Source organism: Tripterygium wilfordii, chromosome 7 (genome assembly GCF_013401445.1).
Source record: "Tripterygium wilfordii isolate XIE 37 chromosome 7, ASM1340144v1, whole genome shotgun sequence".
NCBI classification, from domain to species: domain Eukaryota; kingdom Viridiplantae; phylum Streptophyta; class Magnoliopsida; order Celastrales; family Celastraceae; genus Tripterygium; species Tripterygium wilfordii.
Window position 1 is genome coordinate 12,798,055 of NC_052238.1, and position 61,998 is coordinate 12,860,052.

Here is a 61,998-nt window from a genome sequence, read left to right on the forward strand (position 1 = left end):
AGTTCTTAGAAGTCTAATTTGCTAGTTTAGCTTTCGTACAACATTTCCTTTGATAAAGATGCCAGTAGACCAAGTTATGTTTGAAATTGCACAAAACATGAAAAGGTCATCTATGGACAGAATGGATCATTCTCGAAGCATCAAAGTGGACCATTGTACTCTATTTAGTGTTCTTTTAAGTTTAACATGCTAGTAAAGCTTTCGTACATTGTTTCGTTAGGTAAAGATGCCTGTAGACCAAGTTATGTTTGAAATTGCACAAAACCTTAAAGGCTCTTCTCTAGAGAGAGTTGAGCAATTCCAAAGCATCAAACTTGACCGTTGAACTCTATTTAGAGTTTTTATAATTCTAGCTATCTAGTTTAGTTTTCACACAATGTTTCGTAACCAAAAGGTGCTAATAGACCAAGTTATGTTTGAAATTGCATAAAACATGAAAAAGCTCATCTATGGACAAAATGGAGCATTCCCAAAGCATCAAAACAAACCTTTGTACTCTATTTAGTGTTCTTAGAAGTCTAAATTGCTAGTTTATCTTTCGTATAACTTTTCGTTAGGTAAAGACGCCAATAGACCAAGTCATGTTTGAAATTGCACAAAAACGTGAAAAGCTCGTCTATGGACAAAATGGAGCATTCCTAAAGCATCAAAACGAACCTTTGTACTCTATTTAGTGTTCTTAGAAGTCTAACTTGCTAGTTTAGATTTCGTCTAACGTTTCGTTAGGTAAAGATGCCAATAGACCAAGTCATGTTTGAAATTGCACAAAAACTTGAAAAGCTCGTCTATGGAGAGAGTTGAGCAATTCCAAAGCCTCAAAGTGGATCGTTATACTCTATTTCGTGTCCTTACAATTCTAACTTGCTAGTTTAGCTTTCATACAACATTTCGTTCGTTAAAGATGTCAATAGACCAAGTTATGTTCGAAATTGAACAAAACGTGAAAAACTTGTCTATGGCAGAATTGAGCATTGCTAAAGCATCAAAGAGGACCATTGTAATCTATTTAGTGTTCTTAGATGTCTAACTTACTAGTTTAGCTTTCGTACAACATTTCGTTAGGTAAAAATGCCAACAGACCAAGTGATGCTTGAAATTACACAAGACGTGAAAACCTTGTCTATGGACAGAATTGAGCTTTCCTAAACCATCAAAGTGGACCGTTGCAATCTTTTTAGAGTTCTTAGAAGTCCAACTTGCTATTTTTGCTTTTGTACAATGTTTTGTTAGGTAAGGTTGTCAATAGACCAAGTTATATTTAAAATTGCACAAAAACATCAAAAGCTCATCTATGCAGAGAGTTGAGCAATTCCAAAGCATCAAATTGAACCGTTATACTCTAGTTAGTGTTCTTAGAAGTCTAACTTGCTAGTTTAGTTTCATACAATGTTTCGTTATGTAAAGAAGTCAATAGACCAAGTTACGTTTGAAATTGAACAAAAACGTCAAAAGCTCGTCTATGGCGAGAGTTGAACAATTCTAAAGCATCAAAGTTGACCGCTCTACTATATTTAGTGTTTTTAGAATTCTAACTTGCTAGTTTTGCTTTCGTACAATGTTTCGTAACCAAAACATGCCAATAGACCAAGTTATGTTTGAAATTGTATAAAACGTGAAAAGCTCGTCTATGGATAGAATGGAGCGTTCCCAAAGTATCAAAATGGACCATTGTGCTTTATTTAGAGTTCCTAGCAGTCTAACTTGCTAGTTTAGCTTCCATACAACGTTTCTTTAGGTAAAGAAGCCTATAAACCAATTATGCTTGAAATTACACAAAAACTTGAAAAGCTCCTTTATGGAGAGAGTTGAGCAATTTCAAAGCATCAAAGTGGACCGTTATACTCTTATTTAGTGTTCTTAGAAGTCTATACTTCTATGAACACTAACAAGAGTACAACGATCCACGTTGATGCTTTGGGAATGCCCAATTCTGTCCATAGACAAAATTTCACGTTTTGTACAATTTCAAACATAACATGGTCTATTGACATCTTTACCTAACGAAACGTTGTACGAAAGCTAAACAAGCAAGTTAGACTTCTAAGAACACTAACTAGAGTACAACGGTTCACTTTGATGCGTTGGGAATACTCAATTCTGTCCATAGACGAGCTTTTTACGTTTCATGCAATTTCAAATATAACTTGGTCTATTGGCATGTTTTGGTTACAAAATATTGTACGAAAGCTAAACTAGCAAGTTAGAATTCTAAAAACACTAAATATAGTAGAATGGTCAACTTTGATGCTTTGGAATTGCTCAACTCTCTCTATAGACAAGCTTTTGACCTTTTTATGCAATTTCAAATATAACTTGGTCTATTGGCATCTTTACCTAATGAAACGTTCTACGAAAGTTAACTAGCAAGTTAGACCTCTAAGTACACTAAATAGAGTATAAGGAGCCATTTTGATGCTTTGGGAATGCTCAATTCTTTCCATAGACGAGCATTTCACGTTTTGTGCAATTTCAAACAAAACATGGTCTATTGGCATCTTTACATAACGAAACGTTGTACGAAAGCTAAACAAACAAGTTAGACTTCTAAGAACACTAAATCGAGTACAATGGTTCACTTTGATACTTTGGGAATACTCAATTTTGAGCATAGACGAGCTTTTTACGTTTCGTCCAATTTCAAATATAACTTAGTCTATTGGCATTTTTATCTAATGAAACGTTGTACGAAAGCTAAACTAGCAAGTTAGACTTCTAAGAACACTAAATAGAGTACAACGATCTACTTTGATGCTTCAAGAAAGCTCAATTCTCTCCATAGACGAGCATTTCACGTCTAGTGCAGTTTCAAACATAACATGGTTTATTAGCATCTTTACCTAACGAAACATTGTACAAAAGCTAAACAAGCAAGTTAGACTTACAAGCAAGTTAGACTTCTAAGAATACTAAATAGTGTACAAAGGTTCACTTTGATGCTTTGGGAATACTCAAATATGTCCATAGACGACCTTTTACGTTTCGTGCAATTTCAACCATAACATGGTTTATTAGCATCTTTACCTAACGAAACATTGTACGAAAGCTAAACAAGCAAGTTAGACTTCTAAGAACAATAACTAGAGTACAACATTCACTTTGATGCTTTGGGAATACTCAATTCTGTCAATAGATGAGCTTTTTACGTTTTGTGCAATTTCAAATATAACTTGGTCTATTGACATGTTTTGGTTACGAAACATTGTACGAAAGCTAAACTAGCAAGTTAGAATTCTAAAAACACTAAATATAGTAGAATGGTCAACTTTGATGCTTTGGAATTGCTCAAGTCTCTCTATAGATGAGCTTTCGAACTTTTTGTGCAATTTCAAACATAACTTGGTCTATTGACGTCTTTACCTAACGAAACATTCTACGAAAGTTAACTAGCTAGTTAGACCTCTAAGTACACTAAATAGAGTATAAGGAGCCACTTTGATATTTTGGGAATGTTCAATTCTTTCCATAGGCGAGCATTTCAAGATTTGTGCAATTTCAGACAAAACTTGGTCTATCGGCATCTTTACGTAACGAAACGTTGTACAAAAGCCAAACAAGCAAGTTAGACTTCTAAGAACACTAAATGGAGTACAACGGTTCACTTTGATGCTTTGGGAATACTCAAATATGTCCATAGACGACCTTTTACGTTTCGTGCAATTTCAACCATAACATGGTTTATTGGCATCTTTACCTAACGAAACATTGTACGAAAGCTAAACAAGAAAGTTAGACTTCTAAGAACAATAACTAGAGTACAACATTCACTTTGATGCTTTGGGAATACTCAATTCTGTCAATAGATGAGCTTTTTACGTTTCGTGCAATTTCAAATATAACTTGATCTATTGACATGTTTTGGTTACGAAACATCGTACGAAAGCTAAACTAGCAAGTTAGAATTCTAAAAACACTAAATATAGTAGAATGGTCAACTTTGATGCTTTGGAATTGCTCAAATCTCTCTGTAGACGAGCTTTCGAACTTTTTGTGCAATTTCAAACATAACTTGGTCTATTGACGTCTTTACCTAACGAAACGTTCTACGAAAGTTAACTAGCTAGTTAGACATCTAAGTACACTAAATAGAGTATAAGGAGCCACTTTGATATTTTGGGAATGTTCAGTTCTTTCCATAGGCGAGCATTTCAAGATTTGTGCAATTTCAGACAAAACTTGGTCTATCGGCATCTTTACGTAACGAAACGTTGTACGAAAGCCAAACAAGCAAGTTAGACTTCTAAGAACACTAAATGGAGTACAACGGTTCACTTTGATGCTTTTGGAATACTCAATTCTGTCCATAGACTACTTTTTACATTTTGTGCAATTTCAAACATAAATGGTTTATTGGCATCTTTACCAGACGAAACATTGTAAGAAAGCTAAACAAGCATATTAAACTTCTAAGAACAGTAACTAGATTACAACGTTCACTTTGATTGTTTGGGAATACTCAATTCTTTCCATAGATGAGCTCTTTATGTTACGTGCAATTTCGAATATAACTTTTTCTATTCGCATGTTTTTGTTACGAAACATTGTACGAAAGCTAAACTAGCAAGTTAGAATTCTAAAAACACTAAATATAGTAGAACGGTCAACTTTGATGCTTTTGAATTGCTCAACTCTCTCTATAGACGAGCATTTAACCTTTTTGTGCAATTTCAAACATAACTTGGTCTATTGGCGTCTTTACCTAACGAAACATTCTACGAAATTTAACTAGCAAGTTAGACTTCTAAGTACACTAAATAGAGTATAATGAGCCACTTTGATGCTTTGGGAATGCTCAATTCTTTCCGTAGACGAGCATTTCACGATTTGTGCAATTTTAAACAAAACATGGTCTATTGGCATCTTGACGTAACGAAACGTTCTACGAAAGCTAAACAAGCAAGTTAGACTTCTAAGAATACTAAATAGTGTACAACGGTTTACTTTGATGCTTTGGGAATACTTAAATATGTCCATAGACGACCTTTTACGTTTCGTGCAATTTCAACCATAACATGGTTTATTGGCATCTTTACCTAACGAAATATTGTACGAAAGCTAAACAAGCAAGTTATACTTCTAAGAACACTAACTACAATACAACGGTTCACTTTGATACTTTGGGAATACTCAATTCTGTCCATAGACGACTTTTTACGTTTCCTGCAATTTCAAACATAACATGGTTTATTGGTATCTTTACCTAACAAAACATTGTACAAAAGCTAAACTAGCAAGTTAGACTTCTAAGAACACTAACTAGAGTACAACGCTTCATTTTGATGCTTTGGGAATACTCAATTCCATCCATAGACGAGCTTTTTACGTTAGATGCAATTTCAAATATAACTTGGTCTATTGGCATGTTTTGGTAACGAAACATTTTACGAAAGATAAACTAGCAAGTTAGAATTCTAAAAACACTAAATATAGTAGAACGGTCAACTTTGACGCTTTGGAATTGTTCAACTCTCTCTATGGACGAGCTTTTGACCTTTTTGTGCAATTTCAAACATAACTTGGTCTATTGGTGTCTTTACCTAACGAAACGTTTTACGAAAGTTAACTAGCTAGTTAGACCTCTAAGTACCATGCTTGTATTGCTACTGTTCAGACTACTCTAAATGTTGGCACTATCTTATGTTGGTACTCTCCATTATCAGATGGTCTGCAGAGTACAGAATCATGCCTTTGACCTGCAAACTCCTACAGCTACTGAGGATGCTCTTCTTATCACTGTTGATTCTTCTAGAGCTCCTAATAACACTATTATCCCAAAGCAGTTAACTCGAGAGAAATTTAAAGAGCTTTTGCCTACCTCATGGACTACCAACTATGAAACTTCATTTCATACAGATACTTCTTTGCAGTCCACTGATCCCAAATTCACACGAAAGAAGGATGGTACAGTTGAGATTGCTTTTCCATCCCCTTCGGCTGTCACTGCCCCGATCTTTCCCACAATAGCAGTTATTGAACCTTCTCTTCCTATAGCTGCCTTTGATGGAAAGGGTCGTCAAGTTTATGCCTATAAAGATCCCGTTACCCAACACTGTTATTGGGATCTAGATTGCAAGTGTAATGCTTGTCTTTTTGATGACTCAGACTTTGATCAGCTTACTCGTTCTGCTCGATGGTCTAAAATGAAGAAAAAGATTTCTCAAGCTCGTTTACAACAATTATTTCTTGCTGGAGACCCTGAAGTGGATCTTCTTGGTGAACCTTCAGTAGGTTTTGACTACTTCGTCATATATCCTCGCAGATCTCCCCCTTAGGAGTGTATTCCACCAACCCAGTGTTATATGTTTGATCCAGGCACTGCTCAGTGTGATGCCACTTTTCCTGCTATAGAGACATATACCACACCTTCAAATCGGGCTAAGCATTCTTGGAAAATTCCTAAAGAAACTACTCTCAAGCCTGATGGTTCTCTTAAACAACCTTTGTCAGCTACTGAAGCCACTCTTAATTGGCAATCTGATAATGTTGTTGCTCAGAATAAATTGCTTCTGAAGATCATTGATTCTCAGCAAACTCTTCATACTAAAGTTCAACATCATGCTTCAGCTATACAGCACCTTAAACGACAGATTGAGTCTCTCCATCATGAACTCCTAGCGATGGTTTCTCAGGGCTTTCTTGGATCTTCCATGGTCCATTCTGAAAAGCAAAAGGCTAAACACTTTCTTGAAGCTCAGTTAAAAGATTTGGAAAAACAAGCGCATTCAAGGCTCCTCCATGATTCTTATCATTCCATGCCCATAAATGCTTTCAATCCACCCAACTATCATCCTCAACCATTTGAAATTCCTGCCTCCAGTTCACTTCCTTTTAATAGCTCTTCCTACCTTTATCCTCCTAAACCTCAGCGTTCTACCAAGCCATTATCCAGACATATTCCTAACCCAACACCCACTCAACCAGCTCCACCCACTCAACCAGCTCCAGCTGCACCCTGAATTCCTACGCCACCAACCACTTCCAATCCTATTCTCACCTTTCTTGACAATTTGATTCAAACTCCTTCCTCAGATCTTTCTATGGTCAAACCCGCAGATCCCGTAGATCCCTCTTCCTTTAACCAACCTCCCATTCCTCCTAACGATCCAGATCCTGATCCACCATATATCTCTGACTCTGAGAGCTCTATTTCTCAACCACAAACTCCTTCTACTTTTAATCCCCCTCCAATTCATCCTTTTTCTATTGATGATATCCCTCCAAGCAAATGGAAGGAGCGTCTTGATGAACTTTTTGCTTGGTGTGTTACACAACTTCAACTGCCTAATGAAAAAACTAGTATGGTTATTAATCGTGTTACTACTCGTTTTACGGGTCGACTTCGAGAATGGTGGAATTCTCTTGGTCCATACAGGCAACTTCAAGCACGAGGGCTTTCTCTAGATAATTTCATGACTGCCATCTACAATGAGTTTACTGGAAACTTTGAACATCATGTTGAACAAGCTCGTGAAGAATTTTTCAAACTGAAGTGTTGTTCTTTTCAACGCCGTGATCTTGAAAAGCATTATGACCGTGTATCTTGCCGATATTATATTCTTAACGGTGTGGATGACACTAATCTGAAGCAAGCTTTTCTTAACTCCTTGCCCGAGCGCCTTGGTAATGAAGTTACTAAACTTATTGACACCAAGAGGACTTTTTTGGCTAGTCTCTCCTTTGGTGAGCTTTGGCGTCACACTCTCATGGCCCTTGATCGGCTTTGTAATCAGCAGTATTTCTTGAAGAAGTTGAAACAAACTAAACTGCTGCTTGGTTCTTCCTGTGATCGTTCTGATCTCAAAATTAAGTGCAGCAAGTCCAACTACCAATGTTCTCTTCCTAAAAAAGCCTGGCACAAAAGACTTTCTACTTTCCGTTCTTCCAAAAAGTTTGCTCGTCCTTTCAATCGACGCTGGAAGTTTCTATGTCGTCGCTAGAAGACTGCTGCCTATACTAAGAGTACTAAATGCTTTGTATGCAAACGACCTGGACATTTTGCACGAAATTGTCCTCAAAAGACTCGACGTTCTCAGCTTATTCAGCAAATCACTTATCATTGTGCTGACTATAATCCAGACAATGGTGATATTGAGTCTTTGTACTCTTTGGTTGATGATCCTACTGATGCTCAACTTGCTCTTCAATATGAAGATGATGCAGATGATTTCTCTGCTGATGGCTTTGATGTTGATTCCTTCTCAGACTCTCCTGAATCTGATATTTTCAGGCCCAAAATCTCCTCCTCCCCTTTCAATACTCCTCTTCCATATGCTCAACTCCATCTCCTACCTAAGAACTATGGTACACCCATTTCTCTCATAGCTTTCTTTGATACTGGTGCGGTTGTGTCTATTTTAAATCCTTCTCTTCTGCCAAACTCATTTTGGATTCCTTGTTCTAGGACTTTCACTACAGCAAATGGTGAACAATTTACTATTGATCTTCTTAGTAAACCTATTCTCCTTCGTATCTTTCCCACTCTCACTCTTCGACATCAGTTTCTTGGTTCAACTCTTCCTGGTAAAGATTGTCTCCTTGGCATTGACCTTTTGCATCAATTGCTTCAAAAGGTTCGATGGCATGATAATGGCTTGTCATATAAATCTTTCTTTCTTCCTTGGTCTACTATTCCTAATCTTTATCTGGCCCAACAGTTTCACCCTCTTCGAGATCAATTGATTCAAAAACTTTGTGCTATCAGTCATTCTGAGTTTGCTCAGAAACATCCTTTTCCCCTTTGGAAAAATCCTGATTTCTTTATTTCCTTACCTTTCAAGAGGAATGAAGATGTTAATCCTACTAAAGCTAGTCATCGTGGGATGTCTCCCGAGCACTATGCTTTAGCACTCACTGAACTTGATCATTTACTCTCTGAAGGTCTCATTGAACCTACTGTTTCTCCTTGGGCGTGTAAAGCTTTCTATGTTAATAATCATTCTGAACAAGTCCGGGGAAAAATGCGTCTTGTCATCAATTACCAGCCCTTAAATCACTTTCTAGCTGATGATAAGTTTCCTCTTCCCAATAAACAGCTATGGTTCTCTCGGATTGCTCAAGCCACTCTGTTTTCAAAGTTTGATCTTAAAGATGGTTTTTTGGCAATTAGGTCTCGTTCCTTCAGAACGTCCTAAAACTACTTTCTGTATTCCTGACAAACATTTCCAATGGACAGTTCTTCCTTTTGGTCTCAAAAATGCTCCCTCGGTCTTTCAAAAAACCCTTACTCGGATCTTTGCCCCCTTGCAAACTTTGCACCTGTTTATATTGATGATATTTTGATGTTTTCTATAGGACAGGACGAACATGCTGCTCTCTTACAACAATTTTTCAACATTGTCAATAGTAATGGAATAATGCTCTCTGAAAAGAAGATGGTCTTAGCTCAAGAATCATGTGATTTTCTTGGTCTGACATTTACAAAAGGTTCTTATGTGCTTCAACCACATCTGGCTACTCAACTCCTTAACTTTTCTGATGGTCCTTTTACCAAGACTGAACTTCAATAATTTCTTGCCTGGTCAACTACATGTCTGATTTCCTTCCTCGCATTGCTCAGCATCTACGACTACTCCATCCCCTTTTGAAAAAGAATGCTCCTCCATGGCACTCTCAACATTCAGCTGCAGTTAAAGCTATCAAGCTTCAGGCTCAGACTCTCCCAGCTCTCAAAATTCCTGCTAGTGGCAAACGAGTTCTTCAGACTGATGCTAGCTAGTGATGAATATTAGGCTGCAATTCTCTTTGAAGAAGACTCTCAGTCAGTTCGTCATATCTGTGGCTACAAGTCTGGTCCTTTCAAAGAATCTGAACTCCATTATCACTCCACTTTCAAAGAAGTTTTGGCTGTTAAACGATGCATTGAAAAGTTTCAATTTCATTTATTGGGACATCATTTTCTAGTCGAGATGGACATGTCTGCCTTCCCTAAAATTCTCCACTTCAAGGGGAAACAACTTCCTCATTCTCAGTTACTTCGCTGTAATTCTTGGTTTGCTCAGTTTACTTTTGACGTTGTTCATATCAAAGGCAAAACCAATGTTCTCGCTGATATCTTTTCTTGAAATCCTTCTCTTCATTCTATAGTTTCTTTAATCCCATCTGTGGGAATGTTCTCTCCATCATCCTCTCACTCTACCACCTCTGTTTTTGACATTTCTCCTCAGGCTATTCTCTCTGACTTGTCTTTTGAATTAGCTCTTCATATCTTCTCCCTTGTTACTAAACCACATGTTTTTCTTTCTTATTAGGGCTTTCTCAAAATTTCTACTCGTCATCATGGTTATACCCTCTCTGGTTGTCTCCATGATCTTTCTTTTCCCTTTCTCAATCTCTGACAGTTTAAAGATTACTACTATGTTCCCACCCCTATGATACTCTCTCTTCACTACCTACTTCAACTATATCATATTGGTTTTCAATTCTCTGTTGGCAAACTCGTTGTTATATTACTCTTTGTCAAACCCATTACCCTTACTTCCCTACCATTCCTGCCCGCCTCAACTTGTCTCTCTTTCTTTCTTGGTTCCAGCCTTTGTCTCAATGGATGAGTCTTCTTGACCCATATAAAGAACTGTCTGTTTATACATAAAGAAAAGTAGAAAACTGCTAGTGTGATTGGACTTGGGCTTTGGGCTTCTCCACTAGTGGCTCAGTTTTGATGACAATCTTTAGCCCAACTTGTATTAATCATTATCCAATTCAAGATTGGAATACAAACTAAATCACTGTTGCATTGGAGCATTGAGAATAAAAGGCAAAGCTGCATGTAATCCTGCCAGTGGAAAGCATGCTGATATAGTGATATGAGAAACACAAGCTATAGAAACATTATCCCTTGTATTCAAATACCACAAGGACTCGCTCGGAATACAAAATTCAGAAAGCATGAACCATAATTATAGAGAGAGATTAAAGAGAACGAAAATACAAGTCTTTCTCCTTCTGTGAAGTGCCAGGACATAGATATAGGGTTGGTTTCAGGGCATAGGAAGTGAAAGATTCAAAGAAATGAAGATATACTATATAACAATCTAACTGTCTCGAAACATAAAACCCATTAGCATTGTATATAATACAGTGCACATTCTGTCGCTAACAAAGCTACCATCCATGGTTGCCTACAAAACTAAGTGCACAAGCACTCAAAATTGACCCTTACGTCAATAGCATTGGCAGCACATGCAATTCTAGGCCAAAGAACATCACACTCCTTTCCAATGGGACCAATAAGTAATAGCAGAACCTACAGTTAGGAAAGCGTCAAACAGTTTGAAACCATAACCAGGCATCAGAGTCACTTCTCAAGTAAGTAATCCGAAAGAACATACTTCATTATATTGTGTAAAATGTTTACAAACTCTGAATAATTAACCTGGAGAGAGCTCACACTTCGGTCACAAGGTATATAAGAGTGTATGCCAGAGCCAAAGAAAGAATTAACATAACACAATGCAATAAGCAAGATCAAATCATTTTTTGATACGGGAATTTGGCTATCAGCTATTACCTAAACCTGCCATGTATAGCTACTTATAGAAACTACATTCTCCACGCATTCTCATAGTGAATCATTAGGAAAGAAAATAATCCAATAAATTCTAGCTTTCACTAATAAAGGTGAAGAAATAATAAAATTTCTTGATGAAGTTTGTGTTATCCATACGCAGAAAAACAAGTGTTTGACCATGCATCATTCTTAGGTGCTCAAGTTAAGGACCCATTTCTTCATACGCTCATAACAACACAACTCAGACCAAATGACAGTAATAATTCCATTGCAGCAATACAATTCACTGAAAATAATACAAAAGAATTCACAAGTACATGGTGCCAAACAATTAGAATATAGCTTCAGTAAAAAGGTTGGGAACACCTTTCATTTCTCCTTTAGAATTCACAATGACACCATCATTATCTACAAAAACAACAAACAAAAACTTTGAGAAACTGAATGAGCACAATAAGGGAATGATATTCAAGCAAATTATCCTAAGTGCCACCACCAAACAGCCAAAAATAGAACTCAACATTCCACTTTGACAGACATGATGATTTCCACATCACAATGATTTCAGCCAGTTTATTACTAAGACAAAAATACCAAAACTCTGACCGTAAACTTAGTTAATTTACACTACAAACAGCAAACCCATGCAAAATGTCTTAGTAACCAAATGATGACACTGATAATAACAATACTATCAATAATAGCAATAAAGCAACATAGAAACATCATCATCAACTAAGCCTTTATCTTAAAAGTTTAGGGTCTGCTACATGAGTCTACGCAAACAAATCAAAATAATCTCCAAAGCATGCTGAAAGAGTTTTTTTGAAAAATCTTAAAGTGCGAGTTTTAAAACATTTATCACGCCTATATAATTCTTAGGGAGAAACAAAGAAAAGTTGTCTCAGAAAACTGAAATCAGCTTACTGCTTGAACGCTTTATGTTCCTACAGAACGTGCTGCCACATTGGCATTGGAATGACTTTCCAGGAAGGCCATGGTCATCGAAGCCAACACCATAATCCTGCGGATACATAAAACACACATTAAGTGAGAAAAAATTAATCTATATAAATACAGCTGAAATGCATTAATATCAGGTTGGTTAAAAATGACTTTAATTGACCACAAGCGTTACAATATGATCAAGATAAAGTTTCGCATTCAAATAACCCTTATACATCTAATGAGAATGATAGTGCATTTGCATACGTCACTCAAAACTCAAGACAAGTATTCGATCAAATGTCATGCAAAAAAGTTACTCAAATGCATTTCCATGTGTTAAACTAGACAGTTACTTTAGGCATCTCAAGGTTATCCTATCTAATATGGCAGTATATAGTACATTAAATTTCAGAGGATTGTGACAAGACATTATAAGGTCGAACCATTAGGCTTATGAAAAAATTTCAAGCTTACTCACATACAAATACTGGTTTGTAGGTACAATTGTAATACTGGAATGAACGAAAAGGTGCGGCAGAGAATTAACACCTATATTCCTATGCCATGACAATGCATAAGCATTTTCTTAACACTCTCATGGATGATATTGCAAAAAGTACAAAAAACTGAAGATATATCATAGGCACTAGATATTCTCCCATATCGCATTTATGTACAAGAATATTTTTATCACTTCAATAAACATGAAACTATGAAAGTACTCATCTGAGTTTTTCATTAAAACTGAACCATCATATGATTCATGAAATAAGCAGAAGCTTATAATAATGCAAGGCTATATACAATATTACAATCAAAACTTTGCGTTTTCATTAAAAAATGCATGAATTACTATATACTACAGCACAAATGAACATCTGATGGAAACAGAACTACTGACGCAAAATGCATCTACTTCTCTTGTCATAAAATAAAAGCATGAATAACTATATACTACAGAACAAATGAACATCTTATGGAAACAGAACTACTGACCCAAGTTAGCTCTTCCAAGGCATCTACTTCTCTAGTTGTGAATAAAGCAAGCTACAAAAGATAAAGTGCATGTAAGACTTGATTGTAAATAGAAATCACCGTCATAAATCACAAAAGAGCATGGGAATACAAACGCATCTTAGGATGTGTTGGAAAAAGTCCCACATCGGTTAAATGATGCAAGGATAACTTTCATTAATGAGATTTACAGATTCTTCTTCTTCCTCCATGTTCTCTAAACTTTCTTCGTCTTCTTGACCTTCTACTTCTCTAATCTTTGAAGATACTTTGCATAACCAAAGTATAACATGGTATCGGAGCAGGCCGGTGTGCACTCGTCCTCGGTAAGAAGTCCACTCGTTGGGCCTTGGACAGAGATACCCAATCCATAAGTTCGAGGGGGTGTTGGACAAAGTCTCACATTGGTTAAATGATGCAAGGATAACTTGTATATAAGTTGGGTTCTCTCCTCCCTTCAATAAGGCCTTTTGGGGGAAGAACATGGGAGGCCCAAATTATAACAGGATGCATACATGATAATAGTGATGCTCTGGCGTCTCCATCTCCACCGGGATTTCAATCAAGTTTGCATCCAACATCTAGCAATGTAGGACATAAATTCATCAAATACTGTGCAAAAGTTATCAATAAAATGTAAAGAGCATGAAGTTTCACTTTCACCCATCCACTGTTTGGTTAGTTAATTATGCAACCGAAATTTGTGGATCCAACAATTTTGTGCAAATTTAGTCATTTACCATGCTTTTTTGCATTTGTTTTTCAATCCATCCAACATGCAAATACTTAAGTGAAATGCATCTCAAGAAATAAATTTGAAGATCAAGAAATTTAAAGAAACACATGTGGTTGATAAACCTGGCAACATTCCCATAAAAGGATGCATCCAAACTTTCAAATGCCAATATGCATCCCGTGGAACAGGATGCGTAAGCCCTTCATCATGTCGACCTTGGATGTTCCGCTCGTAGAACTCTCTGTTGGTGAGTATTTCTCCTACATACTTGCAGATAAAGGCACCCTTTGGCAGCTTCTATAGAGTTTGAAGGTGTAATATCTTGACCCGATTATACACTGTTTATGATATTTTGACACGCTCATTGAGGTGGAGTGAACCTTGGTGATCTGAACCGGGAATGGGAGAGAATAAAAATTAAATTAAGGAAAAGTATGAAAATATTTTTCATAAATAGAGGATTTTAAAAGAAACTTTTTGGCGTGAAAATCACTCAAATCGGATTTAAATTGGGTTTATTGTGAATTTTGGAAATTAATTAAACATTTTATTAAGGGGTGTTTTTGAAAAGGAAATATTGTATAAAATTAAAAATTAAAAAAAATTAAAATTTGCAAATATACCCTCACTCTCACATGACTTTTTCTCTCCTATTTCTCTCTCTATATCACGGTTTACCGGCGATTCCGACGACGTTGACAATCAAGATTGGTACCAAAAGGAGTGTATGGATGAGACGAGACGAGCATAACCCAACTTGAAGCGGGTTGAAAGGAGCTCCGGTTTGGGAGAAATCGTTGATTGAAGTTCCGGCCACCATGAGCTTTTCGTGGTCGATCCGATCGATTCCGGCGACGGTGTGACCCCGATTTTGGTATGTATGAGTTCATCTCTTCGAGCTCTTCAATTTGGTGTAAGATTTGGCAGGTTTGGGTGGCTGGATCACTGGCGGTAGTGTTGGCCAAGTTTCAGTCGAGTTGACTCGGTTGACTGGTGTATTGACCAGTCTGACCCGGTTTGGCATTGTTTGACCAGTCTGACCCATTTGACTCGGTTTCACCCATTTGACCCGGTTTGATTGTCGACTTTGATCGTTGACCTTAGTTGACCCAACGTATTTTCACTATATTTTCGTATATCGTGTTTTTTGGTGTAGGCGGTGATCCCGGTTGAGATTCGGAGCAGGTTGACTTTCGGAGTCAGGGGTTAATCAGGGACGCGTGCTTGGTATTTGCATCCTGATTTCCAGGTAGGGGTTTTCGTGTCTCTCGCGTGTGATTCTAGAGTTTCGGATTCACAGATTCTTATTATATTGTGGTTATGTCGGTTTCCGGTGGTGGAAATACAATCTGTTTGTATGTTTATACGTATTCTCTGTTGATTATCATTGTTGGTATGTTTTTAGAAGTGGGGTGATTGATATAGATTGTGGGGCCCATTTAGGAGCCCAATATATTGGATTATGATGGATAATACATTAGACCGGGTACGTACCTATAGACCGTCTGAGGTGAGGTGCATCACAGGGGACGCTCTCTGGTGTAGGCTATGCTATCGGGATTTCTAATCCTCAGCCAGTTTTGGTGTGGACCTGGACTGGGAGACACCCTACGGGGATTAGGGTGGGTCCAGGGGTGGATTATAGATTATGGATTATGGATTTATCGGAGATCACTGTTTGTGGTTACGGTGCTGAATAGCCTTATCGGTTGTCATGTTACTTGACTGGATTACTGATGGTTATATATTTACTGTATTTCATATTCTGCATCATATTCCTTAATTACTTATTTCTGGATATCGGTGTTCTCTTTCTATGTCTATTAAGCTTCTTGGCTCACCCCTCTTCTTATTTCCCGTTTAGGTGAGTTGGATTTAGGTGACGACGGTCAACGACGGGATGCATGAGCTAGTGTGTAGTCTCGAGTTGTTTCTTTAGCGAGTGTGAGGATTTTGGATGTTGTATTTGTATATGTTACTTATTTACTCAGTCTGATCTCGGGTAGACAAGTCTTCTTATTTCCGCTGTTGTATAAATACTTCGATGGTTTCGGTGGGTGTATATATGGTATTTTGGAGGGACTGTTTTCACATTATGTTTCAGGGGTTGTTACCATTTTATGTATTTTACATATTGGTTTATATATTGGATTAAGGGTTGGTTCGGGGGATGGGATCCCTTGTCGGTCACGTTCTTGTGGGTATATATATACTTTGGTATACCTCGGTATACCTTAGAAGAGAGGGGCGTGACAGAAGGCCCCACCCTTTCCCTTCAAGTGTAAAGAATACCTGACATACAGGGTAAGTAAGAGAGAAAAGAACACAATTTAGCAGATGATAGTGCATTGCAAAAGCATGAACTAAAAAAACTTCATATGAGAGTCAAGTTTTAAAGATAACCCAGTGTTACGAATTAATAAAACGTTTCGAACCATAACAATCGAGTGGTGCACCACTCGATTGCCACAAAGCTTATGACAACCACATTTGCTCCAACATTCTTTAATATATCGCCTTTTCAAATGAGCCTTGGACGGTTTCAATGTCACGCCCCGTTTTGGGTGGGGTTGTGAGATAGAAAACACATCTACAAAATTCGACGAACGTGACATAACATGTAGTACAATGAGCACCAACCTACACACAAATTAACAATTATCCTAAAGAGGACTCAAACAACACTAAGCCTCCATAAAACTACGGTTTCATACTATCAAATAATTAAAGATCTCAACGGTCAATCTCAAAAGAAAGTAACAAAACATCCAACAAAATCAGAATACTAGACCTCGGTGGTCAATCTCACGGAGGAACCAAAATTGCTCAAGTCAATGATGACTGAGAAATATGCCAAATTTCAATAGTTTAACTAGCTCTAAATCCTAATAAAGATAAGAAATATAAATCTAATATACGCGGATTACACTGCACAGTCTGCACTGTTATGCCTCCGATAGCCGATCCTGAACATCCTCCTGACCTGAGGGGGAAAGAAGGAAAAGAAAAGAAAGGGATGAGCAGAAGGCCCAGTAGGGAAATAAATTTAAAACAATAAACAACGAAATAGAACTACAATACCAGAAGGTACCGTACTAGATTCAAGCCTCTATAAAGATTCATAGCGCTCAAAGTGCCATAGAAAATAAACATGACACATAAAAATAAGAATATGGATAAACAATTGTAAGGTACAATAACCAATATGCATCATGATATGAATGCAATTTACAATATATATACATTTAAATATTGTATATATTTAAAACAACAAGTGGAACAATTGAGGCACACCGAATGTCGAAGGTCCGAAGCACTCGTTGACCAAGTGTCACAATCACACACAAAGGAGAATCCATTTAAGGAAAGTGTACTCCCAAACAACAAGGATATCCGGACACCTAAACAGGTAACGGGTTGTACACCCTACACCGAACAATGTGACACAACAACACAACCAACAATTGTCCACAAAACTTGGCTCAATATATGCCATGTTTACAATACAATTCAAAACATTTACAGTTCAACAAATGATATAGTTTCAATATCATTACAATAACTTACTTTGACAACAAATTGTATCTCAAACAATTTACCATAAATTAGTGACTTTGAATGAATCACAAATTCCTCTTTAATGCTTCAAAGGAATTTAATACAATTAAATTCCTTTATGCAATATTTTTGTTACAAAAACTCATTGTAAAATATGATAAGTGCAAGATGGTCTAGATCCACAATAACGGACTAGGCCATAAGAACACATCCATGGAATACAAGAATAATAGAGGCCAACAATTATCCATGAACAACAATCAAACAATTGTAGGAACAAGGAAGTTTTAGAATTTAGGAGGGTCCTACAATGATTCAAATAATGCATAAAAAGAAATTATCAAAGAGGATAAAAGTTTTCCCAATAATGATTAAATACAAGTCATACAAAGATCAAAGAGGGTGGTAGTTTCCCTACCTCTTGTAGACACAAACTTCACAAGATTAAGCAATAATCTCCAAATACTATCCAATGAACTAACTTAATAAAAAATAACATATCATAACTTAATTTATCAAACCTAACCTCAGTTTTGACAAAAGCCCCAAATTGGTTCCAATACCCTAAAATTGTAATCTAACAAATTTTCAATTAAACTTGTATATAATGGGATCATTGTTCTTACCAACTTATAGAGACCTTCAAAGATAGTTCCTAATACACAAAAAGAAAGAGATTCCAGTGTTAGCCACGAAAGGTGCACAAAACCATCCATCATGAAAATGTTTTAGCCAACGACTTTGACACAAGTTTAAATCCAATTCCCAATATTCATGCATTTATGAATACTACAGCAAAGTCTAGGTTGATTCCATCAGAATCTTAACATGGATTAAGAAAACATGAAACTTAATTATAATAATAGCAAATTAAAAGACAAATCATGTTATACAGAGGTTCAAGGAATAACCTAGATGAATCACTGCAATTGGAACTTCATGCTGTGGCATAACATCTGTAAATGACTCATCTTTGGGCTTAAGTAGAGCACGGGTCCTCAGCACCTTCTGTTTGGGCAAAAGAAGAATTCCAGGTTCAACTATACGCTCTTTCATCTTTTTAGATAAATAAACTAATACGTTAGATGCTCTCTCGTCCATATGAGCAACTTGAGATGAGAGAGTTGAGGTTGACGCATATCAGATTCAGGTCACTTAGATGGAGCGAATGATATGGATTTAATTGCAAGCGCACAAATCGCACAAGTAATAAAGAGATGAGTAAATTATCGTTTCCACTAGGGATGTGTTGGCAATAGAAATCAATGTCAAACTAGTAACAACTATGCAAATTGGGGAAACGGATTCGAGATTGATTTTGTTTTTAAACTAAACGAAAGCAAAAGAACAAAGACAAATCAAACACAAGTATGAAATCAAGGATGGAAAGCACTAAGGTACTTAACGTCACCTCACCTATCCAATTCAATTCCCTTGGTCCCTTAATCCCTAATTCCTCTCTCTATAATGACAATCGATTTCCCAACCTATTCAGTGTTCTATTCCTAGATACATCAAACATATTTTCAACATAAATCCCTGTTATTCCTAACAATCGGATTAATATATCAAAAACCCATTAAGAACTATGGAAATCATTTGGCAATTGCATAAGTCACAAACCTATATTCCTATGGTTCATGCACCCTATGTCATCTATGGCTTGAGGCAAACCCTAGATATCTCCTTCCGGTCTCAATCTAGGCAACAAATCAATTGAATGATGGCCAAACATTCAAAAGCATTAATCACACCCATAGACAATCAAGAGAGAGAGAGAAATCAAGAAATAAGGAAATCAAGTTTATTGAATCTTCAAGGTTTGGTTACATTAAGTCCCTAGTAAGAAATCTAGTCACTCATGGAAGCAAAATACATCATTAAACAAAGGAAATCAACCATAGAAACTAGGATAGAAAAGGAGAGAGAAAACCCCCTTGTAGACCCTCTTCTTCTCCAAGCTCCAATGGTGGCTCCAAGCTCTCCAATGGTGGTAGAATGAAAAACCCTCCAAGAACCCCCCAAAACCCTATTTTTTTTGCCCTTTTATACTTCCCCAAACTCTTATGTCGTTTTCAAAATAAGTTGGGGTCGTTTTGGCTTAAAAACAAGTGAATTCGGAACTTTTTCGCGAAACTGCGCGTTCTGTGAATAGTACCTCCGATCGATCGGAAATACAATCTGTCTCGATGAATTCAATGCTGTTTTGGCAGGTCCGATCGATCAGGAATGGCTCCGATCGATCGGAAATCGATTCTGGAGTAAAAATCTTCATTTTGCACTCTTTTCCTTCCTTTCTTGCCTTGATACCTACAATATGCAAATATAACTTTCTTAGGCAATATCAACTCTTAATCAACTCAAAATGGGATGAACTTATGTGTAAAGGATGTGCAAATGTATGTATATATTTGGCACATCAAACACCCCCACACTTAATCGTTGCTCGTCCTCGAGCAAATTGAGAATGAATAAAAGAAGGAAAGAGTATTTTCCGTTAAGCTCAAATGAAAAATAAAATAACTAAGACCTACTCTAAATAAGTAACTAATGTATGCCACTTTCGTAGGGCTCACGATGACACTTAGCATGTGCCACAAGCCTTTAAACCCCTAGGTGCCCCTAGTAGGAGGAGTTGTGTCTCCTGAGAGTTTACCAGAATGATACCCACAAACATTAAACAACTTCAATGCCAAAACTCATGTCATCAACAAGAGTATAAAATGGATTCTCAATTGCAACCCTATCCACACTAACAAATCAAGCATTAGGGCATTCAAACCAATAAAAGCATTCCTTCAAGAATCTTATCTCATCCACTTTGCTTATAAATTCAAGAAATGATGCACATAATGGATTTCACTTGATATTCGGCTTCAAAGTGACATAAACAATGGCCATGAAGTCTTCCAATAACAATAAGAATCAAAAAAACAAATACAATGAGCATTTATTCAAACTTCATTCTATTCACATTTTTTTTTTCTTTCTTTTTCTTCTCAAAGGTGATTTGTGCAATGTTCAACCTCCTTGAGCTTTCTAAATGACTCATGTAACGAGCTTTCGACCAATGACTCCCAATCCAGTTGGCTTAGGGCACTAGGTGTTAAGACACCCCAACGGATCTAATTACCCGAGTCAAAAAGGCTACGAGGTTAAACTAGTCACCAAGGTACTCTAACATTCATTTCCTACCTTTTTACGCGAAACTCATTGCTTGCTAGGCAAGAGGCCCGGTTACTCAGCAGAAAATTTATGAAAGAAACCATTTATTCATAAACACAATTTTTTTTCTCTTTTCTATTTTTTTTTTCTATATATATTTTTTTTCTCTTTTTCATTGCTCAAGTAGTGCTACTTAGAATCAAATTGATCTCAAACAACCACAAATGTCAAAGTCAAGTCAAATTTCATACCCCACAATCAAGTGTTCCATATTCACAAAGACACAATGGACAAAACAATTTTCAAGATAGGAACAACTCAATTGGAAAGAATGTCCATAGCAAGATCCATCAATGCTTCAAAGATCACAAAATTCATCCAAATACACTCAAGAGTGACATGGCATAAGGCATTTGAAGTCAAAAATTTTATTTTTTTTACAAAAACTAGAAACCTAAATTCCCACCCCCACACTTAAAATATGCAATGTCCTCAATGCATGGAATAGGTGAAAATAGAAATAAAAAGATAGAGATAGAACAATAAAACCTGGGTTGCCTCCCGAAAGCGCTTGGTTTAAAGTCTTCAGCCCGACTCCCCTTTGTGAATTCAACCGGGATCCTTGAGGGTTATGGTGTATACTCCCCTTGATGGCTTCTTGAGATTGACATTTGATTGCTTAGGTTCCATGCAATGAGCATAAGCTTTCATCACCACCGTTTCTTTAGGAAAGGCATGTTTCTTCATTTTCTTGGTCTTCCTCTTCTTCTTTTTCTTGCTCTTCTTTTTCTTCTCCTTGGGATCTTCAACTTGAGACTTTGATACATCATTTTCAGCTTGGGTGGATGCCTTGGGAATTTCATGCTTCACTTTGGAGTCTTGGCCTAGGAAAACTTCCACCGGAATATATGGAGTTTCCTTTTTAAGAGTGTCGGGGATAACCATGTCAATATGCTCCACTTGGAGGCATTGTTGAGAAACCTCATCTTGCCTTCTATTGCCAAACACTTTGAAAGTGATTTGATCACCTCCCGCACCTTTCAAAGTAAGCTTCCCTTTTTCAACATCTATCAAAGCTTTCCCGGTGCTCAAGAATGGCCTTCCCAAGATTATGGGAGTGGTGGGATTGGCTTCCATATCCAAGATAAGAAAATCCACCGGGAACATAAGATCACCCACCTTCACTAAAACATCCTCCACCATGCCAATAGGATACTTGATAGATCTATCCGCCATTTGCAAAGACACCGTGGTTGGACTAATCTCCTTCATCCCAATTTGCTTAGCTACCGATAATGGCATCAAATTGATGCTAGCTCCAAGATCACATAAAGATCTTTCAATCAAGGTGTTTCCAATGGTGCACGGGATTGTGAAACTTCCCGGATCATCTTGCTTAATTGGGAGCTTCCGTTGCACAATGGCACTACACTCTTCGGTCAATTGTATCTTTTCATGCTCCTGCAACCTCCGCTTCTTGGATAAGATCTCTTTCATGAATTTGGCATAGCAAGGAATTTGCTCTAAAGCTTCGGCAAAGGGGATGTTCACTTGAAGCTTCTTGAATACCTCCAAAAATTTAGAAAATTGATCATCATTCTTCTTAGTGCTCTTCAACCTTTGAGGAAATGGAATTGGAGGCACATAAGGTTTGATTGGAGGTGCAGGGAGAGAACTATCGGGCCAATCGGGCTCAATTGCATATCGTGGCTGCACATCTTTCGTTTTCACAGGAGCTGGAACAGGTCGATCGATCGGGTGGGGCTCCGATCGATCGGAAATAGCCTCGGGTAAAGTTTTACCAAGGAGGCCCGATCGATCGGGAACCCCCTCCGATCGATCGAAAATTGTCTCTGGACATTTTTCAGCTTCGTTCTCCCTTGTTTTCCTGCACTTCTCCTCCTCCTGCAAAATTTTTGCCTTTTCGGCGTCTAGATCAGAAGCATTTTTAACCACCTTACCAATCCGGAGAGTGATTGCCATGCATTGTTCTTTCTCCTTCCCTTTTGGATTCACCTCCGATTGGCTTGGCAACGTACCTCTTTCTCTATATGACAAAGTGTTAGCTATTTGCCCCATTTGTACCTCAAGATTCCGGATGGAAGTTCCATAGCTTTGCATCAAAGTTGCTTGAGCTTGTAGAGTGGCATCGGTTTTACTCATGTATTGCTCCGTCCTCGTCATAAATTGGGAGGTATGAGTTGTAAGTGTATCTAGGCCTCGGCTAGCTTTGAAAACATCTCATCAATATCCCTCTTCTTCTCTTGGGGCTGCACTAGATGTTGAGGATTTTGCACATTTTGAGTATTGCTCCAAGAGAAGTTGGGGTGATTCCTAAATCCCGGATTGTAGAAGTTGGAATAAAGATCATTGCGAGGTTGATTGAAATTACCTCCACCAATGGCATTCACTTGCTCACTAGGATTAGATGAAGAAGCAATAAGACACTCTTCGGTAGGATGGCGTCCACAACAATAAGCACAAGACATATGAGAATGTGTGTTTTGCATAGCATGTACCCCTTGAGCTTGATTTAGCGTCAATGCCTCAATCTTCTTTGCCATAATAGCCAAGGTAGACATAACTTCATCATCTCTACAACTTCCTCCTTACTTTGGATTCCCCTTCACCGAGGACCAAGAGTTAGTGGTCTTGGCCACTTTATCAAGTAATTCCCGAGCCTCCTCTTGATTTTTGGTCATAAAAGAACCTCCCGCAGCCGCATCAATAGTCTCTTTAGTATGCATGCACAACCCATTATAGAAAGCTTGGTACACCACCCATTCTGGAAGACCATGATTTGGGCAACTTCGAATAATGCCTTTAAAGCGCTCCCAAGCCTCATAAAATGATTCAAAATCCTTTTGGGCAAAGGACATGATATCCACCCTAATTTGCACCGCTTTGCCCGGAGGAAAGAATTTCGTCAAGAATTGTTCCGCCATCTCATCCCAAGTGGTGATAGAATTGGGAGGCAAGGACATCAACCATCCCTTAGCATTGTCCCTCAAAGAAAATGGGAATAGCCTCAACAAGATAGCATCCTTAGAAGCTCCGTTAATCCCAAAAGTGGTGCACACATGCAAGAAAGAGCGAAGATGTACATTGGGCTCTTCATTAGGAAGACCATAGAAAACCACCGAATTAGAGGTAATGTTGATGATAGCCGGCTTGATCTCAAAATTAGTAGCATTGATAGGAGGATAGCGGATGCTTGAAGGATTTGTATCCCAAGTAGGCCTAGCACAATCCTCAAGAGAGCGAGGATCAAATTGCCTAGGAGGGTTTTCAACCGCTTCACCACCATTTCTTCCATTAGCACCTCCACCATTACCATTACCATCATTCACATTTAAAGCTCCACCAAGATCACCATCATTCCCCCTTCCTTGATTGTCTCCCATGCCTTCCATTTGATTATTAATAAGCTCCCGTCTAAGATTGTGAAAAGTCCTTTCAATCTCCAAATCAATAGCAATTAATTCCGGATTAATAGAACGTCTTCCCAAGCTCATACAAGAGAAAGAATTTCTGCAGAAAAATAAAAACCAATTAACACAATTGAAAACCTAATTTGACACAAAAAACAATTGCCTCAATCCCCGGCAACGGCGCCAAAAACTTGATATGGATTTAATTGCAAGCGCACAAATCGCACAAGTAATAAAGAGATGAGTAAATTATCGTTTCCACTAGGGATGTGTTGGCAATAGAAATCAATGTCAAACTAGTAACAACTATGCAAATTGGGGAAACGGATTCGAGATTGATTTTGTTTTTAAACTAAACGAAAGCAAAAGAACAAAGACAAATCAAACACAAGTATGAAATCAAGGATGGAAAGCACTAAGGTACTTAACGTCACCTCACCTATCCAATTCAATTCCCTTGGTCCCTTAATCCCTAATTCCTCTCTCTATAATGACAATCGATTTCCCAACCTATTCAGTGTTCTATTCCTAGATACATCAAACATATTTTCAACATAAATCCCTGTTATTCCTAACAATCGGATTAATATATCAAAAACCCATTAAGAACTATGGAAATCATTTGGCAATTGCATAAGTCACAAACCTATATTCCTATGGTTCATGCACCCTATGTCATCTATGGCTTGAGGCAAACCCTAGATATCTCCTTCCGGTCTCAATCTAGGCAACAAATCAATTGAATGATGGCCAAACATTCAAAAGCATTAATCACACCCATAGACAATCAAGAGAGAGAGAGAAATCAAGAAATAAGGAAATCAAGTTTATTGAATCTTCAAGGTTTGGTTACATTAAGTCCCTAGTAAGAAATCTAGTCACTCATGGAAGCAAAATACATCATTAAACAAAGGAAATCAACCATAGAAACTAGGATAGAAAAGGAGAGAGAAAACCCCCTTGTAGACCCTCTTCTTCTCCAAGCTCCAATGGTGGCTCCAAGCTCTCCAATGGTGGTAGAATGAAAAACCCTCCAAGAACCCCCCAAAACCCTATTTTTTTGCCCTTTTATACTTCCCCAAACTCTTATGTCGTTTTCAAAATAAGTTGGGGTCGTTTTGGCTTAAAAACAAGTGAATTCGGAACTTTTTCGCGAAACTGCGCGTTCTGTGAATAGTACCTCCGATCGATCGGAAATACAATCTGTCTCGATGAATTCAATGCTGTTTTGGCAGGTCCGATCGATCAGGAATGGCTCCGATCGATCGGAAATCGATTCTGGAGTAAAAATCTTCATTTTGCACTCTTTTCCTTCCTTTCTTGCCTTGATACCTACAATATGCAAATATAACTTTCTTAGGCAATATCAACTCTTAATCAACTCAAAATGGGATGAACTTATGTGTAAAGGATGTGCAAATGTATGTATATATTTGGCACATCAAACACCCCCACACTTAATCGTTGCTCGTCCTCGAGCAAATTGAGAATGAATAAAAGAAGGAAAGAGTATTTTCCGTTAAGCTCAAATGAAAAATAAAATAACTAAGACCTACTCTAAATAAGTAACTAATGTATGCCACTTTCGTAGGGCTCACGATGACACTTAGCATGTGCCACAAGCCTTTAAACCCCTAGGTGCCCCTAGTAGGAGGAGTTGTGTCTCCTGAGAGTTTACCAGAATGATACCCACAAACATTAAACAACTTCAATGCCAAAACTCATGTCATCAACAAGAGTATAAAATGGATTCTCAATTGCAACCCTATCCACACTAACAAATCAAGCATTAGGGCATTCAAACCAATAAAAGCATTCCTTCAAGAATCTTATCTCATCCACTTTGCTTATAAATTCAAGAAATGATGCACATAATGGATTTCACTTGATATTCGGCTTCAAAGTGACATAAACAATGGCCATGAAGTCTTCCAATAACAATAAGAATCAAAAAAACAAATACAATGAGCATTTATTCAAACTTCATTCTATTCACATTTTTTTTTTCTTTCTTTTTCTTCTCAAAGGTGATTTGTGCAATGTTCAACCTCCTTGAGCTTTCTAAATGACTCATGTAACGAGCTTTCGACCAATGACTCCCAATCCAGTTGGCTTAGGGCACTAGGTGTTAAGACACCCCAACGGATCTAATTACCCGAGTCAAAAAGGCTACGAGGTTAAACTAGTCACCAAGGTACTCTAACATTCATTTCCTACCTTTTTACGCGAAACTCATTGCTTGCTAGGCAAGAGGCCCGGTTACTCAGCAGAAAATTTATGAAAGAAACCATTTATTCATAAACACAATTTTTTTTCTCTTTTCTATTTTTTTTTTCTATATATATTTTTTTTCTCTTTTTCATTGCTCAAGTAGTGCTACTTAGAATCAAATTGATCTCAAACAACCACAAATGTCAAAGTCAAGTCAAATTTCATACCCCACAATCAAGTGTTCCATATTCACAAAGACACAATGGACAAAACAATTTTCAAGATAGGAACAACTCAATTGGAAAGAATGTCCATAGCAAGATCCATCAATGCTTCAAAGATCACAAAATTCATCCAAATACACTCAAGAGTGACATGGCATAAGGCATTTGAAGTCAAAAATTTTATTTTTTTTACAAAAACTAGAAACCTAAATTCCCACCCCCACACTTAAAATATGCAATGTCCTCAATGCATGGAATAGGTGAAAATAGAAATAAAAAGATAGAGATAGAACAATAAAACCTGGGTTGCCTCCCGAAAGCGCTTGGTTTAAAGTCTTCAGCCCGACTCCCCTTTGTGAATTCAACCGGGATCCTTGAGGGTTATGGTGTATACTCCCCTTGATGGCTTCTTGAGATTGACATTTGATTGCTTAGGTTCCATGCAATGAGCATAAGCTTTCATCACCACCGTTTCTTTAGGAAAGGCATGTTTCTTCATTTTCTTGGTCTTCCTCTTCTTCTTTTTCTTGCTCTTCTTTTTCTTCTCCTTGGGATCTTCAACTTGAGACTTTGATACATCATTTTCAGCTTGGGTGGATGCCTTGGGAATTTCATGCTTCACTTTGGAGTCTTGGCCTAGGAAAACTTCCACCGGAATATATGGAGTTTCCTTTTTAAGAGTGTCGGGGATAACCATGTCAATATGCTCCACTTGGAGGCATTGTTGAGAAACCTCATCTTGCCTTCTATTGCCAAACACTTTGAAAGTGATTTGATCACCTCCCGCACCTTTCAAAGTAAGCTTCCCTTTTTCAACATCTATCAAAGCTTTCCCGGTGCTCAAGAATGGCCTTCCCAAGATTATGGGAGTGGTGGGATTGGCTTCCATATCCAAGATAAGAAAATCCACCGGGAACATAAGATCACCCACCTTCACTAAAACATCCTCCACCATGCCAATAGGATACTTGATAGATCTATCCGCCATTTGCAAAGACACCGTGGTTGGACTAATCTCCTTCATCCCAATTTGCTTAGCTACCGATAATGGCATCAAATTGATGCTAGCTCCAAGATCACATAAAGATCTTTCAATCAAGGTGTTTCCAATGGTGCACGGGATTGTGAAACTTCCCGGATCATCTTGCTTAATTGGGAGCTTCCGTTGCACAATGGCACTACACTCTTCGGTCAATTGTATCTTTTCATGCTCCTGCAACCTCCGCTTCTTGGATAAGATCTCTTTCATGAATTTGGCATAGCAAGGAATTTGCTCTAAAGCTTCGGCAAAGGGGATGTTCACTTGAAGCTTCTTGAATACCTCCAAAAATTTAGAAAATTGATCATCATTCTTCTTAGTGCTCTTCAACCTTTGAGGAAATGGAATTGGAGGCACATAAGGTTTGATTGGAGGTGCAGGGAGAGAACTATCGGGCCAATCGGGCTCAATTGCATATCGTGGCTGCACATCTTTCGTTTTCACAGGAGCTGGAACAGGTCGATCGATCGGGTGGGGCTCCGATCGATCGGAAATAGCCTCGGGTAAAGTTTTACCAAGGAGGCCCGATCGATCGGGAACCCCCTCCGATCGATCGAAAATTGTCTCTGGACATTTTTCAGCTTCGTTCTCCCTTGTTTTCCTGCACTTCTCCTCCTCCTGCAAAATTTTTGCCTTTTCGGCGTCTAGATCAGAAGCATTTTTAACCACCTTACCAATCCGGAGAGTGATTGCCATGCATTGTTCTTTCTCCTTCCCTTTTGGATTCACCTCCGATTGGCTTGGCAACGTACCTCTTTCTCTATATGACAAAGTGTTAGCTATTTGCCCCATTTGTACCTCAAGATTCCGGATGGAAGTTCCATAGCTTTGCATCAAAGTTGCTTGAGCTTGTAGAGTGGCATCGGTTTTACTCATGTATTGCTCCGTCCTCGTCATAAATTGGGAGGTATGAGTTGTAAGTGTATCTAGGCCTCGGCTAGCTTTGAAAACATCTCATCAATATCCCTCTTCTTCTCTTGGGGCTGCACTAGATGTTGAGGATTTTGCACATTTTGAGTATTGCTCCAAGAGAAGTTGGGGTGATTCCTAAATCCCGGATTGTAGAAGTTGGAATAAAGATCATTGCGAGGTTGATTGAAATTACCTCCACCAATGGCATTCACTTGCTCACTAGGATTAGATGAAGAAGCAATAAGACACTCTTCGGTAGGATGGCGTCCACAACAATAAGCACAAGACATATGAGAATGTGTGTTTTGCATAGCATGTACCCCTTGAGCTTGATTTAGCGTCAATGCCTCAATCTTCTTTGCCATAATAGCCAAGGTAGACATAACTTCATCATCTCTACAACTTCCTCCTTACTTTGGATTCCCCTTCACCGAGGACCAAGAGTTAGTGGTCTTGGCCACTTTATCAAGTAATTCCCGAGCCTCCTCTTGATTTTTGGTCATAAAAGAACCTCCCGCAGCCGCATCAATAGTCTCTTTAGTATGCATGCACAACCCATTATAGAAAGCTTGGTACACCACCCATTCTGGAAGACCATGATTTGGGCAACTTCGAATAATGCCTTTAAAGCGCTCCCAAGCCTCATAAAATGATTCAAAATCCTTTTGGGCAAAGGACATGATATCCACCCTAATTTGCACCGCTTTGCCCGGAGGAAAGAATTTCGTCAAGAATTGTTCCGCCATCTCATCCCAAGTGGTGATAGAATTGGGAGGCAAGGACATCAACCATCCCTTAGCATTGTCCCTCAAAGAAAATGGGAATAGCCTCAACAAGATAGCATCCTTAGAAGCTCCGTTAATCCCAAAAGTGGTGCACACATGCAAGAAAGAGCGAAGATGTACATTGGGCTCTTCATTAGGAAGACCATAGAAAACCACCGAATTAGAGGTAATGTTGATGATAGCCGGCTTGATCTCAAAATTAGTAGCATTGATAGGAGGATAGCGGATGCTTGAAGGATTTGTATCCCAAGTAGGCCTAGCACAATCCTCAAGAGAGCGAGGATCAAATTGCCTAGGAGGGTTTTCAACCGCTTCACCACCATTTCTTCCATTAGCACCTCCACCATTACCATTACCATCATTCACATTTAAAGCTCCACCAAGATCACCATCATTCCCCCTTCCTTGATTGTCTCCCATGCCTTCCATTTGATTATTAATAAGCTCCCGTCTAAGATTGTGAAAAGTCCTTTCAATCTCCAAATCAATAGCAATTAATTCCGGATTAATAGAACGTCTTCCCAAGCTCATACAAGAGAAAGAATTTCTGCAGAAAAATAAAAACCAATTAACACAATTGAAAACCTAATTTGACACAAAAAACAATTGCCTCAATCCCCGGCAACGGCGCCAAAAACTTGATATGGATTTAATTGCAAGCGCACAAATCGCACAAGTAATAAAGAGATGAGTAAATTATCGTTTCCACTAGGGATGTGTTGGCAATAGAAATCAATGTCAAACTAGTAACAACTATGCAAATTGGGGAAACGGATTCGAGATTGATTTTGTTTTTAAACTAAACGAAAGCAAAAGAACAAAGACAAATCAAACACAAGTATGAAATCAAGGATGGAAAGCACTAAGGTACTTAACGTCACCTCACCTATCCAATTCAATTCCCTTGGTCCCTTAATCCCTAATTCCTCTCTCTATAATGACAATCGATTTCCCAACCTATTCAGTGTTCTATTCCTAGATACATCAAACATATTTTCAACATAAATCCCTGTTATTCCTAACAATCGGATTAATATATCAAAAACCCATTAAGAACTATGGAAATCATTTGGCAATTGCATAAGTCACAAACCTATATTCCTATGGTTCATGCACCCTATGTCATCTATGGCTTGAGGCAAACCCTAGATATCTCCTTCCGGTCTCAATCTAGGCAACAAATCAATTGAATGATGGCCAAACATTCAAAAGCATTAATCACACCCATAGACAATCAAGAGAGAGAGAGAAATCAAGAAATAAGGAAATCAAGTTTATTGAATCTTCAAGGTTTGGTTACATTAAGTCCCTAGTAAGAAATCTAGTCACTCATGGAAGCAAAATACATCATTAAACAAAGGAAATCAACCATAGAAACTAGGATAGAAAAGGAGAGAGAAAACCCCCTTGTAGACCCTCTTCTTCTCCAAGCTCCAATGGTGGCTCCAAGCTCTCCAATGGTGGTAGAATGAAAAACCCTCCAAGAACCCCCCAAAACCCTATTTTTTTGCCCTTTTATACTTCCCCAAACTCTTATGTCGTTTTCAAAATAAGTTGGGGTCGTTTTGGCTTAAAAACAAGTGAATTCGGAACTTTTTCGCGAAACTGCGCGTTCTGTGAATAGTACCTCCGATCGATCGGAAATACAATCTGTCTCGATGAATTCCATGCTGTTTTGGCAGGTCCGATCGATCGGGAATGGCTCCGATCGATCGGAAATCGGTTCTGGAGTAAAAATCTTCATTTTGCACTCTTTTCCTTCCTTTCTTGCCTTGATACCTACAATATGCAAATATAACTTTCTTAGGCAATATCAACTCTTAATCAACTCAAAATGGGATGAACTTATGTGTAAAGGATGTGCAAATGTATGTATATATTTGGCACATCAGCGAACAATCTAGGGGTGATGTAGTTTTTGAACTATTGATGAAGATTTTAGGTAGCATTGAGCAACCAAAACCCTAACCCAAAATTAAACCCAAAAATTTAAGAACCCTATGACAGAAACTCACAATTCCCAGGTCTGATTCGTCTGAATCTGGAACCAAAATTCTTGTACTTTTTGAATCAAACAAAAACGACCCTAAATCTCTCAGGTAGGGTTGGATAAACTTACCTTCCCTTCTCAGCCTCTCACCGAGTGTGTCTAAGGAATCTCGCCTATAACAAATTTGTACTAAATTCGAAATTCCAACATATCTTGAAATTTCCACAATACCCTTAGTATGAAAACTATTAAAATACACCCAATAATAAACCAGCTTGTGAAAACATAAAATTATTGGTCTTCCTGCATCATTTCCTCTCTCCCTCAAGAACTCGAATCTGACAAGTAAATGGAGAAATAAATGATGTGGCGCTAGCTCGTTTCAGTAATCCATCTTCACAAATCCAGCCATAGGAATGAACTCGACCTCGAATTTTGAAGTATCGAAGTAACAAGAGTAATGTCTTCTGAAATAACATAATTGCCAACTTGCATTGATTCCACTTGGAACCCTATATTGGAGTAAGGAACAAGAAAAATAAAACTCTTGCACTGGGCATGTCATTGAACTTTTCTGGAATAATGATGGTGACTATTTGCACCCCCGAGTTAACTAAGTACACCCCAGAAACTCAAAAAAACCTCAATCTATCAACACCCCCTTGACCCTACCAATCTACCCCCAATTCTTATCTCTTTCTTCTTCCTCTCTCAAACCCTAAAACCCATCGAAGAATTCGCCCTATACTTTGAGATGCTTTTCCCCGTCGATCAAGCAGCAATGTTGTTTGTTTATGGCGTTGATAGATCTGATGTTGAGGGATCATTTTAGAAAAGACAAGCATATGGGTTCCTTTCCTTTTCTTCAACCTCAGCACGTGATGCTGCAATGGAATTAGATGGAACAAATTTTCTCCTGTCTATATATGTGTCCTTGTGTATGCGCATATGGCTGTTGGGGTGGGGGAGGAAGCTATGGGTAGAGGGCATCGACTTCGCATTTGACTTGGCTTAGTCTCTCGGCTGAACCAAGGCTGCAAGGTTGCTTGGTTAAGATTGCAGGTATGCAAGGGTAGGGTTTAGATGAAGAACAAGGAGGAGAGCAACAAATGTTTTATTTTATTTTTAATTTTCTTTAATCTCAGCCGTTGGTGAGATCCAACGGTTGAAATTATGGGGTGCAAACTGCAAAATTGAAAATAAATTGAAATTGGGGTGTACTCAGAAATGTTATATTTTTTATTGGGGTTTATTTAGAATGGGGTGTTCTTAGTTAAGTAGGGGGTGCAAATATTCTTCATTATAACAAATTCAATGATTTGAACTTGTGTAGGGAAGACAATCTTAGCTTGATTTGCATATGAAAAGATTGGACTCGAATTCTCTGTTTCTTTTATGTTTGCAGCCTCAAGTTCACATCCTTCACCTTCAACTTGTTCAAAATCAGATTGTGCTACCTCGATCACCTCTTGCATACAGATATCTTCGGGTGGCTCATTGAGAATGATATTCGATTCTTGTTGAAGTACATTAGAGAAAGCATGAAGCTGATCAGAAGTGTCTTTTTCCAAAAATTCTTTTGTAACAAAATCTGGATCTTCTACCACCTTGTTGTCTTGATGAAATTCGTTTGTAGCATATAAATTTTGAGCTTCATCGACACCCATATCATGCCGACCTGCTACTTCTTCACTTTTAGCTTCCACAATCTCACATTCTTCCACCTTAACTTCCTGAAATTTAACTTCAACTGCAACTAAATTCAAATTTACCACATTCTGCCTTTGTCCAGTCCCAATTCGAGGCTTCTGATACTCCCCTTGTTGTTGGAAAGTACTTTTGCATACTTTTTCAATCTTTTGTTTGGAAAAAGTAGCTGATTGTACAGTGTTGGCAACACTTTTACTTACTCTAAGCTGTCTAAACTCAGTTTCTGTCACAGCTGCAAAATTTCTCTTTAGCTTGTCCTTGAGATCCCAAATTGTAGAATTGTTTTGTGTACTCCGCTACATAAACAGGCTCTTGCTTCAAGGCTGCATATTTACTATAAACTTTTCTATGAAATTTTGGTGGTGAATATTTTTCCTATAATAGTTTCTTCATCAGCTCCCATCTTGTGATGTTAAACCCTTTCTCACGCCTATAGTCTGATTCCACTTTCTGCCTCTATGCACTAGCTTCACCCTTAAGTTTCAGAATGACAAATAATACCATCTGATCTTTTGGAAATTTTGTAAATTTGAAGAAGTCTTCCAGTGATTTTAGTCATTCTGTGAAGGCATATGGATCAATTGTACCATAGAAATCACGTATCTCTAACTTCACATATTTGCTGGCTACATCATTAAAATTTCCTCTAGGTTCATTATAGGCCTCAAAGTTAAGCCGCCTTGATGATTCTTGCAATCTATTATGACTGTCTTTGTCCTGAAATTCCAGATGATGAATGCCTTCAGCAACCTTTTTGCTATTGCCTAGTCCCTCTTTCTCAGAGATGGCTTCTTCGTTTGGCTCACTAACATATTTGCTCGACAAGTGGTCTACACGCTTTGAAGTGCTATTCAGTTTCTTTACCAGGTAGTTAATAGATGTTGCGAGGGACTTCAGTGTAATTTCGGAGGATTGGTTCCCCCCTCAGAGGTAAATTTCGTCATCTCCTCGATTTGAAGACTATAGTTTATACCATTACTCCTTGTTGGCATAAACGATGAGAGAGATTGTAGGTTGCTCGGAACCATGCTTCGATACCAACTAATGTAGTTTTTGAACTATTGATGAAGATTTTAGGTAGGATTGAGCAACCAAAACCCTAACCCAAAATTAAACCCAAAAATTTAAGAACCCTATGACAGAAACTCACAATTCCCAGGTTTGATTCATCTGAATCTGGAACCAAAATTCTTGTATTTTTTGAATCAAACAAAAGCGACCCTGAATCTCTTAGGTAGGGTTGGATAAACTCACCTTCCCTTCTCAGCCTCTCACCGAGCGTGTCTAAGGATTCTCTCCTATAACAAATTTGTATAAAAACTCTCATTATCATTTGTTCTTGACTTGCATCCATATATATAGTCTCCTAGTAATCCTAATTACATAAGTAACTTCCTTCAAACAAAACTAGGATTTCTAAAAGCAAACTAATATGACTCCAATTATAACTATGATTTGACTTAGGAAAATAGCCTAATAAAAGACTCATAAAACAAATAACTAATACTAAATTTGAAATTCCAACATATTTGGAAATTCCGACAATAGCCGTAGTATGAAAACTAATAGAACTTAGTTAAAATAGACTAAATAATAAACTAGCTTATGAAAACGTAAAATTAATGGCCTTCCTGCATCAAGGGGTAGTACCACGAGGAGGAGACAAATCTACTCTACGGTCTACCATCAAAGTAGCAGGGGAAGTGGCATCTTGTTCCATTTTAGAGGGAGAGGACATTTGCCCTTCACGGCCTCTTAAGCGTAACCTTTTTAAGCTCTGGGGCACAACATGCATCTCAGATTCTTCATCAAAATTCTCAACATCCTAGTTCAGAAAAGCAAATGAGAAGTTAGCGGAGACCGCCAAAAGAGAATAAGAGCCAGAATACAAAATACCAACATAAAGGAAGATACGACACATACATCGCCACCATTTGGCTTTTTCTCACATTCCTGATTAATGAGATTAACGTCACAAAGAATGTTATTTCTGGAGTAGGAAATAAAGAAGAGAGGAAAGCAACAAAAATGGAACGCAAGTTTTGGGGTTTGGGGGGAGAAGAGAGCACTAAGCACCTGAGTATCATCCCTATCGACTATTGCATCTGCGGGAACTCTATAGTTCTCCTCTTCAATGAACTTCCATTTTTTGTCATACAACTTTAGAAGCTTTTTTAACACCAGCTGCACTTTATCTTCTGTAATTCCAATAGCTTTCATATCACGAAAGGCCTTTGAAAATCTAGGATTTGGCTCCATTAGCAGTCACTCTCCAGATATCCTTAAAAAGACAAGCCAAAGAATCAACTTTACCTACATGCATCATGCACCCAAATTAGAGGAAACAAGCAAGATGAGCCTTGCATGTACATAGAAAGTTCCCACTACCTATTTTTCAAGTAGAATTATATAGGAAGGGGCAGAACACAATGAATAGAATATATTATAATACATATTTTGTTTAAGCAATTCATGGTAGTCTAACTTGACTATCAGATTCCAGAGATATGTATTATAATATTTTGTTTCAAGTATATTTATAAAAGTACTACTCAAAACTTAGAAGACAACCACCAACAACAATGAGAGAGGCCCGAACACAAGCAGAAAATTATACCTGAAAAGAACCCACCTAACTACTCCCTTAGTATAGTAAGCTGGCGGGCTTCTTCCAAGAGAGTGCCTTCACTACACTCCCCCTTCAGACGCCTATGGCGTACTAAGGTACCATTAGGAGTATACTTTCTGAAGGCAGGGGAACTCGAAAACAACAAACGCCACTATGAAACTGTTTAGGCGACATTCCACGCACAACTCGCATTGAAGACGCTCCACTCGTTCGTAAGCACAATGGACTCGCGGTGAGTATGGTATGGAAGAAGGATAGGGTCAGCAGGCGAAAGGTAAACTGTAGTCTTATTGTATTGAAAATGGACAAGCATGAAGACCCAAAAAGAACTAGAGATACAACCCAATTAAGTTGAACTAGGTAGACGTTAGTATTTGTACATATCCTACTGGTTTTCTATCCTCATGCTAGAGACAATTGTTTTTGCAGTAGTTTATGTACAAGACATAAGTTACATAGAGGTCATATGTTGAAAAAACAAGTATACCAAATTACCAACAGGGTTGTTAACTGATGAAATATGAATGTTCACATTAAAAAAGTCCCTATACATTTTAGCACTTGTTCATTAGTCACAGCTGGTTGTAATGAAAAAAATCCATTGGTGCAGATGTTGATGTCCAAGAGAATGCGTGTGATCACAAATAGGATAAAATAATAACTGATAGTCCAATCATATCATATGATGCGCAGAATCTCTCATAAGATTTAGATGATTATGTTTGTTGTGTTGCCGTCCAACATTAGCCAATTTTACAAATCATGATATCATCAAAATTAATCACCCACTATTAACCAAACCCAATTAAGCTGAACCAGAGATACAACCCAATTATCCCATCCAAAATGAGCAAGAAACTTTAGTCAACTTCATACAAACAAGATGTCATGGAAAACAGAGACTATCCAACATTAACAAAACATTCTTGAACATTTTAAAACTCAAACATGTTCAGTAAGAATGAATTTGAAACACACACTTGAGGAAATATTCTCAGGCATATAACAGTATCAACATACAATAACTTATACTGAACCAGGGTTTATGAAACATTCAAACACCAAGAACCTAAAATCGCAACAAGAAATCAGAATTAAGCGAAATCTAAGCCTAAGGTTCGAATCTCGACATCAATGAGGGTACCATACCTGTTCGCTGGCGAGGCAGCGGTCATAACTCGGAAGGGGCTACGGGTTGAAAAGTGACATGGAAGGGCAGTGCGTGACGCGTTGCTGATGGAGGACTCAGAAGGGCTTGCGGGTAGTGCACGACACGTTGAAGACGACAATCCTATGCACATATGCTTTTTTGAAGCAAGGGCTTACGGACTGCAGATGGGTACAAGCCACAAGGTAGAGCGTGCGGGCTGAAGCAGTAAGCCCGGCAGATGCGTTTTAGCTCCGTTTGATGAGAAGATAAGACTCTATGTATAAAATTATCTTTTAAAGAAATTATCTTGTGTTTTGATGATTTTTAAAATAGTCAGATTGTATAGCTTTATACAAAAATGGTTCTTATACGTTGATCGTATAATATTAAAACATTGACATGTCGTCTTTTACGTATCATATAATGCCTCAAGCGATAATGGGATTGATTGCCTCCTCTCTCAAGAAGGATGGTAGCCACATCGTCAAAGATTCTACATGGGTATCAATATTAACCTTTTCAATCTATTTCTCAATTTTTATCAAGTATTTAAAAAACTTTGAAGGAATGCTAATTTATCCAAGGCAATAAGTTCTACACAATTCAATCCTTTGTCATTGTCTCCATCCATGTCTCTTGGATGAATGTGTTTGTGTTATAATCACATGGATGCATGCCTAATTTTTATCGCTGCATTCTTATCATGTTTGGTATGGCTAATTTCTCTCATAACAGGGGTGGTGGATGGGGTTCATGTGAGCTGCATGACCAAATGGGGAGATTTTCAAAATAAAACCATGAAATTTCGAGCATAGAAGAAACAATAGTGAAAAATTGAGTGTGCTAGGTATATATCTCTCATGAAACTATCTACCATTGCATATATGTGCATACATTTTGCAAGATTTGAAGCTTTAGCAAATTAATATTGGCCTCTGAGGCCCTTGATGAATCATGCTACTGAACGTTAGTATACTTTTTGTCCCTGCATTATTATCATGTTTGGCATGGCTAATATTTTGATATATGAACTTCTTACGCAATAATTCCTCTCATGGATAAGGTACTTTTGTTTTTCAATTGGCTACTATTACAAGTCTTAATAATAGCTTTCTTGTGTATATGTGCTCTTTGTTTTCAGTTTCATATATTTAACTGCAGGGCTTTGTATGTGTAGCTGCGTTGGTGTGGTCAGTTTTTAAAGGTTAGTCTTCTCGCCTTCTTATTGTTCTTTGGAATGTAGGTTGATGAAATAAAATATACTCATCGAATATGAATTTGTTTAATATTACTTATTGTGTTTTGTGTTGTTTAATATTCCACCGCGAGACTTTCTTTTTCAAAACTCTTTTTTTTCATTGATGGTAACTGAAAATCAAAATTTCTTATACATTTTTGTATTTGCAATATCGTGTTCGGTGATATTGGATTTTAATTGTGTTCACTGCATTTGAATTGGAAGTGCAGAAATTGTGACGGAGTTGGCTCTCTGTTGGGATCATTTATTTTTCGTAATTGTGGCTGTGATGCTTTGTATTTTCTGGGTTTTGTTGGTTAAATACTTGGGGTCTTCTTGGGAAAATTAAATTGTTATGCTATTTTTATGCTCCTGTTGAGTCTTCTTTGAATTATGGAATTTTTACTAATTATGTAAGTTTTTGGGTTCTTGCAGCCCTTCTTCTCTCTGGAGCTTTTGATTTAGGGCTGATATGGGTTTAGAAGTTCAGCTTCAGAGATATTGATCTGGATCTACTTCTTGATACGTCCAAATGTGAGAAATATTGTATCAAATTGATAGAAAAAACTATTAAAAAATTAGTTTACAAACTATTTTTAATGGATCTTTTTTCTAGGTTTTTGGAAGTAGGTTTGAGAGAGAACTTTGGAGCTTTAGGTTGCTGCAACTCTTCATAGGTATTTTAATTATGTTATCCCCTTTTCTTTTTCCTAATTTTCTTTGTTAGGGTTGCTTTGCAGTTGTGGATTTTAAGCTGCTGGATTGCTGATGATTTTAAAGGAATCCTGAGAAAACTCACTACAAAAAAACAACTTTTTTGTGACGGAAATTTTCGTCGCAAAACATCAAAATTCCGTCGTTGATAATTTTTGCGACGGTTTGCAAAAACCAACGTCGCAAAAATTAGTGACGGATAATTGCGACGAACTAGTGACGGATTTTTAGCGACGAAATTCTTTTGCAACGCCATTTGCGACAAAATATTCCGTCGCTAATTGATGGGTAAAAAATAAAATTTTTGAGTATTTGCGACGGAATATTACGTCGCTAATTTACCACGGAATATTCCATTATCTAAGGAAAATGATGAGACAAGGAAGATGAAGGGGAAGAACATCATGAACAAAGAGAGAAATGGGCAAAAGAGGCAGCAACGATATACAAAAATAATTTTATGACATAATAGCGACGGAATTTGCAACAGAATCAAGTCCGTCGCTAATTTGTGCCAAGAAAAGTAGATTCTTGTGTCAGAAGATAAAGATTAGCGACGGAATTTGCAACGGAATCGTGTCTGTCGCTAATTTGTGCTAGGAAAAATAGATTCTTGTGTTGGAAGATAAATATTAGCGACGGAATTTGTAACAGAATTATTTCTGTCGTAAATTTGAACCAGAAAAAGTACGATTTTCTGGGAATGGTGTCAGAGAACAGAATTTAGTGACGGAATTCGAGTCCGTCGCTAAATCCGTCGCAAATGTCCGTTGTAAATGTTAACGGGAATTCGCGCCCTAAACTGCAACGCACAGGGCCGTCGCAAACTGTTCTTAAATTTCAAAAAACTTTAGCGACGGAAATTACTAAATATTCTGTCGCAAAATCGATAATTTGCAAATATTCTTGTAGTCATTCCATGTGGCCATATCGGTGCTGAGTTTGTTGTCAACTGGTTCTTTCACCCATAAAGACAAAGTTGCTGCCCATTTGAAGGTTCCACTACCTATCCTAAATTTTTTTCTTTATTTTTAGTAATCTAGGATTTTGTATTTTTCTGTTTTGTGATGGATGGCTTGATTAGATGGTTTCGTCCATGTCCATTTGAGTTTTTGGTGATTTAATACCAAGTAAAACAATACGAGGACGAAGGGTTTTACTTTTCTTCCTTCTCTCTTTGAATTGTTAGAAGAAAGAAGGCAGCCTTACTTTCTCAAAATTATTGGTATAGGTAATTTCTAGCCTAGGCTACTATGTTGAGGATCTTGCTATAATATTTTAGTTTGTTTCCTTATAGGAATAAGGAACAATAAATTTGGCGTTGGTGTTGTGAACCAGATTGTGATTGTCATCATTACTTCAGTTTTGATTTTTTCTCTGAATCAACTTTTTGATAGGATGTTTTTTGGTTCCACCTTAATGCTTCATCAGGCGTTCTTTTATTGAACTGTGGAGGAAGAAGCATATCGTTACGTGATCTATAAGATTGATTAGAAGAAAAGAGAGGTTGTGGTTGAGAAGACCTATGGATCTGCTGAAAGCTATAAGGATTTTTACTGCTACTTTACCCTATAATGATTGTTAATATGCTGTTTATGACTTTGATTTTTGAGTAATTGGAGGTTGGTCTTTATGTTTTCATTTTTGTGATCATTTCAACACCACTGGAAGCTTTAGATTGAGGCTGACTTAACTACTTGACCAGATGATCCAGGAGACAGGAGACCTGAGATAGACTCACCGAGCTGGCTGAGATTGAGTTAGTTGGGAGCTGTCGTCTCCCCTTAATTGGGATCTACTCAACAATCAAGGGCTTTTACATACAGTTACATATCTAATTCATGATTCGAACACAAATCAAGACCTGTTTGGGATACCTTTCTTTTGAGGGTAACTTCAATATATCTTCTTCTCTGAATCACAAGTTTTAATTATTATATGACTGTAGCTTGGTGTTAGATAATATAAAAATGAAACTATGATTGTAATTCCAATACATATTTTTTTAATCGTGAAAAATACACACCCTTCTCACATCTTGAAGTTGAATCCATGTATTGATATATACAAGTCTTTGCAGTGCAGTATTCATAGAAAGGAGAAATTGTATTGGCCATAATATTATCTGCTGTTTACACAACTGGATATATAGGAATTGGGTTTTCAAAGGATGGGATGATGGTTGGATCCAGTGCTATGGTGGGATGGATTATTAAGGAAGGAATTAAAGGGTGCTACTCTCCTCTATTCAGAGCTATCATTTAGGTTATACTTCTCCATCCTTAATCAATGAATTTGGTTAGGCGATGATGTATTTGTCAATGTAGTTTCCTACCATCACCGATTCAAAGCATCCACTGTTATGGGTTTTCTCAGTTAGCAATCAAGGTAAATATGTAGTTCTTGTGTTAGATTTATTCTTTTCGTTTCTTATGATTGCTTGGGTTGAGTAATTGTGCCGTGGTGGTTGTCATTTATTTTGTAAGACTCTGGGATTAGTTGGTTTTTCTATCTGGTTATTCTCAATTTCACTTCTTCGTGACAGTGTTGTCAATTCTCAGGTTTTGTATCACAAGTAAATGCATTGATTTTGATAATTACTTATCTCAAGTGATTGGGTTATGGTTTTTGACGGCCTGTCCAAAGTAAATCAGTATCTTGACATTTCATCCAAAATTCAAGAACCAGCTAAATATTGGCAGGGTAAGAGGTTTGAAAATCATCAGAAATCTTATTGATGACGTGGTTTGATTTCATCTATGTATACTCACTAAACTTGGTTAAGCTTTCAAAAGTGTGGCATTGATGATTATTGCAACAAATGATTTTCGTCTTTTCGCAATACACAATTTCGCCCCAAACATTGTCCGAGTATAAATCCATTTTTTTTCCTTTTTAACATGATTTTATGTGAGATGTTCTGGTTTTTTTTTACCATCTGTGCATGATTTTGAGTTCTTTAATAAGATGTTTATCCGAACCCATAACCAGGTGTTTCTTTGTGTAGGCCCGGTTTTCTTTGTGTTCCTCCTTCACCTGCGAACCAAGTGGAGTGGCTTGGGTATTTTTTTTGGGTTGTCACCCTGTGATGCCAGGGGTGTGGTGGCCAGTTGTTTCATCAGTATTCTGCGGCTGGAGCAACTCTGATCTCGCATTCCGTAAGATTGATTGTTCTTTTCTCCTTCCTCCATTTCGATTGCTTAAATGTTTCTGCTTTTTCTCTTTTTATCTCTCTTTGTTCCTTTGTTTGTGTCTGGTTTAATTTCTTGTGAGTGCTTTGGAATTTTGTGGTTGTTCTCTTGTTTTGGTTTTGCCGAAGTCTGTGTGGTGTTTTTTTGTATATTTTCTGATAGTTTTTAGTAGCCAATTACGATTTCGTTTTGTTTACAGATTGGCTTCCTATGAGTTGTTGGAATGGTTTTTTTTCGATGGGTTCGTGCGATTGGGGTGTTTCTTGCGGTAGTTTGGTGTGTCTCTTTGTTCCTTTTTTATTTTGGGTAAGCAGATGATTCTGACTGCCTTTTTAGATCCGCAAATGGTTACATGAAAGTGAGTTTCTTGCTCTAATATTTGCCTGGTTGCAAGCTTCTATTAGGGAGGACATGTTTGGCATCATAATCTTTTATCCCTCTTAGTTCCTTTGTTTATATTTTGTTTAACTTCTTGTGGGTGCTCTGAATTCTATAGTTGTTCTCCTGTGCTGGTTTTGTCAAATGTCTGGGCGGTGCTTTTTCTTGGCTTTGGTGCTTATTTCTTTGTTGATTTTCTTGAATGAACCCTACAAGGGGTTGAGCAAGTACTCTGTTTGGACCATTCATAAAATTTGTTCAACAACTCCTACTATCTGAGTTTTTTCCTGATAGTTTTTAGCAGCCAGTACTCTGTCTACGTATCGGTTTATACATTTTCTTTTTCTCTTTTTTTTTTTATTTCTGGAAATGAAATTTCAGGTCTGAGATTAAGCCATTAGAGGTGTTATGAAATCAGGTATATGAAATTTTCAACTTCCTTTGCTATTTTTTCTCCTTTGGTGATATTACTTGGAGGTCTTATGGATCGGTTTCTTCTCTTGGAATACCTGGAGACTGGATTTGGATATATGTCATCTTTTTTTCGTGTGTGATCCACAGCTTCGATTGTTTAAGCCATAAATTATTCTAAAAATGCGAGGTTTTGCAATGCTTTTGAACTGCAATTGAAGCTGTTGATGATTCTTTAGTAGTGACAAGATAGGAGTGGGGTTGGGATAGAGAGGGAGAGAGGCAAAGTTGAGATTCCATTTGGGTGGTTTGGTAAGTTCCAAGTTTTGTGATTTTACCCAAGTATTTCTGTAATGTATTCTGATGATTTCGTACACTTGCCAGCTTAAGATGTCAGCATGAACCATGAAGCCTCCAAGCAGTGAAATTCGTCCGAAGATCATACGACAATGGTGTTGGTGCAGGAGGATGGGAATCGTTACAAGAATTGTCCATTCGGACTCTGCATGTGCATGGTTTTCACGGTGTATTCTTAAAAGGAATCTAGGTCAAAACTTCTATAAATGCTCTGTCAGACAGGTAAATTGATTTCTATTCATTTCTATTTTTGCTACTGTGAGTTTTTGGAAATAGGCAAGTTGAGTTATGCCGACATTTCATCTTTTACGGTGAGTATGAGCTTGGTATATATCAAATGCCTCAAGCAGTAGTGGGATTATATTGAATATGGAGAATGTTTAACTTGTGAATGGAGTTTAATTAGGAAGATTATTTATTTTTGCATTAACAAGAAAAACAGTAAAAGCTAGTGAATTTTTGGAGAAACTGATAAAAGTAGCCGTTTTAGAGCTGTAACTAGCAATCCTAAGGGTAATTATGTCAAAACTTCACATTTTCCAATAAAACACTGTATTGCCCTCTCCCTCTCTGACACATTTTTTGCATCATTCTTCTCTCTTCCATCCCTTGAATAATAAAAGCAATTGTCAAATCAATAAATATTTGTTTACATTTAACAAAAAATTTATGTGTGTTTAGCCATTCCCTTTTGGGAACATGAAAAGCCAGAGTTTATGTTCATGTATTTCGTACTCTTTTCCGTAGATACATTTATTTTCAAAAGGCGCACATATTGGCTATCATTCTCTAATGACTACATATTATGGTGAAATCAGCTTTCTCAATGGTGATGCCCGCTTGTTTTCTATAGTCTCTCAAATGGTTTGAGCGGCGCCAAATTCTAGGTTCATCTACTCTCGCGGCTATTCCATCGTCATCAACTGGTATGGCTTTCGCAGTCCTTATTTTACCTATTTTCCTGAACTTGGGTTTCTATCTACTAGGCAACCTGATTCAGCGCCTTCAAAACTCTCTCGATAATCACTTCTCCAGCAGAATCATCCGCAATTCGTGTGGTTTACTCTGCCTCTGGTATCATTTTTTGAATATTTATGAGCTTTTTTCGTTTATTTTTTTCCCTGGGTTGTGATACCAAGTTTTGAGGGTGACAAAGAGACCAGGCGAGTGCTGGAACTTTCGCCTCTGTTGGGATTAATACAGTTATATGCTTCCATGCGGGTTATTGGGGTTCAAGCGGTTTGAGTCCTAAATCTTCATATCTAGGTCTTTTGCTTGGCAGTTACATATTATGTCGTTTGATACTTCTTTGATATGGCTAAATTAATAGATACTTACAGTGTTAATTTCAGCCCTTATTTTTCAAATTTACTGGGTTCCCTACTGATAAGATGTTCTTTAACTCAGGTCCCTATTTGTTCTTAAGGTTTTCAGCTGGAGATTTGGTATTTCGACATTCTCGCTTATACTATGTGGCTGTCTCTCTCTCTTGCTTCGGTGTGATTTGATGTTAGGGAAGAATTTTCGTTTACCTTGATGTGCTCATGTAAGTGTCGGACCTTTATGTGTACAGAAAATTCAGTAACATGCTTACTAGAATTATCTATTTTGTGCTATTCTTTCCTTTCGTTGGGGTGTGAAAAAGGAAAATTGAGAAGGGTAGAGGGATGTTCCTTTTTTTTACGAGAGCGGCAATGGTCTTATTGCTTATTGACACTTAAAGCTTCTATGGTTAGATCTAAAGTTTCTATTTTTTGTTTTTTTGTTTTTTTTATTTTTTTTGCAGCCTGTATGACAATATGTGGGATGATGGGATTTCTTTGGGGCCAAAAGAGGTGCACAACTACTTGACTCGGGTGATGTATAACAGGAGATCCTAATTGTTTTTCCCAACAGTTTTATCATTTCTTTCAAGCAATATAGTTTATACTTTATCAACTAAACAATTTTAATTTTTAGAAATAAGTTCATCAGTAACAATTCGTTACTGATATTATGTCTTGAAAAATCTTTGGTTCCCCTTTCTCTTTTTCGAACAGGAGCACCTAATTGTTCTTCGGTATTTCGGTGAGAAAGCTGTTATTTCCATAATATCTTTGCTACCTACAAATTACTCTTCAATAAAAATAACTTTTCAGTTAAAATTGCATGTTACTTTGGTCTTTAATTTCCAATGTCTATCTCTTATCTCTTTTAATACAATGTGCTTCATCTTTTGGACTCTGCATTGTGTGCAAGTTGTGTCGTGCTATTAATTTGTGAGTTTAAGTGGTTGAATTTGTTATTGGTTTAAATTTTGCTTCATGGATCCTGATTTGGCTTATCTTAGGCTTGAGAAAGCTAAATATATTCTGTAACACATCTCAACTTATAACAACGGTATCTGGCAGGTATGAATGCATGCCTTCAGAAATTGTTGTGGTGGTTTCAATTCAATCCCAGGGGATAAGGTTTGTGACTACCATTTGAATTCTTTTATTTTCCTAGATTCCTTTGTGAGCTCTTTGTCGTGTTTTTATAGTCATTGGTTTATATACCTTTTGTCATTAAACAATTGTGCTTTTACATTTAGTAATTTCTTTTCGGGACTGGATTAATTTGTATTGCTAATCATTTTTGGTGTTGATTAGTGATGGTACGTACAATCACAGAGATTGTTAAAATCTAGTATAGAATTCATACCTAATTATTTGTTAATCTAAAGCTACATTAGTCTACTAGACTATGAATTTGGATTTTGGCTACATTTTCATCCATGTTGATGTGGAACTCCAAGAATAGACCTTGAACTTTTATTTGATTGGCCAGTATGGATGGTAGTAAGAGATGGGATTCCAATGGGAATTTAAAACTTGATAGAAAAAAAAATTGGCTTGATTGATTCAATTCGTTGTGCGGGAATCATGTCATGACTTTTCCTTCCAGTGATTGTTGTTGGGATGTACTTCAAGCTCTCGTAATTTTGAATCTTGATTAAACCTTGATACGTTAGTTTTGATTTTTGAATTCCACTGTCCATGACTCCATGTAGTAAAAAGGCCTCATCTGTTTAGGACGTTTTTGTCATCTCCTATGTTGTGGGAAGAGTACTGCAGGGTTATTTACGATAATATTCTGCATAATTGAGATGGATGAATCTGGAAAACCACACAACTTTCATTTGAACGCCATCTCAGTATGGGAGTGGGAGTTCAATGAGAAGTATGGAGACTTATGGGATATTACACTAAGGACGGATGACAAAATGAAAATATAATTTCTCCCATCTAAATAGAACTGTTATTGTAATTCTATAGAAAACATGGATATGAACGGTATAGTGTTTCCTTTACTTAATTTTATTCAGATTCTTTTTTTTTAAAGAGAAAATATTATTAAACATGGCATAATCTGGGGGCGGGGAACCCCTACAAAATCCTCCCAAAGGAAAGGAATAGTAATAACAGGAGGATTAGAGAAAAAATACACTCCCTGAGGCATGTCAAAACCAAGATTGGCTAAGCTATCCGCGCAAAAGTTCGCCTCGCGATACACATAACTAATGTGGACTTCCCAATTTTGACAAAGAGACGTTTTATGCGTTGAACTAAATGAGTGTGAGCATTAGTGAACTCAACTTCCTTGTTCAACATATTCACCACCACTTGAGAGTCCACCTCCAACACTATCTTACGCAATCCTAAATCCCAAGCTTTTTGAATACCAACAAAAGCGCCCCAAAACACCTCATTAGGCATCGAACAACTCCCAATATTAACTTAATTTAGATTCTTTCAATGACCAACTTTTATATGTTTCCTTTACTTAATTTAGAAATTTAGTTTTTTTCATGAGAATTATCCAAATATTATTATCAACTTATTCGTATACGACGTGCCTAGTGCGGATATCCACCTAGTTTAAAATACTCTTGAGCAGTTCTAGGTACACGTCCATGCCCCATTCTTTCAAATGATGTTGAAGACCTCTAAAAAGGGCTCAAAAAAAGTATTCATAATTGGTGTATCCAACATCAACAAATAATAAATAAAAAAAAATAATATTTGTCACTGTCACGCCCCTCTCTCCTAAGATACACCGAGGTGTACCTATACCACAGGGACGTGACCGGCAGGGGACACCCCATCCCCCGAACCAGATCCTCAATCTACAACTAACCCAACAGACATAATAATAATAATAATAATAACTACCATAATACCCACAAAACATCCACCTGTATACATATACAACAGCGGAATAATAAAATATATCTACCCGATACCAAACCGTATAGAATATACAAATATGATACAAAAGGTTCCCACGCCCACCAAAGAGTCAGCCCAAGGCTACACACCAGCTCACGCATCCCGCTGCTGACCTCCATCACCTACATCCAACTCACCTGAAAGGGGATAAAGAAGAGGGGTGAGCCACAAAGCTCAGTAGGGCGTAGAGAGGAAACGTCAATATCCATAAATAATAATAATAATAAATCCAGAAATGCAATGCATACTATGCAATACAGTAAATATACATCCATCTGTAAGCCAACCAAATAGCACAATAGCCGATAAGGCTAAACAACACTGGAACCACCACCCTGGTCTCCAGAAATCCATACACCAATCCAATCAAGTGAAATGGTAGCCGATAAGGCTATCCAACATTGTAACCACCACACCAATCTCCAGTAATCCATCACACCCCTGGACCCACCCTAATCCCCGTAGGGTGTCTCCCAGTCCAGGTCTTCACCAAAACTGGATGAGGATCGGGTATCCCGATAGCATAGCCTACACTAGAGGGCATTCCCTGTGATGCACCCCATCTCAGACGGTCCACCGGTATATATCCGGTCTGTACACTACAAGAATAATGATCAGTTGCTTCATCATCTTTGCCACTGGTTCAGATTCCGAAGCAAATAATCAATCATTTGCTTCAGTAATTGATCCCGTGGTAATAGTTATTATATGCTTCACTATATTTGCCACGGCACGAAAAGATGAAGCTAATACGTCTATTTTTGCCACGGCAAATAACTCCCATGTGGCAAAAAAAAAAAAAAAAATTTGTGCGGCAAAAATATCCCGCGAAAGAAATTTTGCTCCCTATTCACCCTAATCGCCCCTCTCTTTCTCCCTAAGCGCGCACACAGTCATGGGAGAAATATGTTAGTCAATCCGGTGAGTCACTTTCAGTCTCTCTTCCGCTATAGTAGTTGATCTGGAGTGAGTGAAAGAAAAGCCCTGTTTGGCAAGTTCAATCTACTCGCGATTTCGACAGGTATAATATACTCGTGATTTCGACAAGTTCAATCTACTCACAAACGCCTAATTTCTTCTTTGTATATCGATTTCATTTTAAAGGTGAGTTTTATCTGCCAAAGAGACTGTTGTGAGGGGAAGAATTGTGTTTGAGTTTTCAAAATAAAAGTGTGTTGAATTTTCTAATTTTTCTTGTAGAAATTGCGACGGGCGGCTGGGATTTTTGCTGGATCCAGATGTGGCCTACTTCTTTTGTTCTGTTGGTGGCCACGGTTGCCTCGGCCTAAAGACATAGCAAGGATACTAGTGTGGATTCAATAGCATTGTCAGTTAGAGCCAGCTCTTTCCTCCCTAGGACAGCTAACTTTGTGCTTGCTGGTGCCCTAATGCTGCAAATATGTTAATTGTTAGTGAGTGATGACTTAAGTTAATTTTCGCATTTGCTTATTTTCTTGTGCATATTTTTTGTTTGATGGTAAGGGCTCTGAAGTAGCAAAATGCACGATATTCATCATGGTTGCATCTGTTATAGAAACTCTGAATCGACCATCTAACCCTTCAAACTACTTGTCCATTTCACCAGTAAAACAACCATTCTCTCTATTTTTTCACATATAGAACATCATAAGTTACACAGAAACCTGAATATGCACGAAATAGTTGTGTGTAAACATATGATTGGGTCTTTAAAATTAATGAAACTGAGAAGATCACAGAAAGTTTCCCTGAAAAGTGGATGATCTATAATTCTATATGACTTATTCTAGGATGTCAAAAAGAGTCCACATTTCTCTTTGGCTCACTCCACTGTCCCCGAGAGCAGCTTTGGCTTGAAATTTCTTTTAATGTTCACTTGAATTGCAGTTATATAATATGCCCATTCTCTCCAACAACAAATGGTCTTCAAATACTCTGAAAACTTGGCATAAAATGCTCTATTCACAATGAATGTGATTAGCGTAATACTTTTTTGGTTGAAATTGTGTATTACCATTTTGCTCTAACTTGTAGGATTCTTTGCAAAGAAGGTTGCCGCTAGTCTTACGAACGTTGCTTGTGCTGTCGGTATGTCCCTATAAACATTATCTTTTTATTTCAAATATTCCTATAATTGTGGGCTTGTGTAAATTATCATTTACTGTGTCGGGAGGAGAGGATGAGTTTCCTCATTATTAATTCCCCGGTTGGATATAGAAGTGTTTGTTGTGATTTGTGTTTATCCCAGGCATGTGGGTGACATGTCATCTATATATGTTGTGGTTTGTGTTTGTCCCATGTATGTGCAGATAAAGTTTAAATGCTTAATTTGTCTATGATAATATGGGTTATAGTTTTCTTTCTCTGTTTTTTTGAATAGTGATATAGTTAGTATATATTTAATTTTTTGTTGAGGTTAAGATACCAATATTTTTACTTTTTCTTATTTTTAATGTGTAAAACAGTTGAAGAACTTAGCCCGATGGACAAAACATGGATTGATTTGCCAAATAGGATGTGTGCGGAATATGTTAATGGGATTGATCAATTCCTTACATATGCATACACCAATTTGGCAGAAGAAGTTAGCATCAATTGTCCATGTAGGAGATGCGAGAATCGCTTTTATTTGTCCAAACTAGTTGTGTGTGATCATCTTATTTCATTCGGTTTCTTGAAAAAGTACAAGAACTGGGTCAACCATGGAGAATCTTATGTCTCATTTCATGGTAACCAAGAAAATGAAAATTTTCTTGACATGGACAATGGGGACGATATGATTGGAATGATTCATGAGGCAATGGGAATTCCAGTTGTCGGTGATGACGATGTCAATGATGCACTACCTGCCAACGAACCCCAAGCAGGGCCAAATGATAAAACTGCAGAATACTTTAGGCTTCTAGAAAATGCGCAAACTGAATTGTATCCGGGTTGTAATAGCTTTACAGTATTGTCATTCATTGTCCGGCTAATGCATACGAAGGTTCTAAGTGGGTGGACAGACAAGTCTTTTACCATTTTGCTTGAGTTATTAAATGAGGCTTTCCCTGAGGGTGTTAAACTTGCAAAGTCATACTATGAAGCGCGGAAGCTAACTGAAGATTTAGGCTTCACGTATGAGACATGGGATGCATGCCCTAATAGTTGTATGTTGTTTAGAGGTGAAGATGCCAAGATTGACAAATGTGTAATATGTAATAGTTCAAGATGGAAACAGAATGCTTGTACTTCAAATGAGGTTGATGGAGATGGGAAGCGAATAGCGATGAAATAGATGAGGTATTTTCCTCTAAGGCCGAGATTACAGAGGCTATTTATGTCTTCTAAAACTGCTAAGTTTATGAGATGGCATGCTGAAGAAAGATTGAATGATGGCATTTTAAGGCATCCAACTGACTCACTTGCATGGAAAGATTTCGATCAGCGCAACATAACTTTTGCTGATGAGGTACGTAATGTTCGGCTTGGATTGGCATCTGATGGGTTCAATCCATTCAGGACGATGAACATAGTTCACAGCACATGGCCCGTAGTATTAATCCCGTACAACTTTCCACCATGGATATGCATGAAGCAGCCTTATTTGATTTTGTCTGTGCTTATAGACAGTCCAAAGGGACCCGGTGACAAAATTGATGTCTATATGCAGCCATTAGTTGACGAGTTGAAGATGTTATGGGATGAAGGCATACAAACATTTGATGCATCATGTAATCAAATGTTTCAAATGCGAGCAACATTGCTATGGACAATAAATGATTTTCCTGCATATGCAAATTTGTCAGGATGGAGTACGAAAGGAGAATATGCTTGTCCTTGTTGCAATAGTAACACTCAAAGGTGTTGGTTGAAGCATGGGAAAAAGTTTTCCTATATGGGTCATCGTCGTTTCCTTCCTAATAGTCATAAATTCCGAAAGGATAAATTATCATTTGATGGTAAACGTGAATGGGGATGTAAGCCTGAAAGGTTGTCGGGAGATCAACTATTGCAACAATTAGAGAAAGAAGGCATACTTACAGAATACAAGAGGGCTGACCTTGAGGAAAGAAATAGAAGACAAGCTCATAAAGAAAGAGGTGTGACCCGACAGCATAACTGGAAGAAGAAGAGCATATTGTTTGAATTGCCTTATTGGAAGCATAATCTTATAAGGCATAATCTCGATGTGATGCACATAGAGAAGAATGTATGTGACAATGTATTGTGGACACTATTGGGAACTGCAGGTAAATCAAAAGATAATTTGAATGCCAGGCGTGACCTACAAGAGATGAATATTAGGAAACCCCTACACCCTTTGCCGTCAAGCTCTAATAAATTGTATTTGCCTCCGACACAATTTGCACTGACAAAAGATGACAAAGACGTGCTCCTTAAAGTGCTAAAAGAAGTGAGAGTCCCAGATGGTTATGCTTCTAATATATCACGCCGCGTGCGTTTGCAGGATAAAAGCATTTGGGGTCTCAAAAGTCATGATAGTCATATCCTAATGCAACAACTCATTCCTCTGGCTATACGAAAAACCTTGCCCAAGAATGTAGTTGAACCCTTAATTGAATTGAGCAACTTTTTTAGGCAATTGTGCTCCAAGATGAATTCTACAGTGGACTTGGAATATCTCAAGGAGCGGATCACTCTTACACTTTGTCACTTGGAAAAAATATTTCCACCAGCCTTTTTTGATATAATGGTCCATTTGCCTATACATTTAGCAGAAGAAGCTTTGATTGCTGGGGCTGTACAATTTCGGTGGATGTATCCGATAGAGAGGTATCTTCTTACTTTGAAGCAATATGTGCGCAATCGTGCTCGACCCGAGGCTTCAATGGCTAAGGGTTACTTGATGGAAGAGTGCATGAATTTTTGTGCACAATACCTTCAAGACGTTGAAACCAAGTCCAACCGTCCAGCAAGGAATTATGAAGGCAGTGAGAACATAGGCCACGCAGTTGGGGGGGAAAATACTTTTATACTTGATGATAACACATTGGTGCAAGCTCATCGGTATATTTTGTTCAACACTGAATCAATAGAAGATTTCAAAGAGTAAGCTTACTTAATAAGATTAATGATTAAATTCATGTTTCTTTTTCTGTTTTAAGTTAATAGGAAACTAACATAAGCTTTTCACCCTATGCAGCCAGCACATTGAGGTTGTTAAGAATAGAATGCCTGGTGCAGATGCCCACCAGATCCAGCGTGTTCACTTTGAAACATTCCATACATGGTTTATGGAACATGTATGTATCTAATCTTGAACTCTGAGGTAGATTAAGTGATTTATGTTCTGATACGGTACTTGTTTTTGGAAATAGGTTCAAAATTTACGAATGACAAGTGATGTCACATTTTCAGAAGAAATTAATAGATTGGCAGATGGTCCACAAAATTTGGCAAGGAGGTTTAAGGCCTATGTTATAAATGGGTGTCGTTTTCGTGTAAACGACGTAGACAAACGTCGAGCAACTCAAAACAGTGGTGTAGCGTTAAAGGCTGCAACCATGAGTTACGCTAGTCGAAAAGACAAGAATCCCCGTTTGGGTGCTGTTTATTACTATGGGCAATTGACCGACATTATTGAAATCCGATACACAAATGATATGAAATACATTTTATTCAAGTGTGATTGGGTTGATAACAATGTGGGAAAGATGGAAGATCCTTTCAAGTTTACATTGGTAAACTTCAATCACTTGTTGTATCGGGAGGATCGAGTCACCAATGAACCATTCATATTAGCATGTCAAGCCGTGCAAGTTTGGTACGTTCCAGATCCTTTAGATCCAGCATGGCAAGTAGTTGTCAAAATGACTCCAAGAGATCTTTTTGATATGTCTTCTAATGAAGCAATATGTGATCCATATGTGAGCCAACAATTGGATACGAATGACACACCTCGTCAAGCAGAAGCTGGGTGGGTAAGAGAAGGAACAGAAGGAGCATTAGTTGATTCATTTATTCATGTAGTTGATACTGAAATGAATGAGAACAATTATTAGTGATATACATGGCTCCTACATCCCATGGTTACTTTTAAAGTTGTATAAGAATATCCAAAAGCATTTGATTGCCCTGTTTTTGACCTTTTAATCGACCAGAATATTACTTTTTCATGTTTGTTACATAATAATCCATATGAGGTCTGGGAGAGAAACTAAAGTGAAGTGAGAAGTTGAGTATGGGTACGTAGTGGTAGAATGCATAGCTTAGTTTTAGTTTTCTTGATACTTTCAGTTAACATATTCATTTACCACTGACATACCAGAAAACAACATGCTTTTACATATGTGAATTGGAGACAGAAAAAAATCAGACTGTTTGAACATATTAGGTTAAATCTGTGCCGAAAAACCGCATATCAGATTACTTTTTATTGCCAGTCTAATACCATCTTCAAGTTTCTAAATTGAGGGTGCATAACTAACAAACTGATCATTTACACACATAATAGATTGATATCATTCTCATTTATTAAATGATTAATTACACTTGGAAGCCATATGAGGCAAAAAAAATTTACATTCTTCAGTCAAAATATTAATAACTGTATCAAGGACTATTTATCAGTCAAATTTCAAGAGATAATTACAATGAATTTAATGCTCATCTTTGCAATAGTTAGCCAAGAATATATGTACCAGGAACAGAGAAGTGACATTGATATGTGCATCATACTTGTAAAATACTTGTATTTTTGGAGCCATACATTGGATTTATATTTCAGTGTGTCTTATGCATTTATATCATTCCATGTTGTCTTTATTAGTCTTGATGTGGATATTTTGGCTGTCTATACTTCATTTGTCAAGTTATGATCTGGAACATGTCTAATATTCAATTTTTTGTTGGTACTGATTCTTTTAATGATTCATAACCTGTGGTTCTTTCCATGTTTCATTATTTTTACCTTATTACTAAAGCACTCTATACGCATTGTTATTAGATTATCAAAGACCACGATGCCGAAGAGAAGGGCTGTCCGTCCAAAGACTATGTTTGAGTTACTTCGTGTACGTACATCTCAATCGAACAATACAAACACCTCCTCACCAACAACCTTGCCACAATCACAGCAGCCACCGTCACTAACACCACCAACCCTGCCACAACCACAGCAGTCATCGTCTTCTTCAGGGTTCACATCTCAATCGGTAAATGAATCACAGTCGACTAATGAGTTTGGTCCAACATTGTCTAACTCGACTCATACACGAGGTACTGCAAAGGGCATAAAGGAGTGGGGTACTGGAGTACAAATTAAGGTTGACTTTGATGACAAATTCCAACCAGTGGGCAAGAACGCTGCAGCATTAAACGGGCAGCTAGGACAAATAGTAGGAAATGGGCGTAAAGTTTCCCTTACGTATGCTGATTGGCCTGCCGTACCGGATAATAATGTCAACAAAGATATTTGGGATGAGGTTAAGGTATTACAAATAAATTGACCCAAATTATTTTCAAATTTATTTAGTGGCATATAAGCTAATATGATTCATGATTTTTTCAGGATAACTTGGTCGATGTTCCGGATGGTTATAAGGAAGTATGCTTACGGTCATGTAATATGCTGTGGAAGGATCGAAAGTCTAAGTTAAAGAGAAAATGGTTTACACCTCATATGGATGACCCAGACCTTAGTTCTAAAGTTCCAAAGAACATTGTGCCTGATCAATGGAGAGAGTTAGTGGAGTACTTTAGAAGTGATTATGCAAAGGTATATATGTACCAATTTAATAATCATCTACATTGTTAATATTTATTTTTTACTACATTATATATATTAAGGTTGAATTTATTGTGAATTAATTGATGTAGGATGTAGCTGCTCGAAACGCATCCAATAGGGAAATGAGAGGCCCAACCCATACAACTGGAAGAACACACTTTGCCCAAATACGAGATAGGGTAATGACTTTAATATAGATTGCATAAAAGTTAAGTTTACATTTGATATATATATGGCAAGATTATTATGTTTTTCTATGAAATATATGTGTTTCAGATGGCAAAAGAAGGAAAGTCCACTGACAAGTTTAGTGTATTCATAGAGACACGTGACAAGACTGATTCAGATGTGAAAGAGCTAATTGTATGTTTATATTATCGTGTTTAATTAGTACATTTTATCTTATTGGTCGTAGAAGCTAATTAATTTCCATGAATTGTTTGTTCTTCAAAAATTTTAATTTATTTTTTTAAAATGTAGAAGGAATACGAACAACGGCTGTCTGATTATGCTGAATCTGAACGAATTGTAGCTATTCGAGATAAAATCTTCCACGAACTAATGGGAGAGGATGGGCACGAATATTGTCGGACATATGGTTCTGGAATTCATCGCAGTGCGGTATATGAAAGGGATAAGCAGTCATCATCCATTTCAACTAATGATATGATATCTACCGAGATTGCTAGACAAGTCAACGAGGCATTAGCGAAGGTGAAAGAGGAGTTCAACAAAGAGGTGGAGGCGATGCGTGCTAGGATTATATATTTGGAATCTGAGAGGGGACATCATGTAGATGCATCTGGACAGGTAAAATTAACACATAGAGTTGAACTTATACTTTATATTTGTCGATTCTTTAATCATTTTGATCCATTAATAGTTGATTTATATATATATATGTCATATATTGCAGGCTCAAGATGCGACTAGTGTAAGGGAGTCAGTAGGAGATGGTAGTACTCCAAGATCATGAGAGTAAAGTTGCAACATTAGTCATATCTTGAATGAGGATTATATATATCTGTTATGTTGTTTAAACAATTTCTGGATATATAGAGATGCTAGCTAGCTAGTTGATGAGGATTTAATTAGTATGACTTTTTTTGATATGAACATAATGATTTCATGTTGTTTTGCGTTTGTGTTTGTATGACTTAATGGATATTGTTAGTTTCATGAATTTTGAGTGTAGATGGGTATTTGTGATTGAGAATTTTGTTGAAAAATACTTACAGGTGATATAGATTGATTATATATATATATATATATATATATATATATGACATTTTTTAAAACCTTTTGCTTCGGCAGAATAGTTGCAACAAATATAAGAATAAAAAAATGTGAACATTATTTGCCACGGCAATATAGGTGACGCAAACGCAGTTATTCACTTTTTTGAATTCTATTTGCTTCGGGCACATTAGTGAAGCAAAATGTGCAAACTTTGGCCACGATATTATTTGCTTCACCTCTTTCCGTCGCAAAAGTCCATGCCACGGCGTATTTGCCGTGGCGAAAACTCTTTGCCACATAGTCAAACGCCACTCCTTCGTTGCCGTGGCAGTGCCGAAGCAAAATATTGTTAGCCACGGCAAATTCATATTTTGCCTCGGTAACCTATGGAGGCAAAAACTATGTATTCTAGTAGTGGTATATGTACATATATCATCCATCAGAAATCCATATCTGATCATTTGGGCTCCTATATGGGCCCACAATCCACATCCACATCCACATCCAACACCTCCAATCACCACACTCACAGAAACATACCAACAGTGATATATAACAAGGAATATAAATCAATATGTAAACAGGTCGTATTTCCACCCCCGGAAACCGACAAAACCATAACATCATCAGAGTCCGTATAATCGGAACTCTAAAGTCACATGCAAGAGTAAGGAAACCCTTACCTGAAAATCAGAGTGCTAAAACCAAGCACGCGTCGCTGATAAACCCCTAACTCCAAAAGTCAACCCGCTCCGAATCTCGACCGTGACCACCGTCTACACCGAAAAACATGATATATGAAAATACTATAAAAATACGGTCGGTCAACTAGGGTCAACGGTCAAAGTCAATAATCAAACAGTACCAAACCGGGTCAAATAGTGACCAACCGGGTCAAATAGTACCCAATCGAGTCAACTTGCCGGTCAACCGAGTCAACTCGCCGGTCAACTCGCCGGTCAACTTGCCGGTCAACCGAGTCAACTAGCCGGAAACCCATTTAACTCCATCGTCGGCGATCCGACCACCCAAACCTGCCAAATCTTATATCAAATTGAAGAACTCGATGAGATGAACTCATAGGTACCTGAAACAAGCCAAACCGTCGCCGGAATCGGCCGGATCGACCAAAAGAAATCCGAGGAAATCGGAACTTCAAACTCCGATATCTCCCTAATCACAACTCCGATCAACGTGATTCAAGTTGGGTTAGACTCGTCTCGTCAATACGCTTCTTTTGATACCGGTGGTGTCGCTCACCGTCGCCGGAATCGGAAAATCGCCGGTAACAGTGAAGGAGAGAAAAAATGTGGGAGAGAGAGAAAAAGAAGGAAAAAAATCGCGTGAGATGTTGCTTTTTTTTTTAAAATATTTTTCACTTACAAAAACTCCCACCTATCCAAAAACATCCCTAACTAAATTGTTACAATTAACTTCAAAAATTCATAATAAACTCAATTTAAATCCGATTTAAGTAATTCTTATTCCAAAAAATTTCTTTTAAAATTCCCCACTTATTAAAAATATTTTTATAGTTTTATCACAATTTAATTTTTATTCTCTTCAAATACTGGTTCACCAACACAGAGGTTCCCTCCACCTCAACCACCACGATAAGGTACTATGAATAGTGTAAAATTAGATCAGGATATTACATCCTTCCCCCCTTAAGAAAATTTCGTCCCCGAAATTAAATCGTACGTAGATAGTAAATAAATCCGGAAATCTAGTCTGCATATCCGACTCCAACTCCCAAGTCGTCTCCTCCACTCCATAATGTTGCCATATCACCTTAACCAAGGGTATGGTCTTCGACCGTAGTCGCCTCTCCTGTCTATCCGCAATCCTAATAGGACGTGTCTCAAAAGTAGCGTCCTCCCCAATCTCCAAGGTAGACCAATCTAATATATGAGAAGGGTCCCAATGGTACCTCCGTAACATAGACACATGAAATACCCTATGTACTCCTGACAACTATGGGGGTAATGCTAATCGATAAGCTACCGTCCCCACCCTCTCCAAAATCTCAAATGGCCCTATAAATCTAGGGGCTAGCTTCCCCGCTCTCCCAAACCTCTGTACTCCTCTACGAGGATTAACCCTCAGGAACACATGATCCCCCACTTGAAACTCTAGAGGTCTACGACTCCTATCCGCGTAACTCTTTTGAAGTGACTAAGCTGTCAAAAGCCGCTGTCGAATCACTGTCACCACCTCAGTAGTCTGCTGCACCATCTCTGGACCCAATAATGGTCTATCTCCAACCTTTGACCAACACAACAGTGATCTAGAAGGTCCCCCATATAATGCCTCAAACGGTGCCATCTGAATACTACTCTGATAGCTATTGTTGTACACAAACTCCACTAAAGGAATATGAGTCTCCCAATCTCCTCGAAAGTCTATCGCACAAGCCCGAAGCATATCCTCTAGAATCTGAATAGTCCGCTCACTCTGTCCATCAGTCTGAGGATGAAAAGTTGTACCGAAGTTCAGTTTCGTCCCCAGAGTTTCCTGAAAACTGCCCCAAAACCGTGAAGTAAATCTGGGATCCCGATCAGATACAATACTCAACGGTACCCCATGCAATCAGACTATCTCTCGTACATATAATCTCGTCAACGACTCAATCGAATCTGTCTGACAAATAGGCATAAAATGAGCTGTCTTTGTCAACCGATCCACAACAACCCAAACCGCATCATGTCTCCGCGAAGTCATAGGTAAACCCATCACAAAATCCATAGTGATATGCTCCCACTTCCATTCAGGTAATGGAAGCGGTTGCAATAATCCAACAGGTCGTCGATGCTCTGCCTTTACCTGCTGACAGGTAAGACATCGAGTCACAGTCTGTGCCACATCTCTCTTCATGCCACCCCACCAATACTGCCTCCGTAAATCTCGATACATCTTAGTAGCACCAGGATGCATCGCAAATCGTGAGTAATGTGCCTCCTGAAGTATCTCCTCGCGTAACTCAGTGTCCTCTAGAACCACTAATCTGCCCCTGAATCTGACTCCGCCATCAGTGCCTCTAACCCATCCTCAATGTCATCAAATAATGCATCCCCAAACTGTGCATCCAACACCCTTTGTACCAGGGTCAGACGAGCAATCAAACTCCGTAAACTCAGTACATCTCTACGCTCCTCCACATCTAGTCGATATTGACTAAGTGTATCCACTAACCCAAACTCCTGAATAGCCAACCGAGCTGCAATCAATCTCCTACTCAAGGCGTCAGCCACCACATTGGCTTTGCCTGGATGATACTGTACAGTAATCAAAATCCTCAAGATACTCCATCCATCTACGCTGCCTTTGGTTTAGATTTCTCTGAATAAACAAGTACCGAAGACTTCTGTGATCCGAGAAGACCTCAAATCTCTCTCCATAAAGATAATACCTCCACTGCTTAAGTGCGAACACTACGGCAGCCAACTCTAAATCGTGCACAGGATAATTCCTCTCGTGCGGCTTCAATAAACGTGAAGCATACTCAACCACTCTCTCCTGCTGCATCAACACACAACCCAAACCAACTTCTGAAGCATCACAATATACCTGATAACCAATACCCCTGTCGGGTATCACCAACATTGGAGGTGAAGTGAGTCGAGTCTTCAACTCCTGGAAAGCTTGCTCACACACATCTTTCCACACACATACGCATCATACCATCCTTCTTTTTCACAAACAAAACAGGTGCTCCCCAACGTGAAGTGCTCGGTCTGATAAATCCCAACTTCTGTAAATCTGTCAACTGAGTGTCCAACTCCTTCAGTTTTGTTGGTGCCATCCTATACGGTGGTATAGAAATCGGATCTATACCCGGGTACAACTCAATCACAAACTCAATCTCCCTCTGCGGTGGCAACCCCAGTAAATCATCAGGAAAAACATCCATATAATGCTCCACAATCGGTATAGGGTTCGAAGAATCCTCCCTAGACGCTGAAGTGATCAAACCCGCTATAACACAATCGGTGTACTGAGGATTATCTAGAAAATGTGAACACGGAAAAAATCTCGTCCCACGAAATCTAACCCTCCCCGTAGGTGTGGTCAGTGTAATCCTCCTCTCAACACACTCTATAATCGCCTCATACTCAGTCAACTAATCCAATCCGAGAATAACATCAAAATCAGTAAATGGCATCACAAACAAATCCGCTCTAAACTCATGGTCAGCGAAACTAAACACACAGTCCCTACAGACACCACTAATCACAGTACCTGGTCCTAGGGGTGAATCAACTATAAATCTCCTTGCCACCCCCGTAATCTCCAAACCCAATGTCTCAACAAATGATGCAGAAATAAATGAATGCGTAGCACCAGTGTCAAACAAAACACGTGCCCAAGAACTGCATAAGAGAAACCTACCTCCCAAGTGATCTCGCTCTGCTAGAACCACATCAGGCCTGAGTGCATACACTCCACCTCTCTGAACCTGCTGCTGCTGCTGAACTAGTGGCCTACCCTGTCCTGCAGGACCCCTCTGTATCGAAACTGGTGCTAGAGCTGGAGCTGGAGCTCTCTGACCTCCAGGTACTGGCGGTGCAAATCCTCCACCCTGTGGACAATCTCTCCCAATATGTCCTGGCAATCCACACTGGAAACATAACAGATTGTTTACCCTAGGACAATCTCGACTCATATGGCCCACCTGACCACAAGCATAACAATGCTGGGGCTACTGATACCGTCTTGGAGCCTGACCCTGCTAATCCAATCTCTGCCTCTGTTGACCCTGTCTCTGCCCCTGTTGAACCAGTCTCTGCCACTGCTGAACCTGTCTAGGACCCTGCTGTCCCTGCCTAGGTCCCAAATAACCCTGTCTCTGACTTTGATAACCCTGCCCCTGGCTCTGCTGTTGCCCTCGGCTCTGCTGTTGCCCTCGGCTCTGCTGTTGTCCCCGAGTCTCAATCCTCTGTCTGTGCTGACTGCTCTCGCCATAAGCAGATGCAGAACCAGATATGAACGGTATTGTAAATCAACATGCAAACAGGGAATATAAATCAACATGCAAACAGGTTGTATTTCCACCCCCGGAAACCGACAAAACCATAACATCATCAGAGTCCGTAAAATCGGAACTCTAAAGTCACATGCAAGAGTAAGGAAACCCCTACCTGGAAATCAGAGTGCTAAAACCAAGCACGCGTCCCTGATAAACCCCTAACTCCAAAAGTCAACCCGCTCCGAATCTCAACCGTGACCAGCGTCTACACCGAAAAACACAATATATGAAAATACTGTAAAAAGTAATCGAGGCAAACCGGGTCAAATAGTACCCAACCGAGTCAACTCGGCCTTACTCGATCAACTCGCCGGAAACCCATTTAACCCCATCGTTGGCGATCCAACCACCCAAACCTGCCAAATCTTATATCAAATTGAAGAACTCGATGAGATGAAGTCATAGGTACCTGAAACAAGCCAAATCGTCGCCGGAATCGGCCGGATCAACCAAAAGAAATCCGAGGAAATCGGAACTTC

At 38.1% G+C, this 61,998-nt stretch overlaps 3 protein-coding genes, 1 long non-coding RNA gene and 2 other non-coding genes across 34 annotated transcripts; 4 read left to right on the forward strand and 2 right to left on the reverse strand.

Moving 5' to 3' along the window:
• The first annotated feature begins 5,657 nt into the window (after positions 1 to 5,657).
• Positions 5,658 to 6,269, forward strand: LOC120002603. The gene has a single exon (XM_038851364.1). The coding sequence runs from the start codon at positions 5,658 to 5,660 to the stop codon at positions 6,267 to 6,269; it is 612 nt and encodes a 203-aa protein (XP_038707292.1).
• Positions 6,270 to 11,081: 4,812 nt separating this feature from the next.
• On the reverse strand, positions 11,082 to 14,040 carry LOC120001879. Its single transcript, XR_005469071.1, has 3 exons — positions 13,448 to 14,040; positions 12,431 to 12,527; positions 11,082 to 11,911 (listed from the first exon to the last, which is right to left on the reverse strand). It is a non-coding gene; the product is annotated as an uncharacterized LOC120001879 (long non-coding RNA).
• Positions 14,041 to 23,714: 9,674 nt separating this feature from the next.
• LOC120003176 lies at positions 23,715 to 23,820 on the forward strand. Its single transcript, XR_005469297.1, has one exon. It is a non-coding gene; the product is annotated as a small nucleolar RNA R71 (small nucleolar RNA).
• A 5,512-nt stretch (positions 23,821 to 29,332) lies between these two features.
• LOC120003177 lies at positions 29,333 to 29,438 on the forward strand. The gene has a single exon (XR_005469298.1). It is a non-coding gene; the product is annotated as a small nucleolar RNA R71 (small nucleolar RNA).
• Positions 29,439 to 34,411: 4,973 nt separating this feature from the next.
• On the reverse strand, positions 34,412 to 37,253 carry LOC120001878 (probable inactive histone-lysine N-methyltransferase SUVR1). 7 transcript variants are annotated; one of them, XM_038850386.1, is made up of 4 exons: positions 37,005 to 37,253; positions 35,303 to 35,507; positions 35,150 to 35,179; positions 34,412 to 35,051 (listed from the first exon to the last, which is right to left on the reverse strand). In XM_038850386.1, the coding sequence occupies exons 2-4, from the start codon at positions 35,483 to 35,485 to the stop codon at positions 34,863 to 34,865; spliced, it is 402 nt and encodes a 133-aa protein (XP_038706314.1). In that variant the 5' UTR covers positions 35,486 to 35,507; positions 37,005 to 37,253; the 3' UTR covers positions 34,412 to 34,862. The 7 variants fall into 7 exon arrangements, with proteins under 7 accessions (XP_038706314.1, XP_038706310.1, XP_038706315.1 ...); XM_038850382.1 differs by having other exon boundaries at positions 35,303 to 35,539; XM_038850387.1 differs by lacking the exon at positions 37,005 to 37,253 and adding an exon at positions 35,859 to 36,985.
• Positions 37,254 to 41,693: 4,440 nt separating this feature from the next.
• On the forward strand, positions 41,694 to 56,468 carry LOC120002208. 23 transcript variants are annotated; one of them, XM_038850867.1, is made up of 18 exons: positions 41,694 to 41,717; positions 41,964 to 43,248; positions 43,321 to 44,180; positions 44,280 to 44,367; positions 44,701 to 44,839; positions 45,080 to 45,149; positions 45,684 to 45,743; positions 48,744 to 48,870; positions 49,557 to 49,610; positions 49,988 to 52,574; positions 52,669 to 52,768; positions 52,844 to 53,442; positions 54,472 to 54,955; positions 55,036 to 55,242; positions 55,344 to 55,433; positions 55,531 to 55,617; positions 55,735 to 56,064; positions 56,171 to 56,468. In XM_038850867.1, exons 10-18 carry the CDS (start codon positions 50,800 to 50,802, stop codon positions 56,228 to 56,230), a joined length of 3,732 nt encoding a protein of 1,243 aa, XP_038706795.1. In that variant the 5' UTR covers positions 41,694 to 41,717; positions 41,964 to 43,248; positions 43,321 to 44,180; positions 44,280 to 44,367; positions 44,701 to 44,839; positions 45,080 to 45,149; positions 45,684 to 45,743; positions 48,744 to 48,870; positions 49,557 to 49,610; positions 49,988 to 50,799; the 3' UTR covers positions 56,231 to 56,468. The 23 variants fall into 23 exon arrangements, with proteins under 23 accessions (XP_038706795.1, XP_038706796.1, XP_038706799.1 ...); XM_038850868.1 differs by having other exon boundaries at positions 44,720 to 44,839; XM_038850871.1 differs by lacking the exon at positions 44,280 to 44,367 and having other exon boundaries at positions 43,321 to 43,483; positions 44,112 to 44,219; positions 44,720 to 44,839.
• Positions 56,469 to 61,998: the final 5,530 nt, after the last annotated feature.

What these genes read in the sequence shown, in the direction of transcription:
- LOC120001878 (XM_038850386.1), bottom strand. Translation starts at nt 35,485, where the DNA reads ATGGAGCCAAATCCTAGATTTTCAAAGGCCTTTCGTGATATGAAAGCT. An exon ending in TCGATAGGGATGATACTCAG is followed by an intron (nt 35,180 to 35,302) that starts GTGCTTAGTGCT and finishes CTCATTAATCAG; the next exon opens with GAATGTGAGAAAAAGCCAAA. An exon ending in AAAAGCCAAATGGTGGCGAT is followed by an intron (nt 35,052 to 35,149) that starts GTATGTGTCGTA and finishes TTTCTGAACTAG; the next exon opens with GATGTTGAGAATTTTGATGA.
- LOC120002603 (XM_038851364.1), top strand. Translation starts at nt 5,658, where the DNA reads ATGGTCTGCAGAGTACAGAATCATGCCTTTGACCTGCAAACTCCTACA.
- LOC120002208 (XM_038850859.1), top strand. Translation starts at nt 50,800, where the DNA reads ATGAGGTATTTTCCTCTAAGGCCGAGATTACAGAGGCTATTTATGTCT. An exon ending in CAGATGTGAAAGAGCTAATT is followed by an intron (nt 55,618 to 55,734) that starts GTATGTTTATAT and finishes TTTAAAATGTAG; the next exon opens with AAGGAATACGAACAACGGCT. An exon ending in ATGTAGATGCATCTGGACAG is followed by an intron (nt 56,065 to 56,170) that starts GTAAAATTAACA and finishes CATATATTGCAG; the next exon opens with GCTCAAGATGCGACTAGTGT.